Source organism: Gossypium arboreum, chromosome 10 (assembly GCF_025698485.1).
Source record: "Gossypium arboreum isolate Shixiya-1 chromosome 10, ASM2569848v2, whole genome shotgun sequence".
NCBI lineage: Eukaryota > Viridiplantae > Streptophyta > Magnoliopsida > Malvales > Malvaceae > Gossypium > Gossypium arboreum.
Genome location: NC_069079.1, coordinates 38,942,715 through 39,014,803, shown reverse-complemented (window position 1 = coordinate 39,014,803; position 72,089 = coordinate 38,942,715). Strand labels below are relative to the sequence as shown.

General features: G+C 32.8%; 4 protein-coding genes across 5 annotated transcripts; 1 reads left to right on the top strand and 3 right to left on the bottom strand.

The window, feature by feature from the left end:
- Positions 1 to 29,700: 29,700 nt before the first annotated feature.
- On the bottom strand, positions 29,701 to 30,661 carry LOC108487907 (tetrapyrrole-binding protein, chloroplastic). Its single transcript, XM_053020650.1, has one exon. The coding sequence runs from the start codon at positions 30,603 to 30,605 to the stop codon at positions 29,841 to 29,843; it is 765 nt and encodes a 254-aa protein (XP_052876610.1). The 5' UTR covers positions 30,606 to 30,661; the 3' UTR covers positions 29,701 to 29,840.
- Positions 30,662 to 36,742: 6,081 nt separating this feature from the next.
- On the bottom strand, positions 36,743 to 38,343 carry LOC108489016 (uncharacterized). The gene is made up of 3 exons (XM_017793257.2): positions 38,206 to 38,343; positions 37,217 to 37,676; positions 36,743 to 37,124 (listed from the first exon to the last, which is right to left on the bottom strand). Exons 2-3 carry the CDS (start codon positions 37,661 to 37,663, stop codon positions 36,951 to 36,953), a joined length of 621 nt encoding a protein of 206 aa, XP_017648746.1. The 5' UTR covers positions 37,664 to 37,676; positions 38,206 to 38,343; the 3' UTR covers positions 36,743 to 36,950.
- Positions 38,344 to 38,916: 573 nt separating this feature from the next.
- On the top strand, positions 38,917 to 62,075 carry LOC108489014 (eIF-2-alpha kinase GCN2). 2 transcript variants are annotated; one of them, XM_017793255.2, is made up of 29 exons: positions 38,917 to 39,054; positions 39,860 to 39,928; positions 40,015 to 40,074; positions 40,164 to 40,269; positions 40,577 to 40,681; positions 42,273 to 42,692; positions 43,095 to 43,220; positions 43,330 to 43,416; positions 43,540 to 43,626; positions 43,727 to 43,838; positions 44,469 to 44,586; positions 46,810 to 46,864; positions 47,123 to 47,289; positions 47,916 to 48,100; positions 48,795 to 48,943; positions 49,183 to 49,432; positions 50,154 to 50,436; positions 50,514 to 50,607; positions 56,812 to 56,892; positions 57,024 to 57,080; positions 57,752 to 57,883; positions 57,969 to 58,052; positions 59,382 to 59,627; positions 60,118 to 60,225; positions 60,611 to 60,696; positions 60,787 to 60,889; positions 60,968 to 61,090; positions 61,264 to 61,393; positions 61,526 to 62,075. In XM_017793255.2, exons 1-28 carry the CDS (start codon positions 38,933 to 38,935, stop codon positions 61,372 to 61,374), a joined length of 3,726 nt encoding a protein of 1,241 aa, XP_017648744.1. In that variant the 5' UTR covers positions 38,917 to 38,932; the 3' UTR covers positions 61,375 to 61,393; positions 61,526 to 62,075. The 2 variants fall into 2 exon arrangements, with proteins under 2 accessions (XP_017648744.1, XP_052876133.1); XM_053020173.1 differs by having other exon boundaries at positions 38,988 to 39,054; positions 39,998 to 40,074.
- Positions 62,076 to 62,397: 322 nt separating this feature from the next.
- Positions 62,398 to 66,117, bottom strand: LOC108489543 (serine/threonine-protein kinase-like protein ACR4). Its single transcript, XM_017794169.2, has one exon. The coding sequence runs from the start codon at positions 65,440 to 65,442 to the stop codon at positions 62,710 to 62,712; it is 2,733 nt and encodes a 910-aa protein (XP_017649658.1). The 5' UTR covers positions 65,443 to 66,117; the 3' UTR covers positions 62,398 to 62,709.
- Between the last annotated feature and the right edge of the window lie 5,972 nt (positions 66,118 to 72,089).

Below are 72,089 nucleotides of genomic sequence, written 5' to 3'. Positions count from 1 at the left end.
CAAATACCTTTCTGCCATAAACTTTTCAGAATTTATAGTTTATCAAATAAGTACAGTAAAATCTTCAAATTTATCCCTATTCTACTGTTTGACAGCTTTAACATTTCCTTACTAAAAATTATTTATCCCTTAGTACGGAATTTGAATGATGTTTTCGTTTGTTTCTCTTGAAAATAGACTCATTAAGGATTTAAACATATAAATTAAGCCCCTAATTAATTTTTTTAGAATTTTTGATGATTTTCCAAATTTAAAATAGGAGAACCAAAAATCATTCTGACCTTATCTCACAAACTTTATTATATCTCATAATATACAATTCCATTCTTACACTATTTATTCCATGAAAAACTAGACTCAATAAACTTTAATTTCATATTTTATTCAACCTAACTCAATTTTCACTATTTTTTATGATTTTTCAAAGTTAGACTATTGTTGCTGTCCAAAACTATTTTAGTGCAAAATGTTTATTTCCAAGGTTATAACACCCTTATTTCCTTTCTCTACAATTTTTTTCACATCATTTTTTCTTATTTCTCTTATTTCTCGACAGCAAGCAATTTCAGCAATCTCGTTTGTTTCTCTTGAAAATAGACTCATTAAGGATTTAAACATATAAATTAAGCCTCTAATTAATTTTTTTACAACTTTTGATGATTCTCCAAATTTAAAATAGGGGAACCAGAAATCATTCTGACCTTGTCTCACAAACTTTATTATATCTCATAATTTACAATTCCATTCTTACACTATTTATTCCATGAAAAACTAGACTCAATAAACTTTAATTTCATATTTTATTCAACCTAACTCAATTTTCACTATTTTTTATGATTTTTCAAAGTTAGACTATTGTTGCTGTTCAAAACTATTTTAGTGCAAAATGTTGATTTTCAAGGTTATAACACCCTTATTTCATTTCTCTACAATTTTTTTCATATCATTTTTTTTATTTCTCTTATTTGTCGACAGCAAGCAATTTCAGCTTTTTGTCAATTCTCGTTTTCTGCGTTTCAAGTACACACCTGGTATCGTTTCTGATGCGTAAGTACTCTTAAGCCTCTAGAACCTAAAAATCAACCAACGTATCTCCAGATTAATCACTTAATTCATTTTTAATCAACCAATTTCAGAAGGAACTCGACTAAAACCTAACAAAACGCTCACCTCGCTTGAGTAACCACGACTTCGCACAATCGCAACGTCGATTCAAAACCATCGACCCCTTGATTAACTCCTAAACACCAAAAAGGAATCTCTCTTTTAGAGATTAACCAAGAATGGTTAATAATAGACAAAACTGTTACTTACCGAACACTCGCAACAAACGATGACAACTAAATCAATTGGAAAAAAAGAAAGAAGCAGAAGAGGAAAAAATAATGGAAATTTTGGCAGTAACTAGGGGAAAGAATCGGTAGAGGAGAGAAAAGAAGAAGAAGAAGAAGAAGAAAACGTCAGAAAAAGTTTAGGGAATTGGAGAGAAAATCGAAACACTATTATTATTAATTTTTTTGCAACAAAAAGACAATCAGATTATATTTTGATAACCTCTGCCCAATTATCTCCTAAAATCACTCCCTATTAACCCACTAAAACACAACTACTGAAAATCTTACCCCAACACTTAGTCGAAATTGGAGCAAAAATACTGTCTCCACGCCATCACAAAGAATAGAACACAAGACCTTCAACACTCCAACACTCCACTTAACCACCAAACCAGCAGACCCATTCTGATATAAACTTACCAACAATTAAACTTAAGCCCTTTGCACAAGGTTAAGGGTTTATTTGTAAAAATACCAAAATTTGCCCAAGTAAGGCTTGAACTTAGGACCTCACACACACACCCAAAACACTTAACCACTGAAGTAGATACACATTTGTGTGTCACACATACACGAAATCAAAAATTAAAATTTTGGGGCGTTACACCTTCAACCACCATCTAAAATTCCTCCACTATGACCTATAGCTTCTCCACCTCCACACCACCGTCCAAGGTTCCCATCTCCTCATATTTTCTTTTGATCGCCACCATTTCCGTCGTAAACCACCGCGAACCGCCACAGGAAAACCTTCCACTCATTTTCTTTTCTCTTTTCTCTTAATATTGTTAACAAACCCTCCCACTCTTTTTATATTTTTTTCTCTCACCTCATTGGACCATATTCGGACCGCCGCTCCTCTATAGCCAGACCATCATCAATCCGTCGCCGAGCTGCCAATGTCAGACCATCGTCGTCGGTGACCAAAATTTTCCTTTTTGCTTCCTCTTTCTTTTACCGATTCCTTAGTGACTAAAACTCATATTTTTTTCACTTATTTGATTATTTATTTCTAGATCACTCAAACATCAATCTCATCTCATTCTCAATCCTTCGATTGTCTCGTATTAAATCAAGTGTAAGTAAAGTTGTTCGATTTGTAAAATTCTTCATTTTAAAAATACCATGGTTTGGCCGAATGGTATAGGGTGATAATATCATCGAGTTATTTTATTATTGGTTTAACATAAGTACTAATGTAATTTCGTATCAACTTGAAGGACCAAACGACGCTGATCAAAGAGATCCTTAGTGTGATAACAAAGACAACTAATCAAAGTCTCGATTTAAGGATAACTGATGGTGATAACTTTTTCAAACAATTAAAATTTTAAGTTTTAAAAATCTAATCTGATAGATCTAACTAAAATACGTGTTTGATGCGATAGATTCATCTACTGACTTAGATCCAAGTGAAATCTCCTCTAATAGGATTGTAGCAATCAGATCTACGGTTTAAGGTGTGAGATCTAACTCTCATTTTAAGTGAAATATAACGTTATTTACTTTAATAAAATTTTAATTAATTAATTAATTTGTTAGTACATTAAGTACTCGAGTGGAGTTGAAAAACTCAATCAAAGATGAATCCAAGTAAGTGTCCTAAACTATTAAGTGTTGTGAAAATTCATGATTTGTGATATGTGATATATGTAATGTTGATCTCAACTCTATGTTATGTGATTTATGGGTAGATTGATATGTGATGATCTAAACATGTGATATATGTATGTGTATGTTAAGATCCATGTTTTAATATAAATATGTATATTAAAGCATGTTAAAGTGAAAGCTATGTGATATGTGAAAATGTGAGCATGATACATGCATATGTGTAAAAATCAAGAAATATGAGTTACGAGCATGAATATGTGAAAAATGTGAAAAGTGAAACATATGTGTTAAAATGGTCATATCACATGCATGGAGGGGGATTGTGAAAGGAGGAAGCTTTGTGGCAGTTTAACTACGATTATGTGGTCGTTATCAGGTCCACGATGCATTTGTGGAAATCAGACTCAGGTTAGTTTTAATTTGGCAGTGCACAAGTCGAAGACTAGAAGACTTCCAGCTTCTAACCACAACTTAGGCTAAGTTAATATCCTGCATAGTTCGAGATAAGCTTGTGGTGGGCTTTAGCAAAGAAAGCGTTGTGAAAATACTAATCAAGGTAGAGATTTGTGGAGTTATGCCTTACATTTTTCAGCTTTTTCTCTCCGAGTTAAACTTTATTTTTAGTTTCCCACTTAAACTCTGATTAGTGTAGGTTATTTTAATATTATTTGACCTCAAAATTGAGTTTATAAATAAGCCTTTTTTCCAACTTAAAAAAAAAACCTATTACATATTTAGATATTAGCTTTTACAAGCTTTCAGAGAATTTTGTATTTACGTTTTGAGGGTTCTCATTTTGGGTTTCAGGGTTTAGTTTTATCTCCATCTTTTGTACTATTCGTTTTTGCCGTTTTAGTGAAATTATCTTTACCCGTGGTTTTTTATCCTCTTCGAAAGGGTTTTTTCATATAAAATATTTGTGTTCGATCTTTTCAATTTCTTCGTTATTTTACTTGTTTGTTGCTTAAACTGGGTTTATCCCCAATAGAGGTTATATCAATAAGGTCCTTGTATTACTAAAATTGTTAAACAAGACATCAAATCTTATGTGGCATAGTTTAAAATGCAAAATTTAAAGAAAAATAAATATTGAAAAAATGGATGTTTTAAAAATTTTGGTTTTAAGATTTTTTTTATAAAAGCTTTATCATCCACTCTCTCTTTTTCTTGTTAAACTTTTTTTAGTTTTAACTTTTAAAGGTTATGCAATAACATTTTACTTTTCTTTAAAATTTTTATTTTAAATTATGCCATATAAGATTTGACATGTTATTTAATTAACGATTTTAATAATATAAAGATCGGTTGATATAACATTGATAGTTTGGATGTAATTAGAATATTTTGAAGTTTGGGGACCAATTTAGAATGAGAATCATAGTTAGGAAATGTATGATGTAATTATATCTAAATATAATTATGTCACATTATAAAACAAATTCATGTTATAATATTTGTTTAATTATATAAATATTAATTAATTTTGCTTTAAAATCAAATAACAAAAAGGATAAACACAAATTTAAGAATTTTGGTGATCTTATCTCATTATTCAATTAATTTTATGGATACAAAAAATATGATTTAAGAGAAGGAGAATGAGATTTGAGAGAATAAATTTTCTCATAAAAATTACCATATTTAATTTTAGGATTTTATTATGTTTCTATTTGCTATTTAATAATTAACATAAGTAATGGTTACTTAAAAAAATACGGGGTTTGTATATAAGAAATTTTGGGTTTAAAATATGTTAGAAATAAATATTGTCTTCAGTTCCAAATCTATAATATTGGAATTCGTAAAATTTGAAGAAATTATTATAGAGAATAGTGAGTTTTATTTACAATTCATTAATGTCCAATTTTCAGGAGTAAACGATTGGTTTCTGTGAGTTTTGTGCCTCCATACTTCATTCTTGTTTGGGTGAGTCAACTAATTATATAAAATTGGCCCATTCATCCACAAATTTATAATGTAAAATCTAATTTCAACCTTAACATTAATCCCCTATTTAATTGAAATTAGAAAAAGAGAAAAAAAAAAGTGGAATTAGAGCAGTAAGATATGTTGAGTAGCAATAATGTGAAAGGGACAAGACATTCCCCTGCAAGCATAAAAATGCCATCCAATAATATATGTTGTTCATCTCAAAAACGACAATTAATATGCAATCATTGAACTATAAAACGACACTCAAGTTGAATGCCCCAATTGTGGACAGCAGCAGCCGATGCAAATTTTAGTTACACAGGACTTTTAATTATTTGGTAAATTTATATTGGATAACAAAAATACCATTTTATATATTAATATAAAACATCATAATTGATATACGCCTTCCGCCTGCCTATGTTTTCCTCATTAAATGTGTTAAAAAGAATTGTTATTGTTGTGGAACAGTTGTAGTCTCCCACCAAGCGCTATGGCATGGACCATTTTGCCACTTATAAGAATTTTACACCACAATAAACAAGTCGAAATAGAGTATTGATTGTTTAACGTTCTAGAAGATAATTTTACTGAAAAACCATTAAAATTATGGTAGAATAGTCTTAAATATTGTGAAATAAAATTGAAAAATCCCAATAAAATTATTAGAGTAAAACCTATGACCTATACTAAACAAGATATAGATGAATTTGATATACAAATAAAAGAATTATTGGAAAAAATGATTAATAGAAACTACATTCTAGTTCTGCTTTTATGGTAAGAAACCATGCTGAAATAAAAAGAGGAAAAACTAGGATGGTAATTAATTATAAAAATAAAATCAAAATATTATTTTGATGAATATTTTATTCCAAGAAAGGATATTTTAATTAATCAAGTTAAACAAGCAAAATATTTTAGTAAATTTAATTGTAAATCGGGATTTTGGCAAATTTTAACTGATGAATCTAAACCTTTAACAACTTTTAGTGCACCTAATGGACATTATCAATGGAGAATAATGCCATTTGGATTATGTATGCACCACAAATCTTCCAAAGATGGATGGATTCTATATTTAATAAATATAAAAATTTTTGTGTAGTTTATATAGATGATATTTTAATATTTTCAGATACATTAGAAAAACATAGAAAACATTTAAATATCATTTCTCAAGAATTCATAAAACATGGAATAATCTTGAGTCTCAAGAAAATAGAATTAGAAAAACATAAATAGAATTTTTAGGATTAAATTTATCAACAAATGGTCTTAAACTATAAGATCATATTATTGTAAAAATAAAAGAATTTCCTTAAAATATTGAAGATAAAAAACAGCTTCAACAATTTTTAGGATTAGCTAATTATGGAATAAATTTCTTTCCTAACTTATCTGAAAAAATAGGTGAGTTATATGAAAAGCTAAAAATGATAAACCTTTTAGTGGTTTAAAAAGATTCGAAATTATAAAAATTTAAAATCGAAATAAATTATATTCCAAAAGTCTATTTACCTAAACAAGATGGTAAATTAATTTTAGAAACAGATGCATCACAAAATTATTGGGGATGTATTTTAAAAGCTAAAACAAACTAATAATGAAGAATTAATATGTGGATATAGTTCAAGTAAATTTAAATCAAATGAAACTAATTATGTTATATATGAAAAAGAGTTATTAGCTATTAAAAAGGAATAAAGACTTTTCTTATATATTTAGCACCTGAAAATTTTATCATAAAAATTAATAATCAGGCAGTTAAACAATTTCTTACTAATAAAAGTTTAGAAACTATACCTAGGAGAATTAGATGGTATAATGAATTATGTACTTTTAATTTTGAAGTTCAATATGTGAAAGGCACTGATAATATTATTGCTGATTATCTTAGCAGGCCTTATGGATAGAGGTAAAAAACCTCTAGAACAAGTTGGAGAATGGACCACTGTCCATAAAAAATCCAACAAAGGGAAGTAAATAAATCCTAATCAAGGATTTATTACAATATCTCCACAAGCATCATTTTATCCTAATCAGGGATATTATGTTCCTTATCCATTGGTAAGACAATCAGTTAGATCTCAATTAAATTTTACACCAAGAACGGTAAGCCAATACCCTTGGTTTCAAGATCCAAATTCGGCATTTCAAGCCAGTTATTCTAAAACTATAAAGGAGCGAAAAATTTGTTAAAACAACAACAAATTCCAAGAATAAAATATTTTTATAATCCAGATTTATCATCAGAATTATATAATTTTATGAATGAAATATGGAAAAACCTATATTTCTGAACAAAGAGCTAATTTCAGAAGAGCTCTTACAAAGTTTTCACAATTTTTAGTTAGAAAAACAACTAAAGAAAAAGAAGCTCGTTGTTATAGGCCAATTTTGGGCCATTTTTTTAAATAACTCGGGCCCAGTTACATTTATAAATGACCCCTTTAAATTGCCCAAACCCGAATGACCCATTTTACACCCTCAATCCCTTACAAACTCATCAGACCCACTTAAGCCCAAATTACCCACTTAAACAACCTCTAAACCATTTACAAATAAAACCCAAATACCTCTAAACCCATTACAATCTAACCCATACCCACTAACCTAAACCAACCAAGCCCACCTAAACTAAAACCAAACCCACCAAATACCCTAGCCCCATTCGGCTCCCACTTGTGCTGCCACTGCCACCAAAGCCTGCAGCGCCGGCCGCCTGCCCTTTGCGCCCCCATCACCTCTCTACTGCTCCTGCAAGACATAAAGGGACAAGACAGAAACTAATAGAGAACAAATTGTAAGGCTATAAAAAGCCATGAAAATCAATGTAAAAGAAGGGTTGGGATTCGACAGTTTGAAAACACAAAAGAGATAAGAAAATAATTCCAAATCCAGAATCAAAGTAGTAATCCAATCGATATCCAAGTGAAAGAACAGCACAAAATCAAACTTTAAACAGCGAATCAGATAATCAAATCCAAAACCTAAGGTGAACATTCTATTTTTTTATTTTTTTAGTTTTATATTCGAATCTATTTATCAATATCTATAAACACATAAATAAATAAAAAAACAATACTAATAAAAACATATAAAAATAACATAATAAAAAAGAAAAAAAAAAGAGAAATTTTACCTTTCACGATGGCCGGCGAAGGTCCGGTGACGGACCGGTGACTGCCCCCCTGGCCGGTAGCCCCCCTCTCTCCTTTCCCCTTTCCCTCCTCTCTCTCCCTCTCCTTTCTTCTCTCTTTTTTTTTTCTTTTCTCCCTTCACAAATGAATTTTTTTTTCTGAAAATGGACCTATTTATAACCCTCCGAAACGACGTCGTTTTGGGGGCTGTACTTAAGCCCCAAAACGACGTCATTTAAGCCATTACCCGATCCGACCCGACTCGTCCTACCCAGGGTCCGCGTGTTTTTAAACGGAAGGGCTAATTGCGCATTTAGCCCTTCCGCTTTTTATTAGTTTACAATCAAGTTTTAATTTACTTTAATTTGGACCTGAAAATTGTCGTGTGATTTGATTTAGTCCCTTTGCTGTTGTGCGTTTTAAAATAGTTCGAAAAATTGCATTTTTGGTCCCCCACTGTTGCACGCGTGTTCTAATAAGTCCTTTCTTCTTTATTTCTTTTTTAAAATTCGCCCCTAACTTTGTTTTTGTTTCGATTTTCATTCTTTTTTACTTTTCCTTATTATTTTGTTTTAATTTCAATATTATTTGTATTAATATATTTTATTAATGTTATTATTATATTTTTGGTATTCTATCATTATCATTTTACTTAATACTAACCTAATTATGTTATTTGGTATTATTAGTGGTTTAATATTATTATTTTGTTAATATATTTATATATCACCTAGGCATCCATTGAATATATATATACATTTACGCATATATCCTAAAATTATATTACATACATTTGTAAATATGTATATATTTTTTATCTACGTATATTATGTTTCTATTAATATATTATACATATAGTATTTATATATAATACATATATATTATGTATGTGTTCTTAATATTATCATAAATTTATTTTAATATATATTTATGTAATGTTGTCAATAATTGTCCTTCTATCACATTATTATTTGTAACGCCCCAATTTTCGGGAATTCTGTGAATGTTGGCATAAGTTTAATTATGTTAGTGGGCCTCTAGAAAGCCAAGCTTAAGATAGAACCCGACAATTTTAGTTAATTTTTGTTCCATAAGAAAAAGGGGGTGAAATTATGAAATAGAACCTATGTGAAAATGTTTGAAAATGCTATAGGCTAAATTGAAGTTGCCAAATAAATAAGAGTGCAAAATAGGAGGATTTGCATGACAAACCTCCCATTTTACATGAAGTGGCCAGCCATCATGTTGTTGTAGACAAAATGTGCACTTGATATCCATAATTTATGGTACAAATTGATACAAATTGATAATAGGTTAGGTAAATGTTCCATGATAATAGGTTAGGTAAATGTTCCATGATAATGGGTTAGGTAAATGTTTCATGATAATGGGTTAGGTAAATGTTTCATGATAAGAATTTCATGTCTTTTGTATTAAAGAATTAAATGGATGAAATATGAAGTTTTATTAAAAGAAAAGGGTGAAAAGAACAAAGTTTTGTCCATCTTTGTTCATCATAGCTGAAAGTTAGAGAAGAGAAAGGAGAGGAGAAAGCTCTTGAGTATTCGGTCATTAGGAGGAGGAAAATTGAAGGTAAGTTCTTGGTAGTTTGCTTCTATCTTGATGTTCATGAGTTCTTCTTGATTCTACCTTAACTCTTGAAGCATATTTTGGTTTTTGGTTGTGTTGTGAGCATTTGGTCATGAATTAAAATGAAGGAAATAGTCGTTGTTTCATGTTATTTTGATGAAAAATGGAAGATATGTGAAGTTGAGCCAAACAAATGAGCATGCATGTGCTTAGATGCTAAGGGGAAAAATCGGCTAATATGTTGTGCTTTAAAATGATGAAATGGAGATTATACTTAAGTAAAATCATAGATATATGATGATTGATTGGTGATATACATGTTTAAAAAAAACATGCATGCAAGTTATGTGTGAAAGAGTGATTTGGTAATAAATCTGCTTGGGACAGCAGCAGTAACGTGACTTTGGAAAATCACCATAAATTGTGGGAGATGAGTTAGAAGCTGCATAAATTATGTAATTAAATCTTAATGAGTCTAGTTTCAAATGGAATAAACGAGAACATATTTTGAATTTTGTACAATGAGAAATTTGATTCGTAATGAAGAGTGGTCAGATTAGTCAAACAATGAAACATGCGAAACTTTAAGAAAAATCTGGTATTGATTGGCCAAACCAAAAATTCTGAAAATTTTATGGATAGAAGATATATGAGTCTATTTTCAAGAAAAATTAACGGCACTTGATTTGGAGTTTCGTAGCTCCAATTATAAATGATTTAGTGACTGTTGCTGAGGAAGACAGCTTGCAGTGAGATTATGATTATGTGGTAAACATTGACAAAAATTTCTTAATGAGTTGCTTATTGATTTCTTATAAGCTTACTATGATCTGTAGGTGTGGTTGGCCGAATATTGTAAGGGGTTAATACGTAGTTTGTATTTGAATAGTTAGATTAACGTGTTAGTAATCCAATTGTAGGCGGTTCGTGTGTGGATCTCGTCAGCATATCGTCCCAAACAGGTGTGTAACTAACACCCTATTTCTTAGTTTAGATCGGCAAAAGTCGAAAAGTCGAAATGCTGAAAACTGGTATTTTGTAGATTTGCGAGTGTGCGAATGCTCGTGAGGTAAATCGATTAATGTTTTAGGTAAGCTGCAATGTGTAGACTGCAAAGTGTATGATTTCTATGCCCTCGATATTTTTGGGCTTAATGGGCCAAAATTGGAATGATGGGCCAACGGGCCCAATTCGGTAAGAACCCTCGGTAGTGATTCTATTGGTACGTGAAAGGTAGGAATATGCATAGAAAACCCTAAAATAGATAAATTACTAAAATACCTTTAAAAGTGGAAAATTTACAGTTTTACCCCTAGGAGATAAATTACCGAAATACCCTTAGGGTTAAATTGACCTAAATGCATGTTTGACTGTTGTTATTTACTGCATGCCATGTTGTTATTATCTAATGCATGGGATTGGGATATTGACGGAGGAAGTACTGAAAGTGGCTTGTCCACGATCTTGGAGGCTTTGCCTCAATTTACTATTAATCGAGAAAGCAAGGTCGTGAGCTGTGAAGTGTTGGGTGGGTGGGTTGAGCTATTCCCACATGGAGTGTATGGTTGGTACGGTGGAGTGTAGTGGTTGGTGGGTTGAGTAGTCTCCCAAATGGGCTTGCATATGTTTACCGATGTTGCATGTATTTTGAAATGGGCCTATGGGCCATATCGTTATCTGAATAAGAGGCTAAGGCCCGCTTTATTGTAATCAAAAGGGCTCGCCCAATACCATCTGTTACTGAATGGGCTTAGGCCCAATAAGCTTGAGCTGACTTGGGCTTTGAATGGGTTTTCCTTACACACCGAGTTTCCCCAAACTCACCCCTTTTATTTTCATCCACGCAGGAAATCCCCAACCATAGTAGGCTTGGAGTCGTGAGGGAATTCGGAGTGGCCACCCGCTCAAAGTTTGATTTTCTTCCGTGAACTGGACATCCTTTATTTACGTTTGAAGTTTTGGGCTTTTAAATGTAATAAGACCGCTTAATAATTTTTGATGGTTTTAATATGTATTACTAAGATAGGTAATACTTATTTTAACTGTTGAAATTGATAGCTTTAGTAGCGTTTTCAAAAACAACAATTGATTTCAAAATAACACGACAACAAGCAAAGCTTCCGCAATGAAAGTATTTTCTAAAATTAATCACTTTTCCTAAAAATGACTTAATCAAATCGGTTTCCTAGAAATATCCATGACGTTAAGGTGTGGCAATGGTGGTATGCATGTCTAGGATTGGATTCGAAGGGAGCTTGGTACTTAAGCAGTCCGATGGACTCACCACCTCTTTTCCGGTTTCCTACCTGGTGTACAGTTTCCATTCACTTTAACCTTTAATGAATTAATCTTTTGAACATCAAGTACAATTTTCTGGACTTAGAATGGAAATTTTTTTTTACGTTTTTGATGTGGCATGCCAGATCCGGCCATAACTTCTGGGCCGGGTTTGGGGTGCTACATTTAGTGGTATCAGAGCCTAGGTTACAACAACTCGGCTATGGAATGGATTTACAAAAATAAATATTTTCGAAAGCGAAAATTTTATAAAGAATGCGAAAAACTCGATTTTCAAAATTTAGATTTTTAGAAGGTGGCATTCCGAATCTCCGGCTCAAGTCTGTAAGTATTCTAATTTTTCTGAATATTTTCCTGAATTATCTGTCTGTACTGAAACCCTATTAGGATACTCTAAATAGGATGATACTGAAACTATAGGAAAATCTGATAAGAGACTGAAACTGTAGCTAGACTTCAATTCTGCGAAAACAAACTCTGAACTACTGTCTGATTCATAAAACATCTGTAATAAACACTGAAATATTAATTGATGCATAAAAATTCGTAATTAAGATAATACGATATGAGTACAAGAGGCCGTGGACGGAGCCGAGGAAGTGCTCGAGCGAGATCTTCGTTTTCGAGACATATGCCGGCGATGGATGCACCGGTAATACCGACAACAGAAGTAGAGTCTCATGACTGCGGTGCCGAGGATGATGCCTTGTCACAGGAAATGTTTCGTGTTCTGGAAAGGGTTGTTGGGCAAGTACGGGCAATAGAGTTCGGAGATCTATTTCTGAACGACTTCGGGCTAACGTAGCGGAGATCTTTAGGGGCGTGTCTGGTATCGCCTCGAATGTGGCAGAATATTGATTGGAGGCCATAGAACGGATTATGGACAACTTGGACTGCTCTGAGGAGATTGTGAGTGGGGTATCTGTACTAAGTCCTTTGGGTCACTCGGTTAAGGTAGACAAACTGTATAGGGATGTACCCTTGGAAACTCAAGGTAAGATTTTCCCTAGAGATCTGATGGAGTTACCGTTTGGAGAGTTTGATCTCATTTTGGGAATGGACTGGCTTGTTAAGCATAAAGCGACTCTGGATTGTGCTGCTAAACGAATGGTGTTAAGGACCACAAAGGAAGAGGAGGTTATGGTGATAGGTGAGTAAAGGGATTATCTGTCTAATGTGGTGTCGGCTTTAAGAGCCGAAAAGTGGATTCAAAAAGGTTGTGAGGCCTATTTGGCATTTGTAAGTCAGTCAGAAGAGGAGGGATTGACAGTGGATAAGGTTAGGACTGTAAAGGAGTTCCAAGATGTTTTTCCGGAGGAGCTTCTAGGATTGCCTCCGAACCGAGAAGTGGAGTTTGGAATCGACTTATTGCCTGGAACGGCACCAGTGTCTATTACACCATATAGCATAGCACCGAAGGAGTTGGTGGAGATAAAGGCACAAATTCAAGAGTTGTTGGATAGGGGTTTCATTAGGCCAAGAGTGTCTCCATGGGGAGCACCGGCGCTATTCATGAAAAAAAGGGACAGGACAATACGCATGTGCATCGATTACCGCCAGTTGAACAAACTAACAATTAAGAATAAGTATCCACTGCCAAGGATTGATGATCTGTTCGACCAGCTTAGAGGAGCTTCTGTATTTTCCAAGATCGACCTTCGATCTGGATATCATCAGTTAAGGGTCAAGAAGGCAGATATTTATAAGACAACATTCAGGACTCGGTATGGTCATTACGAGTTTTTGGTTATGCCATTTGGACTGACAAACGCTCCTGCAGCGTTTATGGATCTGATAAATCATGTGTTCTAACCATTCTTGGATCGATTCGTAGTCGTCTTCATTGATGATATCCTGGTATATTCTGAAACTGAAGCAAAACATGATGAGCATCTCAGATAGTGTCATGAGTGTTAAGGAGAAGGAACTCTTTATAAGTTCAGCAAGTGTAAATTTTGGTTGAGGGAGGTAACCTTCTTAGGACATGTGGTCTCTGCCGAAGGGATTAAGGTGGACCCTCGAAAGATTGAAGCAATTTTGGAGTGGAAGCCATCTAGGACGGTGTCAGAAATACAGAGTTTTCTAGGACTAGCAGGATACTACAGAAGGTTTGTGAAGGTTTTTCTGTTATGGCAGCACCCCTGACAAAACTCATAAGGAAAGGAGAACCGTTTATATGGACTGAGAAGCAGTAGGGAGCTTTTGAGAAGTTAAAGAAAGTTCTGACTGAAGCACCTGTGTTAATTCAGTTGGAGTCTGGGAAGGATTTTAGTGTATACAGTGATGCATCACACGTGGGTTTGGGCTGCGTGTTAATGCAAGAGGGTAAGGTGGTTACATATGCATCACGACAACTTAAACCTCACGAAGGAAACTATCCTACTCATGATTTGGAGTTGGCGGCAGTGATATTTGCACTTAAGATTTGGAGACATTACTTGTATGGGGAGAGGTGTATTATATACACAGACCACAAGAGTCTTAAGTATTTGTTGACTCAGAAAGAGCTGAACCTTAGGCAAATGAGATGGATTGAGTTGCTTAAGGATTATGACTGTTCGATCGAGTATCACCCAGGCAAGGCTAATGTGGTAGCCGATGCTCTAAGTCGTAGAACTGTATCTGATCTAAGAGCAATGTTTACTCGTCTGAGTCTGTATGATGATAGAAGTCTGTTGGCTGAGTTGCAAGTGAGGCCAACCTGGGTGGACCAGATTAAGGAAAAGCAGTTGGAAGATGAGTCTTTGGTTGCTCGTTTTCAACAAGTTAAGAAAGGGGAGACTTCTGAGTTTGGGTTAAATGGCGAAGGAGTTCTGTGTTTTCGAGGAAGAATTTGTGTTCCGAAGGACTCTGATTTGAGGCAAACAATATTGAAGGAAGCTCATGGAGGACTTTGTGCCATGCACCCTAGAAGGAACAAGTTGTATCACAACTTACGAGAATTATACTGGCGGCCTAGACTTAAACGAGAAGTAACAGAGTTTGTAGGGAAATGTCTGACATGCTAGCAAGTGAAAGCTGAGCATCAATTACCCTCTGGACTGTTACAGTCAGTGAAGATACCACTTTGGAAGTGGGAGAGGGTAACCATAGACTTTGTGAGTGGGCTGCCCTTGACACCATCAAAGAAAGACTCGATGTGGGTGATTGTGGATAGGTTGACCAAATCGGCCCATTTCATACCTGTTCGTATTGACTTTTCACTTCAAAAGTTAGCCAAGTTGTATGTGGCGGAGATTGTGCAACTTCATGGAGTCCCAGTTTCAATTATTTCTGATCGGGATCCTAGATTTACATCTCGATTTTGGCAAAGGTTGCATGAGGCGTTGGGGACGCGATTGAATTTTAGTACGGCTTTCCATCCCTGCATCGATGGTCAATCGGAAAGGGTTATTCAGATTCGGAGGACATGTTGAGGGATGCGTGATTGACTTTCGAGGTAGTTGATGATTACTTGCCGCTGGCGAATTTGCGTACAATAATAGTTACCAAAGTAGTATTCGAATGGCACCGTATGAAGCATCAGATGGACGAAGGTGTCGTACACCTAGTTGTTAGACCGAACTAGAGAGCGACAAATTCTTGGACCAGAGTTGGTAGCTGATACTGAGGATAAGGTTAGAATAATTAGGGACCGGTTAAAAGAAGCATCTGATAGGCAAAAGTCGTATGCAGATTTGAAACGTAAGGAGATTGAGTACTCAGTTGGGGATATGGTTTTCTTAAAGGTTTCACCTTGGAAAAAGATCTTGAGATTCGGCAAGAAAGGTAAATTGAGTCCGCGGTTTATAGGGCCTTATCGGGTTCTTAGGCGGGTAGGGCCAGTAGCGTATCAGTTAGAGTTACCACCAGAGTTAGATAGAATCCATGACATCTTTCATGTGTCTATGTTAAGATGATATCGATCGGATCCCTCACATGTTGTGCCAGTGGAGGAGATTGAAGTAATGACTGATTTGACCTTTGAGGAAGAACCCATACAAATTTTAGATCGAGAGGTTAAAGTTCTAAGAAGGAAGTCGGTTCCGTTGGTAAAAGTACTGTGGCGTAATCATGGAAGGGAAGAAGCTACTTGGGAATCAGAAGAGACTATGCGTCAACAATACCCTCAACTATTTGGATCAAGTAAATTTCGATGCCGAAATTTCTTTAAGGGGGGTAGAGTTGTAACGCCCCAATTTTCGGGAATTCTGTGAATATTGGCATAAGTTTAATTATGTTAATGGGCCTCTAGAAAGCCAAGCTTAAGATAGAACCCGACAATTTTAGTTAATTTTTGTTCCATAAGAAAAAGGGGGTGAAATTATGAAATAGAACCTATGTGAAAATGTTTGAAAATGCTATAGGCTAAATTGAAGTGGCCAAATAAATAGGAGTGCAAAATAGGAGGATTTGCATGACAAACCTCCCATTTTACATGAAGTGGCCAGCCATCATGTTGTTGTAGACAAAATGTGCACTTGATATCCATAATTTATGGTACAAATTAATACAAATTGATAATAGGTTAGGTAAATGTTCCATGATAATGGGTTAGGTAAATGTTCCATGATAATGGGTTAGGTAAATGTTTCATGATAATGGGTTAGGTAAATGTTTCATGATAAGAATTTCATGTCTTTTGTATTAAAGAATTAAATGGATGAAATATGAAGTTTTATTAAAAGAAAAAGGGGTGAAAAGAACAAAGTTTTGTCCATCTTTGTTCATCATAGCTGAAAGTTAGAGAAGAGAAAGGAGAGGAGAAAGCTCTTGAGTATTCGGTCATTAGGAGGAGGAAAATTGAAGGTAAGTTCTTGGTAGTTTGCTTCTATCTTGATGTTCATGAGTTCTTCTTGATTCTACCTTAACTCTTGAAGCATATTTTGGTTTTTGGTTGTGTTGTGAGCATTTGGTCATGAATTAAAATGAAGGAAATGGTTGTTGTTTCATGTTATTTTGATGAAAAATGGAAGATATGTGAAGTTGAGCCAAACAAATGAGCATGCATGTGCTTAGATGCTAAGGGGAAAAATCGGCTAATATGTTGTGCTTTAAAATGATGAAATGGAGATTATACTTAAGTAAAATCATAGATATGTGATGATTGATTGGTGATATACATGTTTAAAAAAAACATGCATGCAAGTTATGTGTGAAAGAGTGATTTGGTAATAAATCTGCTTGGGACAGCAGCAGTAACGTGACTTTGGAAAATCACCATAAATTGTGGGAGATGAGTTAGAAGATGCATAAATTATGTAATTAAATCTTAATGAGTCTAGTTTCAAATGGAATAAACGAGAACATATTTTGAATTCTGTACAATGAGAAATTTGATTTGTAATGAAGAGTGGTCAGATTAGTCAAACAGTGAAACATGCGAAACTTTAAGAAAAATCTGGTATTGATTGGCCAAACCAAAAATTCTGAAAATTTTATGGATAGAAGATATATGAGTCTATTTTCAAGGAAAATTAACGGCACTTGATTTGGAGTTTCGTAGCTCCAGTTATAAATGATTTAGTGACTGTTGCTGAGGAAGACAGCTTGCAGTGAGATTATGATTATGTGGTAAACATTGACAAAAATTTGTTAATGAGTTGCTTATTGATTTCTTATAAGCTTACTATGATCTGTAGGTGTGGTTGGCCGAATATTGTAAGGGGTTAATACGTAGTTTGTATTTGAATAGTTAGATTAACGTGTTAGTAATCCAATTGTAGGCGGTTCGTGTGTGGATCTCGTCAGCATATCGTCCCAAACAGGTGTGTAACTAACACCTTGTTTCTTAGTCTAGATCGGCAAAAGTCGAAAAGTCGAAATGCTGAAAACCGGTATTTTGTAGATTTGCGAGTGTGCGAATGCTCGTGAGGTAAATCGATTAATGTTTTAGGTAAACTGAATGTGTGGACTGCAAAATGCATGATTTCTGTGCCCTCGATATTTTTGGGCTTAATGGGCCAAAATTGGAATGATGGGCCAACGGGCCCAATTCGGTAATAACCCTCGGTAGTGATTCTGTTGGTACGTGAAAGGTAGGAATATGCATGGAAAACCCTAAAATAGATAAATTACTGAAATACCTTTAAAAGTGGAAAATTTATAGTTTTACCCCTAGGAGATAAATTACCGAAATACCCCAGGGTTAAATTGACCTAAATGCATGTTTGATCTGTTGTTATTTATCTGCATGCCATGTTGTTATTATCTGATGCATGGGATTGGGATATTGACGAGGAAGTACTGAAAGTGGCTTGTCCACGCATGTGAGGCTTTGCCTCAATTTATCGTTAATCGAGCAACAAGGTCGCAATCGTGGAGTGTTAATGGGTGGGTTGAGCTATTCCCACATGGAGTGTATGGTTGGTACGGGTGGAGTGTAGTGGTTGGTGGGTTGAGTAGTCTCCCCAAATGGGCTTGCATATGCTTACTGATGTTGCATATATTTTGAAATGGGCCTATGGGCCATACTGTTATCTGAATAAGGGGCTAAGCCCAGTTTATTGTAATCTGAAAAGGGCTCGCCCAAGACCATCATTACCTGAATGGGCTTAGGCCCAATAGGCTTGAGCTGACTTGCGCTTTGAATGGGTTTTCCTTACACAATGAGTTTCCCCAAACTCACCCCTTTTATTTTCATCCACGCAGAAATCCCCAACCACAAGTGGGCTTGAGTCGTGAGGGAATTTGAGTGGCCACCCGCTCAAAGTTTGATTTTCTTCCGTGAACTGGACATCCTTTTATTTACGTTTGAAGTTTTGGGCTTTTAAATGTAATAAGACCGCTTAATTATTTTTGATGGTTTTAATATGTATTTCTAAGATAGGTAATACTTATTTTAACTGTTGAAATTGATAGCTTTAGGTGCGTTTTCAAAAACAACAATTGATTTCAAAATAACACGACAACAAGCAAAGCTTCCGCAATGAAAGTATTTTCCAAAATTAATTACTTTTCCTAAAAATGACTTAATCAAATCGGTTTCCTAGAAATATCCATGGCGTTATGGTGTGGCAATGGCGGTATGCATGTTTAGGATTGGATCCGAAGGGAGCTTGGTACTTAAGCAGTCCGATGGACTCACCACCTCTTTTTCGGTTTCCTACCTGGTGCACAGCTTCCATTCACTTTAACCTTTAATGAATTAATCTTTTGAACATCAAGTACGATTTTTTGGACTTAGAATGGAATTTTTTTTTTTACGTTTTTGATGTGGCATGCCGGATCCGGCCATAACTTCTGGGCCGGGTTTGGGGTGCTACATTATTATTGCTAATGTACATATGTATCGTATATGCTTTTATACATAGTTTGTACATATTGTTAGTATTATTAGTTACACGTTTTATTCCATTTCATATATATATCTCCACTTTTCTTTTTGTCATTGTTAATATTAGCATGTGCTTATCTATATATCTTTATCGAATGTACGTGTATATTGGTACTTTTATTTTTATTGTTGTGTATGTATTGCAATACGATATGTATATTTGAATCCATTGTATGTATTCTTCATGCTATTCCATGTATGTATTTTTATATAATCCTTATTATTGTTATTAATACTACTATATATTTAGTTATATATGTGTATATGTATATATAGTAGTTTTCATTATTTCATTTCAATATTTTGTATTATTTGTTTTTTTTTCTTTTATAATATTATTGGTGTATATATTTCCTATGTGCATACATTCTTCAATATTTATTTTATATATATGTAAATATTATATATATTTTAGCATTACAAGTTATATTTTTACTATTCTATATATATATTTCAAATACTATATATAATATATCTTTAACATTATTACTACCTATATATATATATATACATGTTATTTGGTGTACATACATTTGTTTATTATTATTATTAGTATATTTTCTATGTTATTAATGTTCCTAATATATATTGTATATGTTTATTTATATTATGTATATATATATTTAGTATGTATATATTTAGTATTATTATGTCAATATTTTTCATTCCTATTGTCACTTATTTTTCTATATATATATATATATATATATATATATAGCAATATTAGTATTTTTAATATTATATTTACGTCACTTCATTTATTTTATATAAATATTCATGATTTTATTTCGTGTTTAATGTTATCACTATTACATTTAATACCATATATATTGTGTTTATTCTAAATACTATATGTTGTATATATTTTTGCATAACTATATTATACGATATATATATGTATATTATGAACGTGTTTTTAATAATATTATGTTTTATATATATATATGTGTGTGTATACTTATATAATGTTATAAATAGTTGTTTTTTAAATATTATTATTTTTAATATGTATAAACTATGTAAATATATTAATACCTTATTATGTATACATTTTTATTTATATATACATATCTTTTAATATTATATCTTTATATATGTTATGTATATATTTCTAATACTATATTATGTTTTCATATTATATTATATATCTATCCTTTAAATACCATTATGTATATAGTTTTTATTTGTTACTATTAAGTATACGTATGTGTAGCATCATTAATATTTTTAATATCATGTTTTCATAACTATATTAACCATTATTATATGCGTATATATATACATACATTGTTTTCATTTCATATTTAATTCTCATATTACGCTTAATACCGCATACATCTTTATCGTTTTTGATATTATTGTCATATTTATTATTTGCTTCAATATGTTTTTAGTTCTTTTATTTATTTTTATTTCATGTCAATTTACTCTGCATTACTTCGAAAATCTTATTCTCATTTTCTAATTAATTTCAATACATGAGGCGACGTATCGGTTTAACACTAAGTCGTTGATTTCATCGCTATGTTGGGTGAATCATATCGGCTCGTGTTGAAAACGGAACACCCTTTTAACCAATCAAAATTTAAAAAATTCTCGTCTTTTCAACCGGATCACGATTAAATCTTACATTGAACTTGTATTTTTGAAAATCAAGACAACGCGTATTTATAAGATACCAATTTTGGGAGTTGCGAGGGTGCTAATACCTTCCTCGCGCATAACCGACTCCCGAACCCTACTTTACTCTGGTTTTCACGTAGACCTAAATTTAGCCTTCGTCTTTGTTCGAGAATAAATTTTCTTTTCAAAAAGATGATTTATTAGGTGTCCGATCATACCTATAAAAAGGATCGGTGGCGACTCCCCTTTTTATTTCAAATCAAACTTCAGTTTTTAAGTTTTCACTAAATCGCCAAATTAGCGACCAAGCTAAAGATTTTACGTCGCTACACTCGTGATTTATTATTAAAATCTATTTTATATAGAGATTGGGATGAGCTTGAAATAAAATATATAGATATTAAGGAGATAAACAATCTTCTTGATATATTTCGGTATTTTATTAATAAAGGGACAAATAGTCCTATCATGAATAAAATGTTTAGATTATGTTTATATAATAAAGCAAGAAAAATTTTACCAATAGAAATTTTACGAAAATAAATAAAGTTTGACAAACTCAATTTAAAAAGCTTTTTGAATCTTTTTACAATCATATGTTTTACTAATGAATTAGAAGAATAATTTCCTACTATAAAATATAGACTTGATTATGAACCATTTGATATAAGCAATATTGAATGGGGTTTTGTCAAAGAAATAGTAGTTCAAAATTTTTCTTTTCATTTATTGAAAGATTTTCTGCAATTATTAAGACTATATTATCACAAAAAGTAAATCAATATGATTTTTTCTACTATTTTTATATTAAAATAAGCAGTCTTATTGGTATTGTTGAAAAAGAAAGTTTTGATTAGCCATACCAATTTTGGATTATCCAAAGAATGATTGGAAGTTCTAAATTATTAGCTGTCAAAGAAGACAAGGAACACTTGACAAAAAACATTGACAAGTGTTATAATAATTTTAGTTATTATCAGACCCAAGCAAGGATTGATTTAATGACAACAGCTCAACATATTCTTCAACATTAGACTTATAGACTTTTGACTGATGGAAGAAGAATAGTGGCAGACGAGACTGGAATCATCCAGAATGATAGAGATAAAGAATCCATACAACTATTAAAAAGGATGGATGATATGGAGATAGATGATTTTCCATCACAAATAATAGAAGAAATCAGAACCATGTCACTAGATTCATTACATCTAGACGAAATAGAGTTAATGAATCTAGATAATATTCAAGAAGGACAAGCAAAAATAGGCAAAATATTTGGAGAAATAATATATTAAAGTTTTATCTTTAATTTACAATTTAGTCCATTTCGTGTTTATTTATCTTAAAACCCATATATCTACAGAAATGAATTAAATTGTAAATTAAAGATAAAAACTTACAATGAATACTATGATATTATTTCTCCAAGTATTGTTATGCCGGGGCCTCTAATACCAATTACAGAATAAGTGCGAAAGAAAGAAGATGATATTTTTATTAAAAAGTAAAAATAAAGGAAAGTTTACAAGGAGAGGATGATGAAAAGAAAGTAAAAGATTTCTAAAACTATTTTAGGATTCAATGCCTTGTTTAGGCTTCATACATTTCTTTTTATAGCAAAATTTCTAAACTTTATTTAATTTTTCTTTAATCCCGCACATTGTTTCTGATAAGGATCTTGTTTTGTTATCAACATAGTTGCTTCTACGTTGCATAGTCTTGTCACATCATTTGCTTTTCACTTGCAATCTTTTTCGATGCCTTTTTTTTCAAGTTATCTTCTCTTGTCCATTAGTGTTTCTTGGATATTATTTCTCCAAGTGGCTTGCCTATTTTGGCTCATCCTTCTTGAATATTATCTAGATTCATTAACTCTATTTCGTCTAGATGTAATGAATCTGGTGACAGTTCTGGTGACAGTCTTGGTGAGTTCCAAAGCTCCCACGTATTTCTGATTTCTTCCATTATTTGTGATGGAAAATCATCTATCTCCATATTAGCTATCTTTTTAAATAGTTGTATGGATTCTTTATCTCTATCATTCTGGATAATCCCAGTCTCGTCTGCCACTATTCTTCTTCCATCAGTCAGAAGTCTATAAGTCTGATGTCGAAAAATATGTTGAGCTGTTGTCTTTAAATCAATCCCTGCTTGGGTTTGATAATAACTAAAATTATTATAACACTTGTCAATGTTTTTTGTTAAGTGTTCCTTGTTTTCTTTGATTGCTGATAATTTAGGAGTTCCAATTATTTTTTGGATAATCCAAATTTGATATGGCTGATAAAAACTTTCTTTTCAGCAATACCAATAAGACTGCTTATTTCAATATAAAAATAGTAGAAAAAATCATCTTGATTTACTTTTTGTGATAATGGTTTTAATAATTGTAGGAAAATCTTTCAATAAATGAAAAGAAAAATTTTGAACTACTATTTCTTTGACAAAACCCTATTCAATATTGCTTATATCAAATGGTTCATGACCAAGTCTATATTTTATGGTAGGAAATTGTTCTTCTAAATCATTAGTAAAAACATATGATCGTAAAAAATATTCTGAAAAAGCCTTTTTAAATTGAGTTTGCTGGTTGCAAATGACTCTATTTATTTTTGTAAAAATTTCTACTAGTAAAATTTTTCTTGCTTTATTATATAGACATAATCTAAACATTTTATTCATGATAGGACTATTTGTCCCTTTATTAATAAAATATTGAAATATATCAAAAGATTGTTTATCTCCTTAATATCATATATTCTATTTCAAGTTCATCCCAATCTCTATATAAAATAGATTTTAATAATAAATCATGAGCTTCATTTTCTTTAGTTGTTTTTCAACTAAAATTATGAAAACTTTATAAGAGCTCTTCTGAAATTAGCTCTTTGTTCGAAATATGGGTTTTCTATATTTTATTTATAAAATTATATAATTCGATGATAAATCTGCATTATAAAAATCTTTTATTTCTAAAATTTATTGTTATTTCAACAAATTTTCCGCTTATTTTATAATTTCAGAATAACTAACTTGAAATGCCGAATTTGAATCTTGAGACCAAGGGTATTGGCTTATTATTCTTGGTGTAAAATTGGTAATAGAGATGTTATTACATTCTCAAATCTATTTGTGCACATTTAGTCTCTTTACTTTTATTTGCTATTTTTAGTCTCTTTGTGAACTTTTTTTTTTCTGTTAGCTCTATTAAAATATGAGGTACAATCACAAATTTAGCCCTCAACTTTTATAATTTTTGTCAATATGACTCTTACTCTTTTTTATTTTTCTTTAATTATATTTTTTTTAAAAATTATAAAAAAAATTGAAACTTAATATTAACCACCACCAGATTACAAATCATTATTCAGTTGATTATGAATTTATTATTACATAATTAAAAACTAATTTTCTTAATAGTAAACTTTGGGAAAAAAATCTCTCTTTTTCAACTCTTCCTACTTTCTTCTATTATATGCCCTCAACTCTCGTGGTTTCACTTAGTAACCGAAACAAACAAAAAAAACTTCCACTCCTCTTTTTTTTAAATAAATCGAAACCCTAATTTTTTTATTTTTATTTTTATTTTTTGCATAATTTCCTTCTATTTTCATGTACCCATAACTTTCTTTGGTACGAGTGTATTGAAATATAATGAATCACTATTTCATTGAAGGTTATTCACTAATATTTTGTGAAAACTATTTTTTTAATTATATTTTCTATTTTTTGAAAATAAAATAAAATAATTTACTTAAAATATTTTTTTGTGCTCAATAAAACAAGGACATGCAAATCGACAAAGAAAAAGAAAAAGAAAACTGAACAGGAATTTTCATTACAAAAAATATGTATTTATTTCGAATGTCCTTTAACGGTTCGTCTCTCCCCTCTCTTTTATAAACCAAATTCAGAGTCCCTTTTAAAACCAAATTCGCCATATTTCATCCAAATCCAAATTCTCACTCTTGAATTTGTTTTTCCATTCTAATTTTATTTTTGTTATTTTTTTGCAATTAATCTTATTATTTTATTTTAAAATATGTATAATAATCACCTAAATGATGTCCTAAAGTAAACCCTAATCTTAATATTGTTGTGGGCACTAAGAAGAAAAGGATAAAAGATGAAACTCTATCTTGTCACCTAATCAAACTTGAAAAATAAAGGTAAAAGAGTACTATTTAAAAATTAAAAGCACATAAAGTAAAAATGTGGATAAGTTATTTCGTTAAAATAATTTAAAATTGTTATTGTAAGTGACTTAAGTTGTTAATTGTTTAAGTAATGATGTAATTTGATTAAATTAAAAGTTTATGATCTATTTAAAATTGAGGTTAAATTTAATGATTTATAATCTAATTATCTAATACATGGTATTTATTGTCGCTAAATAAGAATTACAAGTTAAAATTTCTAGTAGTAATGATTAATAGTAAGTTTTGTTTCTTTTCTATCTTTAATTTTTTGGCACATATGGGAAATATTTATAATTTGTTAATTTTTCTATATAAATATATACTTTTTAAAGTTTTAATAATTAAATTAAAAATAAAAAGTAGAGATCAAATTGACAAAAATTGTAAAGGTTGAGGAGTTAACTTTGTGATTGTACCTAACTATTTAACAAAGTAGAGGGACTCAAAATGAGCAAATTGAAAAATAGAAAGACCAATTTTGAACAAATAAAAGTAAATGGACTAAATCCACACAAACCGATAAGTACAAAGACTATCCTCAAAAATTAATCAATATAGATAGATAGAATAGAATGTTTAAACATTGATGGGTAAATTTATTATTATACTTTTTTTTTTTGCAACATCCGAACTGTGTTGTTGTCAGAAGACAAACAGAACAGCAAACAGAAATACAAAATTTTAGCAGATTAAACAAAGTCGTAAACCAGCATTACAACAGAAAAAGAGCAACAATACTAAAAATTCACCACCAAACTTTAAACATTAGTTATATTAGTAGCAGTTTAGTATTAAGGTATGTTATTTGCGTTAAAAGGCTAGTACTAATTATTTTGCATCTTTGATTTTTTTTATATTACAAACACTTGGATGGTCCCTCCCTCCCTTCCTCCCCATAGCCGATGGTACCCCCCCATAAAAAAAGATATGTATTTTTTTTTTCTAATAGTATAATCATTAATAGTTTAAAACGTGTTAAAAGTTTATTTTTTAATAATATGTTAACTTTGAAAATAATTAGAATTGTGTTAGTTTAGATATTTGTAATAGTATATTTAAAAAATATAGAATGGTGTATGTCAGTTTTGTAGTGTATGTATGTTTATTTTATTTTGTAGTGTATGATTATTTTAAGATAGGTTTGGTAGTGCATGTTTATTTTAGTAGAATTATTAGAATTGTTAGAGTTTTGTATTAAGATAGATTTGTGTTGAAAGTAATATTAAGATGGTTTGACTAGTGTATTTTTTTATGTTAATAATAATTTGTATCTTTTAAGATATAAAACTGAACATTATATGTTCGTTTAAGTAATTAGATTTTTGTTGATTATGAAAATGGGCTTTAAAAAAAACAATTGTCGTTATTTTTATATTGTTTATTTGTTAGGTCGATGATTAAAATTTTCATTGTTTGTGCAAATATCAATACAAGTTCTTTAATTACTGCAAAAGACCACATAGCAGGGACGATCCATTTGCCAGTAAGAGAATGTTCTAATGTTGCACATATTAAAAAAAATGAATTAGATAATTACCCTTTTTCACAATTTGAATTCCTCGTGGAAGTTAATCGTAATATGCCGAATACAGTAGACAAACCTCCACGGAACACCCAAATGTCTAATCACCGCAATTACCCCTTTGATCTATCAGGAATGATGCAAACGTTGTCTTAAGTGCCAACATATCTCTTCAATTTCATCAGGAAAAATTCTCACGACTCCATTGTCTTTCCCTTAACAATGGCAAATTTTATCGATAGCAAGTTCTAGTTCCCATCTTGTGCAACCACAATGAGGAGGATTTGCATATATTTCTTGTATAGTCAAGTCCATCAACCTGCACAAGTAGCTTACTATGGGGAAAGACCCAAATGCAAGGATCGAATGTCCAAAACATCCGATAAAGTTCTTTTCCCCAGATGTAGTTGGTTGTCCCTGTCGTAATAAGACAACCTCTACAACTCAACGACAGTCCCTGAAACATACTCTTGCATTGCGACTATCCACCATTGAAGTTCGTTGTACAACACATCCCAATCTTCGTACAACTAATCTATGGCCATTTGTTTAGCCAACCATGCCTTCCGGTATGAAACTTGGTACTGGAACCGTTCTTGCATTTCGACAATCAACACCGATCAGGAATGGTGGGTATGTCTTTAACCATTGCCAATATGCAATTACAGATGGTTTTTGAATCAAGCTTGCGGTGGTCCAGCGTCATACGTGTAGAAGTGCATGTATGAGGCCCAACATATTTCCGTATCTCCCACTGTTGGGACCTCTGGATAAATGCAGCTCGTACCCGCCATTTGCACCCTTCTGTCAACTTCCAACACTCACCAACATAGATCATCTGTTTAGAGTCAGCCATTCAGTAGTCGACAGGCACCTTCACACTATAACACTTGATGGCATCGATGCAGTTGTCTTTTCTCACAAATCTTTGACCCACAAACAACACTTTTGGTTCAGGATTTGCTAATATCAGGTGAGCAGGTATTATGTCCAAGTACCCAGGGAACTCAGAAGCATAGGCCGCATCAAGATCGACGATCAACATATGGGCCCCGAGATTATTGCATATGACAATGCCACGACTCGAGTTTCCGACCGAAGGGGTGTGATCATTTCCATCATTTGCTCTTTCGTCGTTGATATCATATCCATATTCACCAAGCACATCAGTTTCAATAACGAATGGATGTATCTGTAATCCACCACCGTACTAATTTGAACATCCAACATTGAGATCGATGTCAAAACCATGCACAAACAACCTTCTATCAACAGACACTCTGAAAACCTTTGTACATAGGTTTTTAACTCCATATTGTTGACTTATCTGAGTTAAATTTTCAATAGGCTCCACATTTGTTAACTCAGCAAACAACTAAACCAGTTCAATGTTCACCCTCCCTGGAGGGCAATACAATGCGACCATTGTCTCGATGTTGTCATCGTCTAAAAGTTTCATCTCGGTAAATTTGATAGGATTTGACGAAACTAGAAATTTGTAGAATAGTTTTGTCATCCTCCTTCCACAAGACAAGAATGTTTTGTCATTGACCTTCTCTTTTATATCACCAGCAACATATTCCTATCGAATCTCATTCCTATTTTTTGGCAAGTTTCAAAAATACAACCAACAGTTCTCCATTTTTTTCTGAAACTGCAAAAATACAGCCAAACATCTTACTAAATGAACAATACAAAATAAACATATAGAATTATAATAATTTTCATAATTAGCATACTTTAATACTAAATAAAAGAAACTTTTAATACAAATAAACTATTATTGAAAAAACTAATTATACTACTAAAAAAATAACCTTAATACTAATTAACCAACATTTTCTTCTTGATTTTTGGTGGGGACCTTCAACTGGATATGTTGTGTTTTCTTTCTTGTGGTGACTAATCTGTGGGGGTTGGGGAACAAACCAACCCCCCTTTTATAATGAAGAAAATAATATAATAATACTAATTTTTTAAACAAAAAGCAAAATAAAAAAAATGAAGGGGTATTGGAACCCGGACTCGTGATCAACGGGTTACATAAATGGTAGGCAGCACCGGCTTGACGACCTGCCACCAATGTGACCAGTTAGTCATGGGTCCAGTTTCTATGCCCGATAAAATTTTAATTTTTTTTCCAGTTTAAAAAAAACATTTTATGATAAAATATTAGGGTGTCGTCTGACACATTGGCAATACCAATAAACAAAATATATTTTTTCGTTTTAAACGTTTAAAAATACAAAGTATTTTTTGGTGTCAAATATTGGTGCAGCCGATTGCTTAGGCAATACCCAAAAAAATTATTATTTTTTAAATGTGATGATTGACACAATGATTGGTGACAGAGAAAGAGGTGCCGCCGATTGCTCAGGCGACACTGGTGATACAAAAACCCTATTACGTAACTAATGAAATATTTATCCTTTTTCAATATTTATTTTTTTATTTTATATTATTTGAGTAAAAAACCCTTTATAAAATATCATCAAATATATTAAAATTAGGATTTATATTAAAATAAGTAAATTATGTAATATAACTTATTAACTATTATAAAATTTTATTACATATATATTTAAAATGATTAGCATAAAAAAATGTTTAAACTTGTTAATTGAATTGTATGAGACAGTTCGTTCCTGGAACAAGTGAAAAAGGTCACAAGATAAAAACAGGCAAAAGAATAAAAAAAAGTCGGCCAACCTTTCTCTTTCTAACATTTATATAAATTTTATTACACTTTACCTTTTTACTAATAAATTAATTTTCATACATTAGATTAAAAATAAATTAATTATTTTTATTAAATTTTTCATCAATTTCTATTATTAAAATTACTGTAATTAAAAAATAATTAAATAGTTACATGTAATAGGCCACACCACATAATGGATACAATTTTAAAAAAAATTTACTTTATTTTTATGAACTAATTTAATTTTCTAAAATAAAAAATATAATATAATACAAATTTTCATTGTATCAATTAATATTTCAAATACAAATTAGTACGTCTATATTCTATAAGCCATAGTTGCCACTTGGAAATTAAAATTGAAGCTTGAAAAAAATAACAAGAAAAATATTACAATATAATGAAAAGAAAGATGAAACCATCCTGTAGAAAAAAAACAAACCCAATAATTCCACCAGTTTTTTATGATTACAGACATTAATTCATTACAAGTTTAGAAAAGCCCAAATTAGATTTTACAATGTATTTTACTTAAAACATTGAAAATTTCATGTCTGTCGGATATATTAGAAACTGTAATTTGGTTTGAAAAACTTGTTGCTGAGTGGCTTTGTGGTTCCATCTCTAACAGTAACACCTCCATTTTCACCTGTTTCAGCCTCTTCTTCTTGACCCTCAAAAGCTGGATGACTAAGAATACTGTTAAACAACTGCGTTCCTCTCAACGCATTCGTCAATGGCAGATGCCCTTCGGGTGTTTCATCATTGAGTTCCCAAATGAACTCATCGGGAAATGCCCTGTAATTGTATTGTTCAATTTCCGTGTCGAGCTTTTTCATCCATCCCAGTTTGAGGAACAACTTGGTGACGTCCTTTTTTACTTTTTGCCACTGTCTTTTTTGGACGCTGTACCCGAATTTGTTGTTGCTGTGTTTTTTCCAAAGTTCGTCAATGGCTTTGAGGTCATTTTGGGAGATGAATTGGACTTCGGAGAAGAAGACGTAGCCGCGCTTCTGAGCTGCTTCGCCGGCTAGAAGGATGAGCAGATGGCGGGTTTCTTCGTCGGCCTGGCGGAAGTTTTGATTGGAAAGGTGGTGTTGGAGGGTGTCAAAGGAGATAGCTTGGGAAGTAGTTGTGGATGTGGTGGAAGAAGGATGAGAGAAGGTGGTGGTAGAGGAGAGAGAGGAAAGAGTGTTTGTGGTGGAGGTGGAGGAGGAGGGGGGTTTGAGGAAGAAGGAGGAGGGTGGAGGAGGAGGAGGGGTGGAGAGGCGTTTGAAGGAAGAGGAATGGTGGTGGTGGTGAAGGGCTCTAAGAGAGTGAGTGGCAGCCATGGTTTCGTTTGATTGTGAGGGAACTGAGGGGGGGATTGAAAGGCTTTTAAGACAATGAGTTTGTGTGGGGACTTAGTTTGATGGAAGATAAAAGATTAGATATGAGAAATACATTGCACGATTCTGATTGGTCAGCTTTGGGTGAGACTTATTATCTTTTTATTTCTTCTTTTAATAATCACACTATTCAGTTCAAGAAATTAAAAATTATTCTAAAAATAGAAATTAAAATTGGCAAAAATGTCTCTTAATCACAAGCCGGTCAGATCGATTTAATGAGAATTAAAGGGGCATTGGTTTGTTTATTTATTATTATCATTATAAATTTTCTAAAAAAATCATCATATTAGCAGGGTGGATGGAACACTCGACTTTCTCCCATTTTGTTTTGGATAATTGGATGTTTGATGGTAATATGTCAGGTACGTTAAATCGGCTCACCGATAGACTTAGGGACGGGGGTAAGTGTGTTTATGGCTATATTAATACTTGCAAGAGACAGTTGCTTCGTTAATTAGCTGGTGTTCAATTTCCAGTTCTAATTCCCTAGCAAAACGTGAATTGGAGATTCATGCCATGCTGGAAAATGTCCTTCATTATGAGGAATTGCTTTAGAAACAAAAATCGAGGTGTGATTGGTTAAAGTTTGGGTGATCATAACACTAAGTACTTCCATAGACGCATGATTCAGATAAGGAAATTCAATAATATCACTGCCTTGTGAAAGTCTGATGGTGAATGGATCTTTGAGACTGAAGATTTAAAAGCTGAAGCTGTGATTTACTTTCAAAAGTTATATGGTGAGGTTCTAGGCTCTATAGGGAACTTACCTCCAAGTGGTTTTCCGTAGCTTGAGCCTAAAGGTATTGATTTCCTTGGAAGATCAGTTTTTGATAAGGAGATTAAAAACGCCCTTTTTGATATGGCCCCATTGAAGGTGCCAGGAAGCTGAGTTTCATGCACTGTTTTTTCAGAAACAATGGGTTACTATTGGAGGGCTATCTGCGAAAGGGTAAGGAAGATCTTCGAGGGTAAAACTATTGATTCAAAACTTAACAATACCCTTATTTTCTTAATCCCTAAAGTTTTGAATCCGGAACACTTTTCATAATTCCATCCAATTAGTCTTTGTTCTGTCTTCTATAAGCTGATAATGAAGGTCATAGCGAATCGGTTCAAGATCGTTTTTCCTAATATTATAAGCCAAGAGCAAGCGAGATTTATTGGAGGCAGGAATATCGTTGATAATGTCATCATTGCGCAAAAAGTGTTGCACTCGATGAAAAGTAAAAAAACTACCCAATGGATGGCAATTAAAATAGACTTAGAGAAAGCTATGATAGGATGTGATGAGATTTTGTGGAAGCTTCTCTTAAAGCAACAACTATTCCAAACTTCCTTATAAAAGTTATTATGTTGGCTATTTCGATGACCACCATGCTGGTGTTGTGGAATGATGTTCCAACCACTAAATTTAAGCATATTAGAGGAATTCACCAAGGGTGCCCTCTTTCACCTTATATGTTTGTGTTGTGTATGGAATGGTTGGGTTATTGGTTTCTTTTGGATATTTCTTCTGGGGAATGGAGTCCTATTTGGCTATTTAGGAGAGGGCATGCTCTATAACATTTATTTTTCGCGGATGACTTGGTGATTTTTAGTAAGGTGGACTTGAGGCACAATAAACTTTTTAAAGACTTCCTATTATAATTTTGTGAATTTTCTGGGTACAAAGTTAATGTTCGAAAGACCAATATGTTCTTTTTTGTAAGGGTCAAAGAGGATCTTGTGGGGAAAATTAAAGATATACTTGGATTCCAACTTGTCCAAGATCTTGGTCATTACTTAGGAGCTCTTCTCCTTCAGCAAAGGTACTTTGAGTTTTGTGGTGGATAAAGTTCAGAGGAAGATCTCCAATTGGGAAGCTAGAAAACTCTCTTTTGTGGGAAGGGTTACTCCTGCACAATCAATTCTACTTTCTATCCCAAGTTATATCATACAATCCTTAATGGTTCTGAAAGATGCATATGAAGAAATTGAAGGAATGGTACGATAATTTATTTGGAATGCTTCTGTTGGCCAAAGAAAAGTGGCGTTGGTAGGATAAGATGCAATATGTTAGTTTAGGTCATGTGGAAGTTTTGGGTTACGTCATCTAAGAGATCAAAACTCAACTTTTGGTTTTAACATTATCACCAAAACTAATGCCCTCTAGGCTCGTGTACTTCGAATAAAGTATGAGATCAATGATAGATTGTCAGATTGCATTGTGTGGGGGAAAAGCTCTTTTCTATGGAGATCCATCTCTAACGTATGACCTTTACTATATGATAATTTGATATGGTTAGTGGGAGAGGGAAACAAATTTCATTGTTGGAAAGATGCATGGGCTCCAAATATGGGACCATTAATTAAACATGTCATTGCTTGTGCGAATGTCGTTTCAGATTGCAAATTGAGTGAGATGGTTATGGAGAATGGCACTTGGAATCTTGAACTTTTTCGAATTTGGTTGTCAAAAGATGTTATTATGCGCATTGTTAACATTCCACCTTTAATGCTTTCTGTAGGACCGGATCAGATTTCTTGGTCACATTCTACAACGAGGATTTTCTTTATTAAAAGCGCTTCTCGCATGATGAATGAAGGGTCTTGGAATGCTAAATATGCAATTTGGAACATAGCCTGGATATATCCTGGGCCTCAAAGGGTGAGGCATTTCATTTAGATTGTTCTGAAATAGAGGCTTCAAACAAATGTCAAAAGAGTTAAAAGGAAGATCGATCAAGATAAATCTTGTCCCCTTTGTAGGCATGGCTATGAGGAAACACTACATGTGCTTCTGGACTATTCAGTTGCGAAGGATGTCTAGCACCAAATTATCCCATCAAACCAACAGACTATTTTCCTTTTTAGTAGTTTAACATATTGGTTAACCTTTAATCTTAACATGAAGGATTCGAGGTGGGCTTGTTTGTTTGGTTTATTAGTGCGGCATATTTGCAAGAATAGGAGCACCTTCATTTTCCAAGGTTTATCCATGAACCTGATTGAGATTGTTAAGATCTCATATAGTTGGGCCAACCAGTATAGCTCAGTGCACATGGATGCATCGATGTTGGGGTCAGCGCTACCCCAAGAATATTCGCGACCAAGTATGTGTTTTTTCTTTAATTCTAATGGTGTTGTTTCAGACAAATTCTGGTCTATATGCTATAGGAGGAGTGGTTCGAGATGGATTGAGGAATTGGGTCTTGGGATTCAATCGATTTTTAGGAAATTGTTTGATTTTTACTGCTAAGTTGTGTGGTATTCTGGATGGTCTAATCCTTCTTTAAAAGCAAGCTGGAACAAGTATTTCATTGGTTAGAAGAATCCAACAAATTTTATCTCATGAAGACAAGTGAACTGTGCAACATATTTTAAAAAAGGAAAATTAGGTAGCGGATGAGTTGAGTAAATTGGCCCCTGCAAATGAAGAAGATTTATGTTTATTTGATGCCTCTCCCATAGAGATCCAAGTTATTTTAAATGCAGATAAAATGAGGGGTAACTTATCCCCCAAGTACTTCTTTGTAAATCATTTGATTCAGTTTAGTTTACTTTTTGCACAAAAAAATTTATTATAAATTTAGGGTAAGTGAAAATATGAATCCAAATTTTAATATTGTGGCTCTATCCACAAAGGGGCATTGATATTGTATAAATGTGGAATATATTACTTTAAGACGAAATTGAATGAAATAAAATAAATTAAATTCAATGAAAATTTGAATGATGTCCAACTAATTGATTGCCATCAGCATTAAGTATCATTCGAGTATAAAATATAAAAATGCTTAAGAATAAAAAATAAAATCGGACGACTTGGTCATATAGTTTTGATTAAAAATAATTTAAAAAATTTAAAATAAAAAATTTAATTCAATTACCAATTTAATTAATTATTTAATCAGTTCAATTAATATATACCAATTCCTAATTTAATCAATTCAAAATTATTATCTGAATTAATACTCCGATCAATTCTTGAAAGTTCAATTTAAATATTATTGCATATTTAACCAAATTTATCATATTTTATATAAATTAAGAGATTGAAAAAGCTTTACCATATCCAATAAATTTGGTTTAAAACAGACTTTTCTTTTCTAGTATTTTCGTTAATTATTTTATCAATTCATATGTATCAAATGTTATAGGCCACAATGAATGTAGACACATTTTTCAGGACTAGGCTAAGTTCTAAGATGTGGCTAATTAACTCTAATGATTAACTTGCCTAATTTGGTACACGTTAAACTAAAATTCCCACCAATTATCCATTTTTGGTGTTTGCCATCATTCTTTACATTATTATAATAATTTATATAGTTAATATATTATTTGGTATTTGTATTAAATTTTAATGTTCTCGTAGATACTTGAAAATTTTTTTGTTTCAATCTAAATTGATTTCAATGTTCGTTTTAATATTGAGATTTTTCAAACTACTACTTAATTTTTTTAAGTTGACTTCAATATGTAATTTAATACTTGAAATTTTCTTTTATCCTAATTCAGTACTTATATTTTTTACTAAAGCACACATTGATATTTATTGGACTATATAATAATGTTTAGCTTGAGTACTAATTTAAACATTAAAACTGAACTTAATACCAATTTCCTTTTAAAAAAACCTTAAATATCAAATTAAAATTGAAACCAAATATAAACCTTCGAAAATTTCTTTATCCCACTAAAATAATCATAGTTGTTTACTAAATTTTAAATTACCATTAACCCAAAAAGAATTTCTACACGAATCCTTAATATAAAATATGAATTATCATTCTGTAAACTTGATGCTGGTATTTTAATGTTTTTAAAACCATATTAGTTGTTGTCAAACTGATCAAATCACTGATCAATTCAACTGATTTGATTAAAAAATTATTAAAATTTATAAAAACATATAAAAGAAAACTTGATTCAACATGTTTGTACCGATGCGCAGTTCAACCAGTTCAATATCATTCTTTAAACCGGCTCACAATCCAACTGATTCGGTTGACAGGTCCGGTTAAAACATCAACCATGTCCTTAGAATATTTTTTTAAAATATTAAAAGAACAGTTAACAAGACTAGTGGAGTTTTACTTATTTATTCCACTAATGGTGGGCAAAATAAATAAATATCCATATAGCATTACATAAAAGAACATGGTAGGAGTAATTTCGAAAAAAATAGCCAAAATATACCACCACACTCATGAAGAAATTAAATTCAGAAACTAAAAGAATTACAGAAAAGTTAATTTAGTTTCGAAGAAATCACGAATGTGCAGATTATATTGTGAGAGAATCAAAATGCAGACCTGGCCATTACCATCCCAAACAATCAAACACACAAACAAATCCAAATAAAAAACTCAAAAGGGCCATCAAAATGTATTTATGCTCATAACAATCCGCAAATCTTCACTAAACCAACCACAATTTCATCTAAAGAGCAAAACCCTTTCAATGATAACGTGGATTATGTTTGATGGCATGCATGTATGAGTGAGCATCGAACTTAGAGGACTTAATCTGTAAAGATTCGGAATAGACGTGACCAGGCTAAATAAAGGTTGAACATTTGATCATTTTGATGCTTACTGGAGTTCTCCTTGAAGTTTGTTATTTTCTGAAGCTATTTACGTAGTGTTGTTGAAAAAGTTAGAAAACTTATTCCCCTCCTAGATAGATATCTACCTTGACAAAATATTCATGGTGACCAAGACATCAGCTATGGTGATATATGCATCAATAACATATACTCATAAATGGTAAGGCTAAACATTGTTTTTACATAAACCAACGAGAATGATTAGCACTAACCATCAGTTTTCCCTAATAAATTTGTCAATCTGAAAGAAAGGTTATTTGCGGCTTTAAGGATACAGCTAAAGTGGGGGAAAGATGAAATTGTGAGATTTACACTGCTTACCTTCCTGAAAGTATGAAAGGGAGTATATACAGTCCAGATTCTCGGCGTCACTAATAAAAAATGATAACCATGTATGTTTTCATGTCTCACAAATTTTAATAAACTGAAACCCGTGGCTTTGGTTTAACGATGATGATGACGATATTACCTAGAATAGGGCATATTTTGACTATAATATTTTGTGATTTTCTGCTTCTCCAGCATGGGAGTCTTGGCAATCCGATAACATGAACAAAATCTAAGTGCACCTAAATTAGAAGAGAAGAGAAGCTATCCACAGATTTTGAAGTGTTCTAATACATGCCAAGTAAAGATCCTCTCTACAAGTAAAGGTCCTCTCTACTTACGTTAGTACATAGGGTTGTTGCATGTCAGTGAAAGGTAGAAGGGCCTGAGTCATCTGAAACCCTCAAATTATAGCACCGTGCCAAACGTCGAGCAGCTCCATCAGCCATCAAACTATCTATCATCTCATACTTCTTGTAATTTGCTTTCAGAGTTTCTCCTTGCTGCTTTGCAAGCTTCTCCTCCTTTTCCAGTTGATGCTTCAGAGCAACAAGTTAACAAGTTCACTATGAAAAACAATATCTTACACACCTTGAAATGAATGAATTTTTATACAAGATTTAGAATTCACCTTGAGCATCACCGCAGTTTCAGTAGCATGCCTTTTCACCAGCTGCTTAAGCTTGCTTGCCACCTCAAAATCGGGGTCGGCAGTGTCCAACCAACAGATACGTATCTGTCGGCCGGGCTTTCTTGGGCGATCACCAAACATCTCTGCCACAGCAGCACGTGCCCTTACAGGCCTTGGCATTCCAGACATCATGAAAGGGAATTCTGACAATGTAGAGATGACAACTTTAGCTTGCTTTCCTTTCTCCATCTCCACTAAAGCACATTGTGGCATGTTCCGTGGCTCCAGATAGTTTGGAATGAACTCAACACTCTTGACAGTTCCATACTGATCAAGAGCAGTTCTCACGATTGACTCAGTTACATTCGGTGATAGGTTGTCCAAGTAAACCGTCCTCCTCACCTTCTCCTCGAAAGCAGCATACTCATTTTGTTTACCAGACTCCATTGAAGATCAAAACCTATAAGCCCGACCATTCAAACCCAGAGGTAGTTAGACAAATCAAATCCTTTTCCCAAATTTCCGAGACAATAAAATCTTCCAAACATTCCAATAAAATGTGACATTCCTAAAGAAAGGCTCCATTTGGTCCTTTTCTTTTTTTCTTTTTTTTTTATATATTATTTTTAATTTACTTGTTCGAAAGTTGTTATAAAGAAAAATCAGAATTACTTCAAAGATAAATGCAAATGAATAAATCCACAAGACAAATAGTAACATATTTGTTTCATATATAAAACTAAAATCATAAATTCTGATCTTGAAAAGAAATTAAGCCTTCCCCTTTTTAAATCCATCAAATTATAGTTTACTTGTCATAGATTTTTAATTCAACACAAATAATATAAAATTAATTCAAAGAAAATGACCTCTTATATTTCTCTTTAAATCTAGCGGAAGAACAGAAAAATAAACAAAAAAAAAGAAGAAATTCTGAAGGAAAAAAATATTTAGCGGAAAATCAAGAGTAAAGATAGTGGAAAAGGTACCTTGTGTTATAAGCCGAGCAATGAGGAGTGACGGAAGCGAGGCTGTCGGGGAGTTTAGTGAAGGTCGCAGAGCGAGGAAAAAGCAAGAAGAGCCACCGGAAACAGACAAGAAGTGAAGGGGAATTCAGTGAAGCGAAGAAAGAAGAAAAATAAGAGGGAGGAAAATGATCGCAACGGGAGAGACAAAGAATACGGCGGTGGAGGCCGCGACGGCAACAGCAGCGATTGCGACGCCGGTAACAGGATATTTGAGAGAGTGAGAGATGGTTGGGTAGGAAAATTTGGATGGAAAAAAATTCGAAGAAAGAGTTTATATTTAGATTTAAATAAGAATGGACAATTTAGGAAAAAAGGAAAAACAAATAAATAAATGAGCCGTTTTTAGCTTAGGCCCAATGCGGGTCGGACAGGTACGTTCAAGCCCGAGCTCGAACCCAGATGAATTTTTATGATAATTTAATTATTTTGAGAATCCAAGGATGAGATTCTGATTATAAGCTGGAAATGGCGATTTCCTAAGTAATTCTCGAGTTATATATATTGAGGAGGAGTCTAACTTCTTTCTATTTACGTCTCTCTGTTCAAAACCAGAACTTCAGCGCCACCCCAGCCACCATTAAATTTCTTCTAATTTATATATATTTTTGTTCAAAATAAATAAAACCCACCATCATTCCCTTTATGAATCAAGGCCTTGTTTAGGTTTTTGGATGATTGGGTATGAGAAATGGGTTCAAAGAAGAAGAAGAAAGGGGGAGGAAGGAGGAGTAAAGGAAGGGCTCCTTCGAAAGATCATAATTCCCATGATGGAGATGATAATGAACTTCTCTCTGAAGAGATCACTGCTCTGTATGTTAATGTTCTCTCAACCCATTTTCTTTTTGTTCTTTGATCCTTGTTAATCTTCGCTCGCATAGCTAGTATATATTAAGGAAAAATAATGACATCTTTGTTACTGAATTTACTAAGGATATGATCTTAAATGGGGGCAGAGTAGTGCAACACAATTCATTTGGCCGACCCAAATAACGGGCAAAAAGCTTTATGCGAACATTGATTGCTTAATTTGGGAATAGTTAGCCACTGTTGAGAAAAAGATTAAGGGTCTTATTGAGCTTATATTGGTTGAAACTTGAAAGTAATTAAGGGGTAATGATAGTAAATCCTACTGCAAAATGATTTTAGATTGGAAACTCCTTTTATTATTGTCACGCTTATTATTGTCACGCAAATATTGTAGAGCTTACGATGATTGGAACAAATTGTGCTTAAAGTTGAAGTTCATTGTATTTGATAAAGTGTTATATATTTTATTTTATTTTATTTTGGAATCTTCTATATATACATATATATCCTAAGAATGGACATCTTTTCCTAAAAATGCATTATGATTTATGAATTCTGCATTAACATGTTGAACTCTTAGTATTTCCATTTTATTAACTTTTGCCTCCATTATTTCTTTAAGGGTTCTACTGAAATTTTGTTTACTCTTCAACATGTTTACAAGTTTCTTTGTTTTAAGAATTTAGAATCATCCATACGTTTCTTTTCTTTCTTTTTTTTTTTCAAATGAAATCAAATTGAAGATTTAATTATTAGGAACATATGGTATACTAAAAATGTATTTTATGTCAAATTTCTATACTTTTAGGTGTGCAATATTTCAAGAAGACTGCAAAGTCGACTCAGGGTCACCTCCACAAATCATCATTAAGCTCAGGTTTGTATTATTCACTTTGTATTTAATTGTCAGTTGAGCTATGTTTTTTCCTGATCTCAGTTTTTCTAGTTATGAAAATTGAACAGGCCTTACTCAAAGGATATGGGTTATGAGGACCTTGATATTTCTGCTCTCCTCTTAGTTAGGTATAAATAGTGGATGAATGTTGCTTCATGTTCATTTTATATCAACATAAGTTTCCTTTCCATTCATTTTAATTTTTCTTGTTCATCAGGTGCTTGCCAGGATATCCTTACAAGTGCCCAAGGTTGCAGATCACTCCGGAGAAAGGCCTTACAAAAGGCCAGGCCGATAGTCTTTTGACTCTACTTAATGATCAGGTTTGTGTTGACTTGTGTTCTTTTTATGCTATTTAATAGAAGTTCTGCCAATGACAATAATAAATGATTCTGGTAATTTGTAATGTCGAATGGAACTACTTTGTCTTTATGATTCTAGAAGCTTGTGTCCATGCAGATAATTTTTTATTTTTCCCCAAAGAGCACATTGATTACTTATAAAAAGTTCAGAATTTGTTTGCATTGCGCTCTGCTTTTTGCTTGGCATGGCTTACCTGATTTGCAAACACATTGGCTTCTGTTTCTAGCATCTTATACTTAATTAGTACTATTAACTTTTTTTCCCCAGGCAAATGCTAATGCTCGAGAAGGACGGGTAATGATTTTTAATTTGGTGGAAGCTGCCCAAGAGTTCCTGTCTGAAATTGTTCCAGCAGGCCAATCACATGAATCTGTATGGTTTTATCCTCAGTAATAATTAATATATCAATTTTTTCTTGTATCCATGTCATATTTATTGATCTATGGTGATTGTCCATTTCTTTAGTTTGGTTTCATGAGCACTTCCTTGTATTCCATGCTTAAGTTCTGGTAGTTGCTATCCATATTATGCTTAGTGATGTCTTCTATATAATGATAATTTTCTATAATATACTGAACTTTAATTTTTCCTAGTTCGATTTATTCATCTTGTTTGAAACATTGCTGTAAATGGACATGAAAATATCTTTATGGACCATAAGTTGGTCATTTAATATGTTTTCTTTGTTTGTCTAGAATGACTTTCAAAATTTATGTTGTTTTTCTCTAGCCAAAAAATTTCTTTTTCTTGTTGATAAGAGTATTCAATCAAAAATAAATATCTAATCCTTTTTTTTCTTTTAACCTAAAATCTTTGTACCCTTGGTTTTGAGTAACATGGAGTATGACTGCAGATAAAGATATGCATAACCAAGTAGTTTCAATTGTAACAACTAGTGAAATGATGTGAAATTCGTATTAAAGACTAATACACCAATGATCTGTTAAAACTCTTATCTCTTTGCTTTATCTGTGGAGGGACTTTCTTTTTTTGTAATATTTTGAGATGATATTTCTTAGTTCATACTATTTTTTTAATAATACAGCTTTAGTAGATGAGATTAAGGTGGGAGATAATTGCCACTTAGAGCTTTGAAGGTGTACTTAAAATCGAAACAATTAATGTTAAGAAGGACAAATGCTGAATATGAAGTTTTGTTAAATTAAAAATAGAGATGAAGATAGAGCCAGTATACATAACTAACAAAGATGCTTAGAGTCGATATCCAATGTTTCTGTTTGACAAACCCTAGACCCTGATGAAGAGCTTGAGCGTGATGTCTTGGCACAGGGTTAGAACAGGTTGGATGAACAAAAGAAGTGCTGCATGGATATTATCTTACTGTGATTGCCTGTAGGTTGAAGGGAAACTTTTATGGAATACCCTTAAAGTACAGAGTTTATTCTTACTGGATGTTGGGTGGTTACCTAACATCACCTCAAATGACTGTAGTTGAAATGCACAATTGTTAAGATGGAGATATGCCCATTACATACCACAAAAGATGACTTATTCGTAAGAAGTTAGTGATGGCATCAAGATATGATTAGTTAATGAAAGATGACTTGGACTGTACGCAGTTTAGACCTAAGGATACTCTGTTATTTGAGATTGATTTGGGCCAAGTAGGATAAATGGAAAAAGGTATGAAAAGATCAAAAAAACTTCATTGACTAAGATCACTCAAAAAAAAAAAAAAAAGGAACAGATGGTTTAGCTTCCTTTGATTCTTTATAGGATTTAGCCTTTAATTAAAAAGTAGGGACAAAATGGATTTATGAAACCTGGTGCACCTAGTTTGGAATTAAGGTGCTGTTCTGTTGAGTTTATGTTCATTCTTTTATAAGGGTGGTTTGTATAGTTAAGAAATAGGCATCCAACTCCTGTTAACCATCTGTTTTCCTTTTATCTTTTTGCTTTTTTGTTTGGTTATCATGTCTGAAATTTATCTTTCTTCTTGAAGGCTTTATGTTCAACCACAGGTAGCAATGGCCAGTTGCTTCAGAAGGATGTTGCAATTTCAAGAAACAAGGGTTCCTCTTCTAGGGGCCCTTTTGTCTATGGTTTTATAGATCTTTTCAGTGGATCTGGAGAGTCATGGAATTGGCCTGTGGATATGGACAAAAGCAGAGGTATAATTTCTGCTGTACAGTCACTTGCATCAGATGGTCGAGACATTGGATATGACTTTCAACAAAAGAAACTCGAGAAGAACCCAAAGCTGTTGGAAACAGAAGGAAAAAATGAAGTTGTCTCACCTTTACCTGTTGCCAAATTGAATAACGTGAAGGAAGAAAGTGAAGATGACAGTAAGAGCTCATCTACTGCTGATTCAAGCAATTTTTTGGCAGACTTGGTTAGAAATGGCATTAATAGCGAGGAGGTAAGCCATACTGGATTGGTGTTTAATACCAATAATCTTTAACTTAATCATTCTTATTTGACTTTTATTTTTGCTATCTAACCTTCTCTAGCAGAAGGTATTCCTAGAAGTTCTTAATACACAAAATATGGTTTCTTATAAGTTATAACTATATGCTGTAATTGAATTACGTAGATTCTTATTGTTAGGTATATTGCTATTTACCCCTAGTTTAGATTGTTTGCCTTTAATATGATTTTTATAAAATTCTAGCTGATTGGTGTTTAATATGATTTTAGAAGATGCAGAAGAGTGGGTGAACACTTGTTTTCTGAAAGAATCAAACTTTTGTTGTTCAAATTGTTCTTATTTCATGGTTTAGTTCTTTGTGGAATATTACATAGTCATTTGATGATTTTTTAGGATACTGTTCATGAGGAAACAGAGGATGATGATGATGATCTTGAAAGTGAGACTTGGCAGTCATTATCTTCTACATCTATTGGTGATAATCAAGCATCAGAAGTCATTGGAAAAGATCTAATGATGGTAACTTTTTCATATTTTCTCAATTTATTTTATTTTTCAACATGTAAGCTTAATTTGCTTTAAAGGCTACCTGTTAACTTTGTCTAGTATATCTTCGTTACACGCACAGGTTCATCTACTTCGTCTTGCTTGTGCTTCTAAAGGACCATTAACTGATGCACTACCACAGATTATAACAGAGCTGTATAATTTAGGTGTATGTAATTATTAACAATCTGCTTGTTGGAAAGGAAAAACAAGTATGATTATATTTAGATTTTAAAAGTTTGAATTCCTTTTGCGTGATAAAGTGTTGATTCTCTGATGATTTTGAGTTCAGATGTTTTCAGAATGGGTGCGGGATTTAGCTCTTAAATCTTCTCTGACATTCAAGAAAACCTTTGATCATGCTTTCCATCAGCATATGGTTATCACTTTTTGTTCCTTTTTTCTTTCTTGTTTTCCTTCTCTTTATCAATTAAGCTCTAATTCTGATTTGCATTATAATTTTTTGTGCATTTATTTAGGTTTCATCCAAAGTTTCTGAATTTTGGAAACCTACTTCTGATTTGGGCGGGCCTAGTGCATCTCTCCCAAATTCTCGATATTTGAGTGACTTTGAGGAGCTACAAACACTTGGTATGACAGTTTTTCCAATATTTATATTCATATTCATATTCATTTGCTTCTATTTCTCCAGTTGAATAGTAAATTGGTGATTCTGGTTTGATCTTAGAACTAAACTGATGATGCATTTCCACCTGATATTGGATTGTTGATCAGGCTAAAATTCTCATGTTTCAAGTATGAAAGTTCTAGAAGTTTAGACACTGACCTCACCTGCATTGGAACAGTAGTAATGGTGTATTTGTACGGAATAAAAATGGTGTCCATGAACAATGGGCCTACTTGTTTGAGAAATTCATGATGTCTATCAGAAGTGTCAATTGTTTCATCTATCATTCTGTCATTCCTTCCTTTCTATAACATCTTGAACCAAGGATCCTTACTGAAAATCTGTTCACCTTACCACCTTAGTTAAGCCCAAGAAGCAGTCGACTTTGCTATGTTATTCAAAATTTCAAGCTCTCTGTATTTTCAGATTCACCAAGACACCAACCCACATTTAATACTTATTCTGGTGGCTTCTTTGTTTTGTTTTTATTTTCCTTTCATATTTTAAAGCTGTGTATTAATTTCGTTCACATGATTATATTATTTTTCTTTAACTTTAGGACTACTAAGACTTTTTTCTTTTGATGGCAATAGGCCATGGTGGTTTTGGCCATGTCGTATTGTGCAAAAACAAGCTAGATGGAAGACAATATGCAGTCAAGAAAATTCGCCTAAAGGACAAAAACCTGCCCGTTAATGATCGAATATTGAGGTAACTTCATTTCTCATATTATATATCCTAATAGAAATTTACAGTTATTTACTTATAATGATGCTAAGTGTAGTAATTACAACTTATTAAATGGTCTAGTAATGAAGGATTGCTGGTAATTTGTTATGTTTCTTAGAGATGGATCGAGTCCCCAGACGATTTACAACTAAGTCATGTTGAGAAGAGGGATTATCTCCCTTGTTCTTGTTTCTTGAGCGACCTATCCTATATAAAGTTCAACTCATCAAAGGGAGTTGATACCTTAGTGCTCATTAGAGAGAGATCCAAATCTCATAGGTTAAATAAAAATGCTGCTTATCTTATTAATAAGAAAATAACTCTCTTAAATAGAGATTTACAGCCTTGAAAACAAGTAAAATATGATAAATAAGGAAACTAGTAAAATAGGGAAGACTCCTAATTCATAGGCATACTACTAGTATATTGGGATTCTTTAAAGAAGAATCCTTATTCAATAAATATTCTATTTATGCTAATTTTTGCTAATTGATATTCTTTTGCCTGCCATAAGTGTCCCTAACATAATTACGCTTCTAGCAAACTTATTTATACCTTGTGTGTTGGGTTTCGTCTTTGCTTTTTCATTATCTAATTCAGTTGGAGCCTCCATATGCTCCTTAGGTTTACTTTTGAGTCTGTTCTTTACAGCTTGTCACAATTCTCAATATAGAGAAGCTTATTCAGGTGTGTAGTTAACATGGATGTCTGCAACGTTGGTGCAATTTGGTGCATAGGAGTACTCCAACTTTATAAGATTTGTGTAAGTTGTCAGTTTCAGATTTAGGAATTTGTCAGCTGTGTTGTATTTATTTAGATGGTTTAATCAGAGACAATTATAGATCTCCTTGTTATGGGGATATGGATCGAGTTGCCGAGCAATTCACGATGATAAAGTTTGCTTCAATTGAGGAAGCCTTTCCCTTGTTGCGGTTCCTCCCACGTGAATAGCATATGATTATGGAACTTGCCAGAGGGAGCTCCTAACCTTGCTCTCTTTAGGAAGATAGAGTCTTAAGACCCTATAAATTGGATAATTTCAGTCTTATTTTATCACTAAGAATTGTCTCCTTAAATAGAGGTTACATAGGTTTTTATTCTTACATAGGTTTTTATTCTTGTAGAATAAGAAACTAGAATTAAGGACTTTCAATTGCAATATAATACTTGCTAAATAAATTATTTTAATTAGGAGTATTTCTAAAATAAACTTCATGTCTTCTTTCTATTTTTGGCTTTCAATAGTTAATGCATTTTTTGGCTTGTTATCAGCTTGTTGCATGCAAGGATATTTTAGGTTCCATACTCATGTCTTGATTTTGCACAACGTCATCAGGATCCTTTATCTCCAACCAAAATAAATTTTTACGTTGGTGCTGAAATGAGTACAGTTCATCACAATTGTAGCAACGACCCTTGTCTATTCATTTTGCCTTCTCTGCACAAGTCAACTTTTTAACAAAACAAGGAGTTGCACTACTTAGACTTGAACCTACAACCATCACCCTGTCATACCCAGGGCTATTTTTAGCAACAAAAGGGGAAACTGTCACTGCCGTGTTGGCGCCTTTAGTATTCAATCCCGTTGTTTCTAGGTTCTCTTAGCATGCTTGCCACTTTTGCTACCTATTACTTCTTCTCAAAGGCCCATGCCAAATTCATTTCTTGAACAAGGTTTGAGGGATTTTGCATCTCCACATCAAGCGTAATTGAATCTGTTAATCTTGGAGTAAACAAGTCAACTTGTTGGTCTACTTGCATTGCACTAGCACATGCCAACAACCCTTGAAGTTGAAATTGATACTCATCAGCCATTCCAGTCTTCTTACCTTTTTAGGTGCCTTTGACTTCTTGTCTTGCCCCGAAAGGCAACCGTAATACTTTGGTTTAGCCTTTTTCTTGTCTCTTCCTTTCTCAAAATGTATGCATGATATTGCTTTCCAACTTTTTCTTTGTTGGCCTTCTTGCTTTCTATTCTGTATTTCTGTTCCTATCTTGTTGGTGTTCTGTTCCACTGTTATATATGTAGTTAGTTAACATTTTCATTAAGAAGTTGCTTTATGGTGTAAAATTTCCATACAACTTTTTAAATTTGGTTATTTTTCTCAGTATCTGAGTTTTGGTGCAATTTCCCATCTTTATTCTGCTTGATACTGTATTACTTTGTGCTAATGAATCGATAATGTTGACTGGTGAGGTACTTAGGGAGGTAGCTACACTTTCACGTTTACAGCATCAGCATGTCGTCCGTTACTATCAGGTAAATTGAAAAGCGTTTGACGATTTTGTTTCTCTCTGCATCTTTGGGAATTGTCAAGCCTCTGCCTTGCCCACATTTTTTAACCATATTTTCTTACCTAGGTCTTATAGGAAGGTACTAAATTGACTCCCTAATTGCTTTATCCATGAAAGAGATATTAGGAAAATGAAGGAAAGAAATATATTTGCTTCAAATTTATGAAAAATAATGCACCCATTTTAGACTTCTGTTAAGTATTAAATATTTGCAAACTTCCAGGCATGGTTCGAAACAGGAGTTGCTAATTCTTTTGGTGATAATGCATGCGGTTCAGAGACTGCAACAAGCTCCACATTTAGTAAGGGTGTGGGCTTGACGGATGTCCCTGGACAGGAGAACAAACTTGAGTCAACGTATCTATATATTCAGATGGAATACTGCCCTAGGTATCTGATTTGTTTGCTTGTCTTTCGTTCTTATCTTGACTGGTCTCATTCATGTTGTACTTTGTATCGTAACTTTGTTAGAAATAATTTGGAGTTTAAAACGAACTAATTTGAAGTTGAAAACCATTGAATTCATTCTTGATACTATTGTTGTTTTTATGAATGTTTCTATTTGGTGGATTATACCATCAAACATTAGTAATTATTTTTCCTTTGACATTCATCCTTGTGAAGTAATGTAAGAGTGCAGAAAGTATATCTTCTCACAATGGATAGGTAAAAGAAACTCTTTGGAATAATCATTTTAATTGGATTTTTTTTAATCATTATCTTTGAAGCATGTAATTGACTTGAGGTAGGTATTTCAGTTCAACATCTTTTACCTTTTCAATATTCACAGAAAAATTATGCAATTTCTTCTGCTTTTCATGTTATATTCTTTTATGCATTTTGTAATGTCTGTTATTTACATGTACACGCATTTATGTTAAGTGTTCTTTTCTATGATTTTATTACTCCATAACCATCTATTTTATTAAAATACATTTGAAATGTCTTTTCCTTTTGTCCTTTCCTCCACCCTTTTTTTGACTATTTCCAAAATTCATTCCTTTTATGGCATGAAGGACTCTTCGTCAAGTCTTTGAATCTTATAACCATTTTGACAAAGAATTAGTGTGGCATCTGTTTCGCCAAATTGTGGAAGGCTTGGCACACATACATGGACAAGGAATCATCCATCGAGACTTGACTCCAAACAATATCTTTTTTGATGCTCGCAATGACATTAAAATTGGAGATTTTGGTCTTGGTAAGATATAACTTTTCTATGGTGAAATCAACTTTTGTCTTCATCTAGCTTCTAAGAGGGAGATTTACAGTCTAACTCAAATGTTAGTTGTGGAACAAAAGCGAAAAAGGAACTCATTTAATTTGAGAATGAATGCTATGGTAAAATTTCACTTACATATGAATATAATGTTTATAGTTATGGTTTGAGAAATTCTGTTAAAGCAGATCAGACCTTCTAAATGACTTTCCAGGCTTCTTAAATATACAATGAAACAAAGGAGAACAAAGTGAATTAGAGGTTCATAAGTCACGCTTTACAATGTCTTGAGATCTGCTTGCGGTCAAATTGTCATTAATCCATTCTGTAGGCATCTTCAAACAATGTAACATTTTTAAATCATACACCATGTTCAAAAGGCAAGTGCTAGCGTGTTGTACAAAATGTAAATTAATATTCAATGTTTTGAAAAAAAAAAAAATCTGTCACCAAATATTTTTAACGTTTTTTTATTCATTCTGTTATTTATTTGTGTAATTTTACCCCTCTAGCGGGTTAGTGCTTTTTTGCGTGTGATCTAGTAGCAATTGTTACTAGTCAGTGAAGAAAATATGTGTTTCCCCTTACAAATTGGGATCATGGCCATGTTAGTTAGATTAGAAGCCCAAAATTGAAAATGACATAAAATTTATAATTTTCATTCTTCTGGCTTCAGCAAAATTCTTGAGGTTCGAACAGGTGGACCAGGATGGTGGTTTCCCGACAGATATACTTGGATCTTCTGTTGATGGTACTGGTCAAGTTGGTACCTACTTTTACACTGCACCAGAAATTGAGCAGGGATGGCCAAGGATTGATGAGAAGGTCAATGATAAATCCGTCTTTGATTTTACTTAGTACCAAGCAGTATGTTTTTATTTTTTTCTATTCCGAGGGAAAGTATTTATGTCTAGTTCTGTGAGCAAAAAATGCAGGCACTTAGGCTTGAGTCGAAAGCTCAGGTTGCCAAGTAGTATGGGTTTTATTATTAGATAGTTTGCACTCCTACAATTTCATGGCTTTTGATATAATCATAGCTATTATTTGGCTATCTTATCTTGCAGGTTGACATGTACAGTTTAGGAGTTGTTTTCTTTGAGCTTTGGCACCCTTTTGGGACAGCTATGGAGAGACACATTATTTTATCTGATCTGAAACTGAAAGGGGAACTTCCTTCTGAATGGGTAGCTGAATTTCCGGAACAGGCATCGTTATTACGATGCTTAATGTCACAAAGTCCTTCCGATCGCCCATCTGCCATGGAACTTTTGCAAAATGCTTTTCCTCCACGAATGGAATACGAGCTGTTGGATAGTAAGTAGCTAAGTTCTAATCTAGTTTTTTTATTTTTTTTTTGTTTTTGATGTGAGCATTTTTTTTTCTATACTATGTTGTTAAGTGCATTACTTGTTGAAAGTTGACTTTGAGTAATTGGTACTTTACCTTTTATTATGATTAAGAAAAGTGGGGAGAAACATAGTATAAATTGTCTATACATACTTATATAACTCTCTGTAGCTTTTGAGTATGTAATTAAACAAAAAGTAGTGTTACAATGGGGTTATTACTAAACAAGAGTTAAAAATCTTGAACTTAATATTTTGAAGATTTTAATCATCTAGTGTATTAGGAATTTTTTTATTTGAAAAACAATTCATTGTCCATGTAAGCCACAAGAAGCCTCTTTAATAATTTTTTATCCCAGTTAGACACAGGCTTATCAACGGAATTTGGTTAACTCGTCTGTCATTACTCTTGTTTTGGTGGGCAAAAAAGGAATCTCTTCTGCCAAAAGACTTATGGTTTTAACTATAATTGTAAGCTCTCTAATTGGTTTCAATGAAATTTTAGTAGCAATATTGGTGCACAACTACCTTGTAATATAGTTTGCTGTACTCATCTGATTTTCTGCTGTTTAAGCTGACAGAAATGTCCATGTGTCATAATATAACAAATCAGCTTGCAATTGGTATCAAGTTTATTCAACTAGCCCTTTGATCAATCATTATTTTTGCTAATTTCTTTCCCTATTCAGATATTCTACGTACAATGCAGACTTCTGAGGACACAAGCGTATATGGCAAAGTTGTGGATGCCATTTTTGATGAAGAAATGTTAGCAACGAAAAACCATCACCAGAGTGCTGGTAGATTGCGAATGGTTCACCATGATACTTCTTCTATCCAGTTTGCAGATTTAGACACCGAACTTCGTGACTATGTTGCTGAGGTCTCCAGGGAAGTTTTCAAACAGCATTGTGCTAAGCATCTTGAAATAGTACCTATGCATCTGCTAGATGATTTTCCAAAGTTCTCTAGGTGCCTCTCATAGTCAAAATCCTTAAAATTTTTATAAAAGGTACCACTGATTGATTATATCTGGTTTGTATGATAAGGAGTACTGTCAAACTTCTGACTCATGGAGGAGATATGCTTGAACTTTGCCATGAGCTGCGCCTACCTTTTGTTAGCTGGATAGTAGCAAACCAGGTATTGAGTACAAAACTTCTTACAAGAGTTGCACCTCTCTTTTTGTTTTTTTCTTCATTTTTTGGATACAATTATGCAAGGCTGATAAGGTTGATAAACTTCTACTTTAGAAATAGTTGATAGACTTTGAAAGCTTGATGTAACAAAATTTCCATATGTCCTTCGGTTAATTCTCAAGTATGCATTCTAGATATTGGTTTTCCCAACATATTGAAATAGGAATCTTAAGAATTCTTGCTCACTTAAAAATTTTATGAAACCCAAAGCCCATTTCATCTAGGCCCGAAATTTAGGGTGTTACAAAAGCACTCCAAAACACTCCCAAGCCTACAAATTAGTATACACAGCCTCGATTTAGCAATTTAGAGATTTAAATCAATAAATTCGTTATTAAGGAGTTTCCCCAGACTCAACTTACCGTCGACAGAAAACCTTTGCAACCGCTTCTCAATACCAGAATTGAATTCCCCACTAAAAAATTCTGCCTAAATCAAACACAATCAAAATCGGTCTCCTTTAGAGAGCTACTCACAAAATAAAGAAATTAAAAGAAAACGACTAAGCGATCACTTACCGAACGAATATCAATGAATGTTGAAGGAGGGGAAAAATTAGAAGAATTTGGCTGCTACAAGCGAAGAACCTGGTCAGAATGATAGAGGAATTTTGGAAAAGATGGAGAAGGTGAGGAGAGAAAAATGCCAAAGCAAGAGGGATTTTTTTTGAAAAAACAAAATTTGCAACCTTTCAGATTATCCCCCAACCGCCCACTATACAGAAAATCCCTAAACTCTCTCCTCAAAATTGTCCACCACTCCCCCCACTAGAGGACTTCCAAATGGTCTAATAACATTCTAACTTAATGCTACATTATGTAATGTTATTTAGTAGCATTACTCATCTTTGAGTTTTACAGGCTTCCATATCATGGTTAAACCTTTCTGTTTATTGTTCTCAATATGCGTGTTTCTGAAAAGTAATAAAAATAATTATTCTTAGAAGTGAATTTGAAATAACAGCAAGTCTTGTTGTTCTTCATGTTGTTATATTCATCCTTAATTATAATTTCATTTTAAGACTTAGTTTAAGGCTAAGCTTCTGCATCATATTTGTTACAAGGTTAGATTTAACGCCTCTATAGTGTAATAATTTAAGATTATTATTAGCTAGCTTCATTTATGATATATTGTGCAAGTATTGAAAGAAAGATGGAATGACTCCTAGGTGGAAGATCAGTTATGAGCTATACTTTATTAGGTTTTCTTGAAAACATCTCTAGAAACAAATTTGAGGGCATAAGTCAGTGGTTAGAACTTTTTTTTACTGATATCTTGTAGAAATCAGAGTATTTTTTTATACTAAATAGAACATAAATCGAGTTTTATATACAACCTATGACACTACTTTAGGAAACTCTAAGTTAGGAAAGATACTAAATAGAGATATGATCCCTTAAAATAAGGGATTTTAATAAAAAATATCTACAAAATATTCCTAAAATATTTACGAATATTCCTACACTCCCCTCAAGTGGAGAATATACATTGTATAATCCCGGCTTGAATAGGAATTTATTGAACACGTGTTTTGGCAAAGCCTTGGTAAGAATGTCGCAATCTGTCCTTCGAAGGAATGTAAGAAAGAGTGGTGTCTTTTTGTTGACTTGATCGACAATAAAATGCCTATCAATTTCAACATGCTTTGTTCGGTCATGTTGAACTGGGTTCTTGGCAATCTGAATGGCGATTGATTATCACACAAAACTTCAAAATGATCCTCCGATTTGTGCCAAGTTCTTTTAGTAATTTAAGTAGCCAAATTCCTTCAGATATCCCCAAAGCTAGTGCTCTAAATTCAGCTTCAAGACTACTTCTTGAAACAACAGATTGTTTCTTACTTCTCCAAGTTGTAAGGTTACCCCAAACAAAAGTGCAAGACCCACTAGTGGATCTTCTTTCGGTGAGATCTCCACCCAACTAGAGTCTGTAAAAATCTTAACAGATTCATCTTGTGTCTTCTTAAACATTAAGCCGTGTCCGGAGTTTTCTTCAAGTACTTGAGAATTCTATTTGTCTGCCATATGCTCTTCAAGAGGATTAGTCATGTGTTGACTTATCACATTTACGGAAAAGCTATATCCGGCCTTGTCAAGGATAAGTAGATTAGTTTCCAACTAACCTTTGAAATTTCTCTCTGTCTACTAAGGACTCATCTTCTTTATTGAATCTCAAGTTTGCCTCTATTGGTGTATCAGTGGCTTACGACCAAGAAAACCAGCTTCTTTGAGTAAATCAAGTACATACTTTCTCCGGTTGATCACAAGTCCTTCTTTGATCTTGCCACCTCCATTCCTAGGAAATACCTTAGCTTTCCCAAGTCCTTGGTTTCAATTCTGTTTAACAACTTCTTCAAATTGCTAATCTCTTCCTCATCATCTCCAGTAAGAATGATGTCATCCACATACACAATTAGGATAGCTTTCTTATTTGTAGAAGTTACCTTGATGAAAAGCGTATGATCGGCAAGGGACTGCTTGTAGCCATTTTGAAGAATGACTTTAGCGAACCTCTCGAACCAAGCTCTGGGTGATTGTTTTAACCCGTATAGAGACTTGTTGAGCTTGCAAACCTTGTTGCTACCTTCAATAGACTTTGAGCCAGGTGGCAATTTCATATAGACTTCTTCCTCAAGCTTGCCATTAAGAAATGCGTTTTTTACATCAAGTTGGTGTAATTTCCAATCGCAATTTACAACCAAACTTAGAGTACTCGAATAGTGTTAAGCTTTGCCACAGTGCAAAAGTTTCGTGAAGTCTATCCCATATGTTTGCGTGAAACCTCCGCCACTAGTCTAGCTTTGTATCGTTGGATACCGCCATTGGAGTTATACTTTACAGCAAAGATCCATTTACTGACCGACACCTTTTTTCCTTGAGGAAGGTCCGTAATGGTCCAAGTAGCATTTTCTCTAGTGCACAAATTTCTTCTTCAATGACCCTTCTCCATTTTGGATCCTTTAGAGCTTCAACTATGCTTGTGGGAACCGTTCTTTATCCAAAGTTGCTGTAAATGCTTGAAAAGACGGCATCAATGAATTATAACCAAGAATTTTTCAATAGGATGCTTGGTGCCTGTCTAACCCCTTTTCTAATAGCAATAGGAAAGTCATCTAGAGTAGTGGACTTCATCGATTTCTTCTTCCATTTCGCAATCGGACCCAAATCCAATTCTCGGCAAGAATCGATTGCAAAACAGTCTCGTGGATATGTCTTCTTTTCTTGTGTAGACACGAAGTTGTTTGGGTGGTGTTGTTTTTGAAGATCATCAATTGGAGTAGGTGTATTTTCGGAAGAGTGTTTAAAGTGGGTGTAGGTGAATTAGTCATAGGTACTACAGAGAATCAATGGGAGCATTCACAGTGATGATCTGCGGTAATGGCGAACAAGATGGCAATTCTGAAGGTTGAGAATGAAGATTAGGAGGAGATACCTGTTGTGGCTGAAAATCACTCCATGTTTCCCCCTCAATTTCAGCCTGAGTGAAATAGGAATCCTGCTCATTAAATGTTATATCCATAGTGGTGAAAAATCGTTTAGAAGGAGGATGATAGCATTTATAACCCTTCTTAAGTGAAGAATACCCAACCAATACACATTTTAAAGACTTAGGATCTAACTTGGACTTATTAGGAGCAATATTTTGATAAAAAAGCAGTGCAGCCAAAAATTTTAAGTGGCGAATGGAGGAGATAGGCTTAAAATGAGGAAAGTCTGCAAAAATATAGATTGAGGCGTTTGAAATTTTAAAAGCTTACTAGGCATCCGGTTGATTAAATATGTGGCGATTAATAAGGCTTCCCCACAAATATTTAGGAACATTAGTGGTAAATAGAAGAGAACGAGTAACTTCAAGAAGGTGCATATTTTTTCTTTCGGCAATGCCGTTTTTTTTGTGGGGTTCCAACACAAGAACTAATCTGAACTATGCCTTTTTCCTTAAAAAATCACCTAAAGACCTAGCAAAAATTCACCGCCATTATCGATTTAAAGAGCTGGATTTTAGACCCAAATTGAGTGAGAACCATGTTATAAAATTGCACAAAAACACTAGCGCTTTCAGATTTATCTTTCAGCAAATAAGTCCAAGTTATCCTCATGTGATCATCAATAAAAGTGATAAACCACTTACAATTATCAGCATTCTTCACCCGAGAAGGGCCCCAAATATCACTATGGATCAAAGCAAAAGGGTAAGAAGGCTTGTATGTAGAAGGAAAATAAGATGATTTAGTATGTTTGGCAAGAGAGCAAACTTTGCAAGAAAAGAATTAGGCCTTTTATTAATGAATAGAGCAGAAACAATTTTGCAAGGTATTGGAAACTAGGATGGCCTAAACGAAAGTGCCATAACATAACAAGATCAACTTTTCCTAAAGCGGTAAATGACTTGGAGATCTCGATTTTAGGAGAGGTAGGAGGATGTAGAAACCATTATGCAAGTGGCCTTACCAATCATCTTCTTCGAGTTCAAGGCTCGCAAAGTACAATCACGATCATTAAAAATTACAGAGCAAAGGCAAGTCTGTGGACAATTTACTAACAGAGATGAGATTGCACGCCAGATTTGGTACAAAGAGAACATTTTAAGTGCAACTGCTCATTGAGAATAACAATTGCCATGTCCTCTATTTTGCACAAGGTACCATCACCGCTTTTGTGACTTTACCAAAGGTATGGAAAAATTGTGAAACAATGCCTTGTTACCAAAGACGTAATCGAGGATCCAATTAGGAGTCAACTGGGAGGAGAAAAATGCAGTAGAAGAAAGGTTACCTTCTGGATCTTTTATGACCAGATTACCCTCACAAGACCCTTGAAACTTTCCAAATAGTTTTTGAAGTTCAGCAATCTGTTCTTTAGTGAAACTAGTGACAGAGGTGGCAACAAGGCTTGATTTATTATCTTGAGAGTGCTTGGACTTCCAGTCCTGAGGCTTACCATGAAGCTTCCAACACTTCTCCTTAGAGTGGCCGGGCTTTTTGCAATGATCACACCAAGGTCTCCCCCGTTTGGAAGAGGGAGATGATTGATGGGTCAAGAAGGCGATCTTTCGAAGTGGAAGATGGTTCATCGACAAGATCACACACCTTCGGCTTTCTTCCTTCTTGACCATAGAAAGCCTCTCAAGGAGGGAAGAGGAGAAATAGCCAGACTCGCCGCCGAACCTCGCCCGTGTTCTTATTTAAGCCTTGGAGAAATTGAAAAGTCTTCGTTGAGTAACAATTTGTTGATAAAGAGCAGCATCTCTTGGATCTACCCAATCATAATGTGCATACAAATCTAATTGTTGCCAAAGAGCGTAAGGGTATTGTAGTAGAGAGTAACAGCATGGTTCCTTGTTTAAGAGTGGCTGCTTGATCTTCAACATGATATAATTCAGCAATGTTATCCGTGCTAGAGTAGGTTTCATGGACTGCACTCCAAATTTCAGCGGTACGTGGTGTAAAGAAGAAAGTTTCGCTTATACTGTGGTCATGGAATGAAGGAGCCAAGTCATAACCTCGACCATTGTCACGCATCCACTTAGCAAAACCAGCATCACCACAAGCAGCTTCTTGATTTCACCAAGAACGTAGTCCAATCTTTCTCGCCCAAGAGAAAAATCTTAACCGATTGGGACCATTCAAGAAAATTGTTGCCATTCAATCGATGGCGGTGATAGTCGAACAGATGAATCGATGGAGCATCGGAACTAGAAAAATTTTCTGGATTTGAAGTAATCTCCAAGTAGGAGAAGGAGTTTTGGACATGGTCTAGGTTGAAAAAGAAATCGTAACCTAAGCTGATACCATGTAGAAATCGTAGTATTTTTTATACTAAATAGAACATAAATCGAGTTTTATATACAACCTATGACACTACTTTAGGAAACTCTAAGTTAGGAAAGATACTAAATAGGAGATATGATCCCTTAAAATAAGGGATTTTAATAAAAAAAATATCTACAAAATATTCCTAAAATATTTACAGAATATTCCTACATATCTTTCTATTTAGTGTTGTCAAATCTAACTGTCTGCAAAAGAAGATATCTGATTTTTTCTCTCATTGTTTTTTATATACATGCTTAGCATATCGTCTGTGAAATGCTCTTTTAGCGGATGTTTATTTGACCTAAATTTGATTTTCCATTTTATCTGTCATAGAAATTTTCATTCAAGCGATATGAGATATCATATGTTTATAGAAGAGCAATCGGTCATTCACCTCCAAATCGTTATCTTCAGGTATAGATGTTGTAACAGTTATGTTGTGATGCACCTTTTCTCCTACAATGTTTCATGTTAATATGATTGATAGTGTTTTCGTGTCAAAAGTTATTGTAATTTTGTGCATTATGACTTTTGATTACCAATAGGGTGATTTTGACATTATTGGAGGTGCATCAGCTTTGACAGAGGCAGAGGTTCTCAAGGTGTTCTAATCTTTTTTTATCTATCTATCTATTCTTCACTGCCTAGTTATGTAGGTTAGGTAATGTTGTTCTGTCTTATACCTGGTTATGTTTCTAGCTCAACCATGACTGTTGACCTAGCTGTTTTCCTCCTATGAGTGTGTGTGTGTGTTCTCATGATGCTCTATGAAAAATTGTATCATAGTTACTCCTGCATTGCTGTTGATATAACTTTTGGATTATCTTGTAAAATGTTGGCATGGCTACTTCCCTTTTACAACTGAGAATTTGTAATATTAACCTTGCAAGATATTTTTATTACTTTCACGGCATTTCAATTGTGATTTTCCAGTGATCTTTTGGATACTTTACTTTGTAGACATGTCACCGTCAATGAGGAAACTTCTGAGCTTCATTAAGAAACAGTGTTAGTTTTCACTTTTTGTAGATAACTAAGAAAGCATTGTTTATATCAACTTGAAAAAGTAGTCGGGTTTTAATGTGATTTTTTATGGCATTTATATTCATTATAAATCTAATTCTTCAGGACCATGAAACCTGTACTACCATGTCATGCCCATGCACTTGGCTTGATTAATTTGTATTTGCTGTAAGTTTCAAGGTTGTTATGTGCTGCCATGTTCTTGCATTAAATGCATTATACTTCAGACTCATCTTGGACTTGTTTGCAGGTGACAATGGACATTTTTACTCGATTTTTTAACTCAGAGTTGTGTGATATCCATCTTAATCATGGGAACCTGCTTGAGTCTATTTGGATTTGGGCAGGAATCACTGCAGAGCACCGACAGAAAGTCGCTGAGGTATATCTTTGATATTCAACAGGCATTTTATTTTATTGACCATGTGAAGTTTTTATCTGACAATTGCTTCCTTAACTGAATGAAGCTTCTCTCAATGATGGCTTCCTTACGTCCACAATCACCTGAACGGAAGTTAAAGTGGGTTGTTATACGGCGTCAGCTTTTGCAGGTCTGTGGAAAAACACACTGTGCTTAGCTTAGCATAGGTTAAGCTGTAAAAGTTGCCATTATGATAATGTATTACCAGAACTTGTACTTCTCAGAGTCTCTTAGAGTTGAAGTGACTTTTTTCGATTTTGTGTCTATTGAGTATATGCTCATATGATTAGACTTAAACCAAGCAGATATTCAAGCTGTTTGACCTAAAGGGACTTTCACTTAAACAAAGCCGCTACGATCAAATCTTCATGTAAAGTCATCATTTTAGCTATAAATCCATTAGACTTTAAGGACTGCTGTGCTTATTATATCTTGTAAATTTAGAAGCATGTTGGTTGAAAGTGCATTTATAACGTTATAAAAGGTGTTCATTTTTTTGGATTAATATTTGAGTTGTCAAATATTCTGGCTGGAAAATTCAACTTGGGCTATTATGGATTTTGCTTAGTTATTGTTCTACATTCTGGAGGTGGACTTGACAATTTAGGGGGCACTGCAGAGACATTAGAATGATTTCTTATGTTGTATTTTCTCTTCAATGCTGTGTGATATAATAATGCTATTGATTAGGGTCTGTGGTATTCCACTTTCTACAAGATATGTGAATTCAAAAGTTCTTTTACACCCAAAAAGGAACGATGCTTTTATCTGTTTACAACATCTTGTCTTATTCACTGCCAAATGCTTTACTTGACTTTGGAATTTCTAGTTTCTTGAACAGAATTATTCAATAAGCCCTTGATATATTGTTCTAGAACCCAATAACTTTAGGATATAATTTCTAAACCCATCTGGTATATCCTTTTGTTTTAATGTTTGGCATAAAAGGGTTTGGGGATTTTTTGCTGAATAATGAGAATTTTGTAAAACCTAATGGAACTACTTTGTACATTCTTGAAATTATGTATTTTGCTTTATTTTTTTTTGCTAGAACATGGGAATACGTAGTTACTTTAGAACTAAGAGAAAGTAGGATAGGAATTTTGCTAATTCCATCTTATAAAACAAAACTAATTTATAGTATTTGTGCCTCAAAAAAATTTGAGATTTACAGTGAACATGTTCTAACTTTATAGTATTTCTGCTTGATATAGGATGATTCATGATGCTTTTGATGTTTTTAAGTTTAACTTTATAGTATTTCTGCTTGATGTAGGATGCTTCATGAATTGTAAAAGTAGTGACAGAATGTTTGGGCAGTAGTCATAAAGTTAAGTTGTTTCTTTTGACTTGTGCATGATTATTATCACATGCAGAAGTGAATTATATGATGAAATCCTATGTCGTCATTATAACCTTAATTTTTATGCGTTCTCTTCTAAATTTCATTCTTTTCCAGGAACTAAATTTAGCAGAAGCTACTGTAAATAGGTTGCAGACTGTTGGTTTAAGATTCTGTGGAGCTGTAGACCAGGCCCTCCCTCGATTGAGGGGAGCATTGCCTGCAGATAAGCCTACCCGCAAAGCTCTTGATGAGTTGTCAGACCTCTTTAGTTACTTGAGGGTCTGGAGGATTGAAAAACATGTTTATATAGATCCACTGATGCCACCAACTGAGAATTATCATAGAGATTTGTTTTTTCAGGTATGACAACTTTAGCTGCTTGTGTGTGTATTTTCGTTCTAAATTATCATGGCTTGAATGCACTTATAGATATGTCTATATTACCTTTACCATACCACTTTGTTACTACAGGGCATATCAGAATGTTGATCATAGTTACCATGGGCATCTATCTTTACCGATAAATCTTTATAGCAACTTGGATTTAAAATGTATACTTTAGCTTTGACATTGAGGTGAAAGTATATCTATGGTTTTTACATGTAATGCTTCATTTTCATTTGTTATATGTAAAATGATGTCATAATTGTACGGTAAGATATGTATAATATGTCTACTTGCAACGTCATATACTAATGTCAAAGATAACCTATGGCCGTAATTGCCTGTAACCTTTGTTGACACATAATTTTGTATGTTCTGTTTTTCTAGTTCTACCTATAAAGGTGTATATAGATGGTTATCACATCTGCCAGTATTTAGATAATGAATTTTCTAATTTGTTCTCCAGATATACTTGGGAAAGGAGAGCCATCCTGGAGCACTTACTGAAGGTGCATTGCTTGCTGTTGGTGGTCGATATGACTATCTACTTCATCAAATGTGGGATCATGAATATGTATGTCATTCGTCTCTGGTTCCTTTCCTGTTTTTCATTTTTTATACATGTGTATATGCATATATGCACTTGCCATGCATAGTTGCTTGTTCAGGTAGAACAAGTCACTATATAAAGTGCTTAGCATTAAGTAACTTCTAACAGAAAGTTATGCAACTGGTTTTACTTCCATTCGTCATTTGTTGAATACTTACTATGAATGTTTGGATTATTGTTCTAGCAATAAGTCCCTGCCTGTCTTAACTGCATGTGCAACTTAAAAATCAGAAAAACATGGTTTTTTATAGTTTATTAGCCTGTGTGCTAGTACCCTGGTATACTTCGATAATTTCCAGCATGAAATCATATCACATCTATTTATTGGGGTTTTCTTTTCACCATCCAGAAAACAAATCCTCCTGGTGCTGTTGGAACCAGCCTTGCACTTGAGACTATTATCCAGCATTCTCCTGTAGATTTCAAGCCTATTAGGTGCAGTTGCCTCCTATTGCTTATCTCTGTCTTCTCGGTCAATCTTATATTTTACTCATTGGCCCATCACCTTTTTGTGTCCTGCTGCAGAAATGAAGCTACCACCAACATCCTTGTTTGTTCAAGAGGAGGTGGTGGTCTGTTAATTGAACGCATGGAACTTGTTGCTGAATTATGGGAGGAGAATATCAAGGTTGGTGTTGGAATGTTGTACATAAATTTTTTTATATACTTATTGTTTTCATACTCATTTGTCATTCCTATACATCAGGCTGAGCTTGTTCCTATACCTGATCCAAGCCTCACGGAGCAATACGAATATGCAAGTGAGCATGAGATAAAATGTCTTGTTATTATAACAGACATGGGTGTATCTCAAACTGGCTTTGTCAAGGTAATTTGGACCTTGGAGGCTGTTTCTGTTTTTGCTTTTCCAATTATATTGCTACTACAAGGACATTAACTTGTTCTTTACAATTTAGTCGAAATTTGTGATGACTATGCATATTTTGAGATGGCCTATCTTTATTGGATGTGCAACTCGACTTTTAATGATAACATCTTCAGGTTCGTCATCTTGATCTTAAGAAGGAGAAAGAGGTTCAGAGAGAAGATCTTGTAAGATTTCTGTTGAATGCAATTGGGACACAATTCCGAAACCCTTCAGTTTGGTTCTAGTACTGTCTTTAAATATCAGGTTCTTAGAACCCCTATGCTCAGTCATATCCATCATTACTTTCTAACAATTTTCAGAATACATCTTTACTAAAATGAGATTTTGTTTGTATTTTTCCGTGAATTGAATGCATGTTGTTTGCCCTTCCAACAGTAGGTGTATCAGTCAGAATTGTTCTTTGCTCGTCTCCTCTGGCGCCTGATGAAGCAAACCATGTACAGTCTTTTGCCTGAATTTGCCACTAAGGAGTTTTTTGCAGCTTTAGGTTTTGTTGTACTATGACTCGAATTACACTACATGTTACATAAACTCGTCCGGAAATAGTGTAAGTACACAAATGTGTCTATGTAGTAAACATGATACAGAAAAGGAAAAAAAATAAGAGTCAATGATATAGTTATCAACAAGGAAAATCACAATAATACATCATTGTTTCTGGTTTGGGCAAGAACTTGTTCACCTCAATCTGTGTATTGTGTCTACACGCAATGCTGGTTGCCAGGATTCGTAGAACAATCCGAAGTGCCTCCATGGTTCCCTGATATCTTTCTATTTGCCTAAAAACTGTTTGAAATGGATCTCTAGAGTTTATTTATGTCCTGTAATCCTGCTTAATAACAATCTGTTTTGATCCATTTCAGTTTGATTAAAGTCCTTGTAGTATTACAAGAGTAAATGCGCTTTTTCATCTGCTCATTTTGTACTGATTGTTGAGTGGTTACGTTTTTACTCTTTTTGTAGATTATATAATGTCTCTAACCTCTAATTATATTTATAAATTAATGCTTCCATTACAAAGCTCAATTGAAGTGTAAGCAAATTGTTTGTGGATGGTTACCTTTCTTGACATCCAATTAATTGTTTATATTAATGGAGTTATTTAGCACTTAAGATCATCATTGCAACAACATAAATATTTTCGAGTATTAAATATTAAATGGAATAAATTGTATTTTATGAAATTAAAATAACATCCATCATTAGTTGATTTTAATTCTTGCTTGTAATTCAAACAACTCAAACAGTAAACATGAATTTCATCCATTCGCATTAAAAGAGACGGATTAAAGAAGTTACAATCAGTACAATAGTCACAAGAAAGAATTCAAATTAACAATATAAAGACAACAAATCGAAACAGCTGACGGTCCAAGCTTGCGACAGGGCAACTGAAATTCCGGTAACACAACCGTGACAGGGCGACTAAAGTTCTGGTGTCATAGCTGCAAGATGCAAATGGGATGTAGTACTATAAAAAATCTGAAAATTACATCCATTCTCCATTTTTACAGTTCCTTTTCCTTAAACAAACTGAGAGAATATTTGGTTGGGATCATTTAGAAATTGTGTTGTAAGAACAAGCTTTGTTGAGGAGATGCAGGGCCTATCTCTTCTTCCAAGCTTCTCAAACCATCCCCACCGTACCCTACATTGCCCATGTTTCTTCCTTCTATGTTCTTTCCCTCCACATCAGCTTCCGATACCGATGATTTCCGCCTTTGAGATGAAGTTACACTCGGGAATGTAATCCACGAAGGAGCTCTAAACTCAAACCTTTGATCCTCAACTTCTTCCGCAACTTCAGTTTCCGAGACTGACCGATTCGAAGACCTTTGAGAGGACTTCTTGTGCATTCTGTTACTTCCCAAGATAACCTCCGTTGGCAAAATTGGTTGTTCGCTACATGGACTGCCCATCAACTGTGCTAGAGCTCGCTCTAAGGCGGTGGTCACTTTATCCATTGATGGTCTCTCTTTTCCTCTCATTCTCACACATTTGGAAGCCACATTTGCAATCCTTTTCAAAGCTTCGATGTCTGCTGGAGGTTTCAAAACTGGGTCTAGGACTGCAGATATGTCTCCTGATTTAATCAATGGAACTGCCCACTCCACTATATTCCCTTCTTCGTATTGCATATCAATGGCTTTTCGTCCGCTTAAAATTTCCAATAGTAATACGCCGAAGCTGTAGACATCGGATTTTGTTGTGAGGTAGTGAAGCCTGTAGTATTCTGGATCAAGATAACCGAGTGTTCCAGCAGGTAGCTCGGCTAATGGACAGCTACTATCTGCAGGTCCTAGTAAAGAGAGACCGAAGTCAGCCACTCGAGCATTGTGTTCTTCATCTATGAGAATGTTTGAGGATTTGATGTCCCTATGAATCACTGGCGGGCAAGCGTAACCATGCAAGTATTCAATTCCCCGAGCAGCTTGGACGGCAATGGTGACCCTTCGGACCCAATCTAATTGCTCTTTCAAGGCTTTGTTCTTTCCATGAAGATGCTGATGCAAAGATCCATGAGCCATAAACTCATAAACAAGAAGCCGTTCTCCGCCTTCTTCACAATATCCAAGCAGATTCAAAAGATGGGCATGATTCAATCTTGACAATAGATCCAACTCTGTGTGGAACTCTTTTGAATTCTTCTGTTTATCCGAAGACATTATGGCCTTTTTAACTGCAACAACGGTCCCATCTTTCAATACCCCTTTATAAACACATGAGAAACTTCCTTTTCCAACAACAGATTCTTCTTTGAATCCACCAGTGGCCCTCTCAAGTTCTTCATAATTGAACATCTGAGCTCTCCTGATCTTAAGCTCGTCTAAGTCAGGACGCACTTTTACGTTTTCTTTTCGGTAAGAAGCAATCTCATTAGCTTTCTTGGACTTCGACTCTTTTGCTTTGCAGCGACAGTTCTGCAACCTGTATCGGACATATAAAACTGCAGTTAAGGACACGATGATCAGCAGTAACACAGCAAAAGCAATCTCCGCGACGATGATCGGCAATTGCAGTGACCAAAACCTTTCATTCTTACTTCCATTAGTAGCTTCAGAATTCGAAGAACAATTTGAGATGCATTCCACTGAGTTACAACTAGAACAATTGTAATCACAAACTCGATCTGACTTCAAAGTACATCCCGATTTTTGGTACATTTCAGCGGGGCAACCAATGCTGCAGGGCATACAAATATGTAAGTTAGGAGACTTGCAAGGTGCATTCTCTGGACTAACTTCGTAGGAACCCGGTGCACAAGGAGTGTCTTTGCAAAGTCCAGGTGAGACAGCGGTAGGGAGTGAGGTCGGGAACCCAACGCCCCAACAAACCGGGAGAAAGGATTTTTCGGCTATAACACCACAAGTGAAGTAATTTCCAGCTGCAATCACATAGACTTTAACACCTTTGGGAGCTGGGGTACTTGGTTTGAGAATGAAACCCCAGCAAACCACTTGGTGGTCATAGCTCTTGATTCCACAAGCATGGAACTTTCCTCCAACAACTCTAAGCATCGGATCTTTTGGTGGCAAATCAACATTTCCTTGACGAGAATATGCAACCGGCACGGATAGTTCTTCTTCGAGGTTCAAGCTCCTTCCCCAGCAAAAGACTCTAGAATTCAGCCCTTCCGAAATCCCACAAACATGATAACCACCAGCTGCAACCTTTTGAAACCTCATTTCTCTAGGAATTAAGCTAATGACACGGCTACTAGTCTCATCGCCCCAACACAAAACAGTCATGTTCTGAGAAAACAATCCGCAGTTAAACTCTGAGCCTGCTGAGAGTGATTCAATCTGCCCATCAAACATATAGTTCTTGGTCATATTATAACCCCAACAATCAACCAAAGCATAATTTCTATGCTTTCCAGTTAAAGGCTTTCTCAAACCACATAAATGGTAATCGCCTGCACTGATTTCTACGTACTCAGCTCCCTTGATCATCGGTTGAGGAACTCCCATTTCGATATAGCCACTGCTTCCCCAACAATAAGGTTGATTGGAATCCATCAACAGCCCACAAACAAAGCCATCACCAGCAGTTAGACCCACAAATGGGAAATGAGAAGGGGTCCCGTAGATGACTGCAGCATTTGACCCATAGCAGGTCACAAGATGTGAGCCATCAGGTTTTAAACCACAAAATACAGGTCCATTCTCACCATAAGAAATGGCAATGCTGGACATTGAGCCTAAACCTGAAACTACCCACCACAAATTTAACAAAGCCCCAAGTGAGACCCAGACAGAGGAATCTCTAATCAGTAAGCTGATAAGCCCCATAGCAGAAGATGGAAACTAACTGTCCAAAGCTAATGGAATCCACCTCCCACATCAACACTACATAGGCTTTGAAGTAGCATGCTTTTCTTTTAAACCCAGAATGCATATGATAAATCAGTAAAGATTACAGCCTCATATTTCACCATTTGCAGGATGAAGTGTAAATATGAATTTTTCCAGCAAGGAGTTGAGAAATGAGACCAAAACCAAATATCAGAAGCTCCTTACCTAAAACCCAGATCAAAATACTCCTTATGCAAGTCTTGTAGCATAGAAAACCACACCACTTTCACTGTTCCTTTCAATAGCATAAAATGTCATAGAAAACTTACCATTTCTCCATTTCTGCAACTTGGGATCAAAAAAAGCTTTCAGCTTACGACATTTGGAGCCACAAACAGCTTGAAGAAGCAATGAAGATGTTAGTGAACAACATATCTGGCAGGCAAAACCCTGGATACCAGCTCATATATTTAGCTATGCATGTAGTTCCATCATAGAGAGTGTAAATGAAAAAAGAATTTGATAAGTGAAGAGTGGAAGGTGATGAAGGTTGGTGTAGTTTTTGCAGCCAAGAATGTTAGTGAGAAAGAGAAAGAAAGAAGAACAATAAATGTGGATCAAACTGCTGCTTCTGAATATAGGCAAATGTTGGTGAATGCAATAAATGAGAAGTTAATGCCATTTTATCTTTTTCATGCCTGCTCACTTCTCTCTCGATTACTCTCACTTACTTCTCCACCTATTTCCATTCTTTTTTCTAATTATCTTCTTAGTCCCTATACTCTTTGCGCTTTTAAAATTTAGTCCTAAAAACTAGTCCCTCTACTCTAAATTTAATCCATTTGATAATTCTTTAAAAAAAAAATCATCTGATAACACTAAATCGTTCCGTTAAATTGGATTAAATGACATTTTTAAAATAAAATAAATTACTCCAATTATTAATATCACAGGCATGAAAAGTTAAATAAGTAAATAAAATGTTGACTATTTATTATTATTATTATTATTGGTATTTAAGATCGTACATAAATTATTCATTTATAATTTATATTATTCAAATTCCAACTTAATTCATTTTAAAACTCCATATCTATTCTTTCAATATCTCATATAACTTGTAATTAACCATTACAATTAATTATTGTGTAATGATAAATTAAGCTAAATTGTTTAAATATACGTTTTAAAAAAAAATTAGCAGAATAGATTAATTTTAAAGGGGTGTGTGAAAGTACGTATAACTGGGCGTATTTTTTATACGGGTGACAGGGAAGCACGCCCAACTGGACGCGCTTTCCCTGTAAGAGGTATTTTTTTTTTAATGTAATCAGTTTTTTTGGTCAAACGATTAAATATTAGTGGTTTTATCTTTAACTCTCAAATTCAATTCTTCTCTTATTCACATTCTTATTTTCTATTTCATTTTTTATGCTTTTTATTATTTTTAATTAACATTTTTAACATTTTAACATATTAACTCCCTTAGTCAAATAATAATAATTCCAGGTTCAATTCCTCCTCTTCCAAACACATTTATAATTTTTATTTCATGTTGTTTCAAGCTTCTTCTTTTTAATTAATAAATATATTATTTTAATTTTTTATTTTAATTCATCTTTTAATCAATATCTCTTTTATTCAGTAAAATCAAATAATAAATATGTAATTATATAATAAAATATTTTTTACATATATCATTATTATAAAAATATTTGAAATTAATAACTCCTTTATATATAATATAAACATCAACTAATTTTTTGATATATTTTTCTTTATAATATTTATATGTCAAATATTTATTTTCTCCACGATATTGTGGGTATGGTGATTTTAATATTATAAAATGAAATAATTATTTCAAATATAATTATTATTTTTATATGTAAAATATTTCAAATATCATTGTTTTTTATCTACATTGTGGGTATGATATTTCAAATATTGTTATATGTGAAATATTTTAATTAATTAGTTCAAATATCATTGTGTTTATATGCTAAATACTTTAAATGCACATATTAAAATATATAATATTAAAATTTACTGCACTCATAATATAGATTGAAAAATAAATATTACACATATAAAAATTATATTTACTAAAAATAATTATGTTTATAATAATTATTTGATTTTATAAATAAAAGAGTTATTAATTAAAAACATGAATTAATTTTTTGAAAATAATAATTTATTAATTAAAAATTAAAAAATTTAAAATAAAAATCACAAATGTGTTCGAAGAAGTGGAATTAAACCTAAGACTCAAAAATAAAATCATTATTACTTGACCATTTGACCAAGGGAGCTAATATGCTAAAAATATTAATTAAAAATAATAAAAAGCTTAAAAATATGAAATAAAAAATACAAATGTGAGTGGAGAAGAATCAAATTCAGGACTGAATGACAAAACTACTAATATTTAATTATCTAACAAAAGAAACTGATTATATTTAAAAAAAAAAGTCAAAAAATATATCATAAAGGAAAACACGCTGAGCTGGACATACTTTCACACTCTCCCTTCAAAATTAATCTATTTCTCTAAATTTTCAAAAAACCAATATATTTAATCAATTAAAAATGACATATTTGAATAATTTAACAGATAAATTAACAACATGAACCAATAAAATAAATAAATAAATAAATAAAACTCATAACTGGATCTTTTATTAAATTAATGAAATTTGCATAAGATAAATCATATATTTCACGTTAGTAATTTATATTTACTCATTCGTGAAATCTTTTAAACGGTTTAGTAACGTAAGTATGGTTATAAAGTAAACTTTTCAAAAACAATATTATTTCGCTAAATTATTACTTTAGGCTTGAATTTGACAGTTATTCTCATATTATGTCTAAATTTTTTTATTCAATTTAGGTTTTGAACTTGATAATTATTTTCATATTAGGGTTTGAACTTTTTTTGTCCAAGCTTGAACTTAACAATAGTTTCCACATTAAAACCTAAATTTTAGGGCTTTCAAGCAAATATCAAGGAATAATTTGGATAAAAAAAATTTAAACCCTAATATGAGAACAATTGTCAAATTTAAAACCTATTTAGACCCAAAAAAAAAAGTTGAATATGGAATGTAAAAATGATTATCAAATTCAAATTTCAAAAAGTGATTTTTGTTTTATGTTAATAATTCATCTATATGAAATATATTTAGAAAATGTATGTTGAATTAAGGCAACATGAATATTGTAATTATAAGTTAGTGTTTAGAAAGTGATTTAGTAATTAATTTTGGGTATAATTATTTGTAATTATATAAACGTGACATGTTTAAGTAATTATTATAATTTATGGGCCCCATTGAATTCAAAGTAACTGGAGCACACCAATTACACTTTTAATTTTAAAAGGAAGGGTGAGAATTAGAGCAATTATGTTGGTGATCATACCTAAATCTAATTTTAAAAACTATTTTTCTATAAATTATAAAATTTATAGTATAAACATAAATATGTATGAGCATTTGGGGTGATTATGACAAAAATTTATTATATTATAAATCCTAAAAATTATATTATAAAAATAATTGAGAAAATATTTAGTATCTTGTGGAGTTTTCGTGATTAAGGGTTATCAAGTATCCTATAGAGGTATAGTAAAATATTTAAAAGTATATATTTAAAAAAAAAAGACATGTCAATTTTTAAGGCTACTTGTAAATAAAAAAAATACGAACCAATATACCCAATACTCACCCAAAATAATTTGAGTATTTTATAAAGTTATAAAAATTATATTATTTAAATCTAATTTTTTTAAAGTTATAACCAACTTATTATAAAAATAATAATTTATATGTTATAAAAGTGCTATAATATATTTATTTATAAAAATTTATGACAAAGAAGTGTGAACATGATTTATTTATGTGCCCATAATATACATTATAAATATAATATATGTATTTATAAAAAATATTATAAATGTTTTATTATAACTTATTTATAAAAATAATTTTTGAAAATATGGTAAAAATTATATTTTTATAAGAAATGTTATAAAAGTTAATGGACAAGTTATAAAACTTTTTTTATATAAATTTTATATAATTTTGTCTTAATTTGCATGCTATAAAAAGGATATAACCTAACATAATTTTTTTCCAAATTAAGTTTATATAGATTTTATAATTAAAACTATAGACTATTTGGATTGGGAACCCAAATATTATAAGGTTGATGTTAATTATGCAAATATAAAAGATTTTCTTGCAACATATCGTGGGGTGCGATACTATTTGAGAAATGGTGTCATGCACAAGCACTATAAACAGCTCACAAACTCTTTAATTTGAGACATTTAAGGCTTCAAAAAGTGTGGTTGAGTAGACACTTGTTGTTCTAAAAAAATATTTCCTATATTAACATCACCTTAGTATAGTGTAAAAAAAATAAAGTTGGGTCATATTAGTATATTGCATATTTCATAACTTTAATCATAAGTAAAATTGAGATGGTCCATACTTCAAAGAGTTCTTAAAAGAAGAAGATCTTGACAATCTTAATGATGCAGATTCAACTTTAGATGATGATGAACTCGATTAAGGATCAATAGACGATAATAAAGAGCATATGTTAAATACTGAAGCACTAAAACAATTAAAGAAAATTGCATATGATGTTTATTTTTCTTGTTATTTTTATTAGTAATCGTATTATCAACTATTTTTTAGACTAACATAAAACATATAATGATTTGGTTTTAATTTTAATTACTTGTTTAGAAATTATTGTTATCATACTAATATTTTTTTATAATAATAATAATTTTTGAAAAATATAAATATAATTTATACTACTAAACATGACATAAGGAATTACGTTATAATTACAATCGTATCAAGGAATTAGAATTTTTTATAATTATAAGATAATATAACTAGTTTGATAAATTAATATGTACCATCCAAACAAAGCTAGCTAAAAGTAAATTATTGCCACACAAGCGCGTATCATTACCAAAGAAATAAATAAAAAAATAAAAAATGTCACAAAATGGAAAGTGAGTTGAAGAGCGGTAATACCATCCAACTAACCACTAACATTATTTAGAATAAACTACGACGTGGAGGGGTGATATGATAGTTAAAACCAACCTCATTTATAAACAAGTGAACCTAAGGGAATTTCTAAATTCTAAAATCTAAAATTGGAACTACCATTATAATATTTTTAAAACCAATTTGATGCAATTAATTATGTAATTCGTACTGCCCAAATTTTATATATTTTACATCAATTAATTGGATTTGATTGTTTATTTAACTTTTAATTTTCTTTTTCTTTTTTATAATTATGCTTTCATTTCTTCATTTTGCACATTAAAAGAAGTAAATTGTGCATTCTAAAAGAGTTTATAAAATATATTCAAAATTATTAATCAATTACTTAACATATATATATATATATATATATAATATTATACAACCTTTTATTTGAAAAAATAAAGCAAACACATGCATCAATTTCAACAATTTTCTATTATAATTTAGAAATTATTTGAAAATAAGATAAATAATATATATATATATATATATATATATTTGGCTCACTATACTTGGTTTCAATTGCTTTACATATATCACATATTTTTAAATAATAAGTGTTGATCGATTGATATGAGTATAATTGTTAATGCAGTAGAACATGAGTTCGAGTGCGTTGAAGCATATTATCCTTTTATTTATAAGTTAGAGAAGAGCTAAAATTGTGTTAAAAATAACAGATATGATCAAAACATATAATGAAATAGTTCAAAAAAATAATTTTACCGAAACACATCTATTTTGCTACATAAATCAAGCCGCCTCCATAGTTTACACTCAGTGACACCAATAATTTAGAAATTAGGATATTTTTAATTATTTAAGTTAAGATATTTTTATTTAATGGTGTTATAGTAATTTTTAAAATTAATTATTTAAAAACATATTAATTTTGTGTTTAGAAATAATTTACATAAAATTGTTTTGAAAACAATGTTAATTTGGTTATGATTTAATGTAGGAAAAGTTTGGTAACATATAATTATGTTATTATAACATTGATGACCACTTTTGCAAATGCATTTCTATTCTAATATTTATTTAAATATATAAGAATTAATATGATAAACTTAAGTTGGTGAATTGGATTTCTTTTAAAATATTTATTGTTACTAATTATATTATGCATTAATTGTTCTTTTATATTAAAATTAATCAATATTACATGAATATATTTTATAAAGATTAAAATTATTTAATAAAGATTTAATTTGTAAATTAATAAAATAACCATGCATGATATGATTAAGTTAATATATGTTAATAAATTGAAATGATGTCCACCAATCAAATGTTACCAATTATCGCTCACTAAACTTATTCAGGTAATTGAAGTTACATTGTTTGGCTAAAACCCTGCTATATATATATATATATATATATATATATATATATATATATATATATATTAGATTTGTATATGAAAAGATATTTTAATAATTTTATAATTAAATTAATATCGAATTGATCTGTGATACCAATTTAATAAAACACTTAAAATAAATATAAATAAATAGATATATTGCTTATTCCAGAAAAAAAAGCAATAAAATAATTTAAAAA

What these genes read in the sequence shown, in the direction of transcription:
- LOC108489016 (XM_017793257.2), bottom strand. Translation starts at nt 37,663, where the DNA reads ATGGAGTCTGGTAAACAAAATGAGTATGCTGCTTTCGAGGAGAAGGTG. An exon ending in AAACTGCGGTGATGCTCAAG is followed by an intron (nt 37,125 to 37,216) that starts GTGAATTCTAAA and finishes GTTGCTCTGAAG; the next exon opens with CATCAACTGGAAAAGGAGGA.
- LOC108489543 (XM_017794169.2), bottom strand. Translation starts at nt 65,442, where the DNA reads ATGGGGCTTATCAGCTTACTGATTAGAGATTCCTCTGTCTGGGTCTCA.
- LOC108487907 (XM_053020650.1), bottom strand. Translation starts at nt 30,605, where the DNA reads ATGGCTGCCACTCACTCTCTTAGAGCCCTTCACCACCACCACCATTCC.
- LOC108489014 (XM_017793255.2), top strand. Translation starts at nt 38,933, where the DNA reads ATGGGTTCAAAGAAGAAGAAGAAAGGGGGAGGAAGGAGGAGTAAAGGA. An exon ending in ACCGACAGAAAGTCGCTGAG is followed by an intron (nt 57,884 to 57,968) that starts GTATATCTTTGA and finishes AACTGAATGAAG; the next exon opens with CTTCTCTCAATGATGGCTTC. An exon ending in GTAGATTTCAAGCCTATTAG is followed by an intron (nt 60,697 to 60,786) that starts GTGCAGTTGCCT and finishes GTCCTGCTGCAG; the next exon opens with AAATGAAGCTACCACCAACA.